Source organism: Urocampus carinirostris, chromosome 14, assembly GCF_059441175.1.
Source record: "Urocampus carinirostris isolate Australia breed hairy pipefish chromosome 14, RoL_Ucar_1.0, whole genome shotgun sequence".
In the NCBI taxonomy this organism is placed as follows: Eukaryota; Metazoa; Chordata; class Actinopteri; order Syngnathiformes; family Syngnathidae; genus Urocampus; species Urocampus carinirostris.
Window position 1 is genome coordinate 31,906,462 of NC_142362.1, and position 72,089 is coordinate 31,978,550.

The 72,089-nt window shown below is 41.9% G+C and overlaps 1 long non-coding RNA gene and 1 pseudogene across 1 annotated transcript; both read left to right on the forward strand.

The window, feature by feature from the left end:
- Positions 1 to 3,213: 3,213 nt before the first annotated feature.
- On the forward strand, positions 3,214 to 29,548 carry LOC148353188 (uncharacterized). Its single transcript, XR_015852736.1, has 2 exons — positions 3,214 to 4,161; positions 28,879 to 29,548. It is a non-coding gene; the product is annotated as an uncharacterized LOC148353188 (long non-coding RNA).
- Positions 29,549 to 36,201: 6,653 nt separating this feature from the next.
- On the forward strand, positions 36,202 to 36,382 carry LOC148353189 (U2 spliceosomal RNA; annotated as a pseudogene).
- The last annotated feature ends 35,707 nt before the right edge of the window (positions 36,383 to 72,089 follow it).

The window sequence follows — 72,089 nt, forward strand, 5'->3', positions numbered from 1 at the left end:
AAGCCATTACTTTTTTAATGAGCAAACACGGTTCTTGTCCTGTTTTCATTCTTGTCATTTGCGTGACTTTGTGCTGCTGAGAATGAATCATCTTAAATGAGAAAAGCAAATGTATATCTATCAAGTAATTACTTGTCTACGAAGGTATACTGTAGTTTCAACTGCGACTTATAGGAATCAGTCCTTTGTTGCACTTAACGCATTTTTGCTGCATTGTCTCTTTCTCTTTCTCTGTCTTGTTTTCTCTGTCTCTCTATGTCTGACTCTCTTACTCTGTCTTTCTGTCTATCTATCTACCTCTGTCACTCTATCTCAATCCCTCTGTCTCTCTCTTCATGTCTCTTTCTCTGTGTCTCTCTCAGCATCTATCTCTGTCTCTCTGCCCTCTTCTCTGTCTCTCTTCCTCTATCTCTCTATCTCTGTCTTTCTCTGTCTCTTTCCCTCCCCCTACCTACCTACTTAACTACCTACCTACCTACCTACCTACTAACGTACATATGCACCTATGTACTTATGTACCTACGTACCTATGTCCCTATGCACTTATGTACCTTAGAACCTATGTACCTACATACGTCCGTACCTACCTACGTACCTATGTATCTATGTGGTAAATTGGTATGCTACTATGGTAACATCACAAATTTACATGAACCCCCCCCCCACACACACACACACACATAGAGTAACAAGCTGTTCCTGAACTAAAACTTTTAAATCTGTTGCCACAGAGAAAGTGAGAGACGATTGATACTTTTTTACTCCACTGTCCTTCTTTTTTAAATAGTGTGCTATGGAAGGTACCTTAGCAGTCTTTTTGGTATTGTTACAGAATATTTGTATTTCCGTTACATTGCTGCTTTTATGGTTTGACTCTATTGGCTTTTGTCCTGAAACAGTTGTTATAGAAATCATTCTGTTTATTTTTCTATACTTTTGAAATTGCAATGTAGTTATTTAATGAAAAAATGTTTTTAAGCTGTATTTATCAAAATCTAAACCAACTCAAGGGGGATAATTAATTATTGAATTAAATTCAATTTCTTAGTGGCCCAAATATAGTGCAGCATTTGTTTGAGCATCACATACTAGATAGAGGCTTGTTTATGGGACATTGATCCCTTGCTGTATCATGGTTTACTAATTGCGGTTTCATAATTTCACAGATTTTTATCGTACATTGTGTTTGCATTCTGATAAACAGAAGAATATGCTTTTTCATCGCTTCTCCTATTGGACCTATCCAACCACTGAACTTGTTCTGTAGCCACATGTGGGTCTCTGGCGCTTCCTGGTGGCTCCCTTTCCCTTTTTTGTTAAAAAATGTTTTTTTGAGGACAGAACCAAAAGGGGGCAGCACGGCAGCGCAGTGGTTAGCGCTTGTGCGGCACAGTTCATGTCATGGGAACCTGTCGTGGGTTCAAATCCAGCTCCAGACTTCCTGTGCGGAGTTTGTATGTTCTCCCCGTGCTTGCGTGGGTTTCCTCCGGGCACTCCGGTTTCCTCCCACATTCCAAAAACATGCATTTCAGGTGAATTGGCCAGTCTAAATTGTCCCTAGGTGTGAATGAGCGAGCGAGTGAGTTGTCTGTCCCCGTGTGCCCTGTGATTGGCTGGCAACCAGTTCAGGGTGTCCCCTGCCCACTGCCTGGAGATGGCTGGGATGGGCTCCTGCCCCCCGCGGCCCTAATGAGGATAAGCGGTACGGCTAATGAGATGAGATGAGATGAGAACCAAAAGGTAAATGCAGTTTTCTATAATGTCCTCGCGATAGAGGCAGAGTATCATCTATAGTGAATAGGATTTGGTTCTTAATTCACACAGTTGTCACAAAAACTCCAGATTATTTTTAAAATTAAAATTTGATCGTACACTAATAATTTTAAAGAATGTTTATGAAGTACAGTACTTTCATTTGTAAAACAGATACCCGAGCCTGTAAATTGGAGTGTTCTTGAGTAGTAAATACAAAAAAAGTAAATAAAGGTTTCCTCTCACCAGGTTTCAACGTAACACCCGTGAAAAACGAAGGATCACTGTAGTCCCGTTCTTAATGGATTCGAGGCAGATGATTTGGGATTATGTTCTTACAGTCGCATGTTTGGATTTTTGAAGGCCGCACCAGGAAAACCTCAGGGGGAAGTATGCGTGCTCCATCCGCATTATATCGAGTAAACCGTCCACATTGTACCATCTGCGCTTTTTAGTCACACTTGTGCAGCAGGCATGGATTACAGTACAGAGGGTGGGAAGACAAATAACAAAACAAAACAGGAAGTGGCTTGCATGCACAACAAATATTTTGCGAATAACAGATGGACCATCAAGCCACAACCAACACAATAAACCCCTTTTAAGTGTTTGTTCCAAAATCTAAAAGTAAATTGTTTTATGCGTTCTCACAATAATGGAGTACTTCTGTAATAACAAGGAAAAAGCTGTGCTTTCATATTTATTTACAGAATGAAGAAAACATTCTTTTCAGTGTCATGTTAAAGTAAACAAAAAAAAAAATCAAAAGAAGAACAAAGTCGTGTTTAATAGGGATTTTTTTTTCACAAGAAAGGGAAATACTAGTGTACTTTAAACAAAGACAATAGTGGTTCTTTACTGGTCTAGTTTCAGGACCACCATTCCACACTAATGACAAGCCGTGACACAAATCAAGAAAAAAATGTCACTTCTCAAATTCATCCAATGAAAGGATGGTTTAGTTTAAAGCAAAGATAGTGGAATATATTTACCTTTTTTCAAAAAACGAAATGACCAGCAAAACCAAAACAATTTTAAGTACCGCATATAAGCCTACATCAAATGTAAATTACCCCCTAAAACTGCCTTCAAGTAAACACATACTGAAATTAATTTGGACACACTTATATTCTATAGTTTATGAATGATTTCTATTTCATGTTGACAATATCCGTGAATTGTTTGTAATGCTACATCTATTGCAACCTGGTCATACTTTGTTTTTATTTATTTTTTATTTTACGGTATACATTAATCAATCAATCAATCATTATCTGCACCCCTTTTATTATTATGAAAACCATGGAGCGGTTGCTGCTACACCACCTGAGGCTACAGGTCTGTCACGCCATCGACCCTCTGCAATTTGCTTACCAGGAGAAGGTGGGAGTGGAGGATGCTATAGTCTACATGCTACACCGATCCCTCTCTCACATGGACAGGGCTAAGAGGGCTGTGAGGATTACATTTTTGGACTTCTCCAGTGCCTTCAATACCATACAGCCTCTGCTACTGAGTAGGAAACTGACAGAGATGGGAGTTACCTCACACCTTGTAGAATGGATTACGGACTACCTGACAGGCAGACCCCAGTATGTGAAACGGGGGCTGTACATCGGACACTGTGGTTAGCAGCACAGAATCTCCGCAGGGGACTGTGCTCTCTCTGTTCCTATTCACTCTGTATACATTGGACTTTCAGTACAACTCTGAGTCCTGCCACGTTCAAAAGTTTGCTGATGACACTGCGATCGTGGGATGTATCAGAAGTGGGCAGGAGGAGGAGTACAGTAAATTGATTTCCAATGGAGCGACGCAAACCACCTGCATCTGAACACCACCAAGACCAGGGAGATGGTGATGGACTTCAGGAGAACTAAAACTCACCCGGTTCCTGTAACCATCAAAGGAGAATGTGTAGAATTTGTCCAGACCTACAAATACCTGGGTATGCAGCTGGACAACAAACTGGACTGGACTGCCAACACAGAAGCTCTATGTAGGAAAGGTCAAAGCCGACTCAGAAGGCTGGCCTCCTTCAACATTTGCAAAAGCTCCTGAAAATATTCCATGAGACAGTTGTGGCAAGCGGCCTCTTCTATGCGGCAGCGTGTTGGGGAGGCAGCGTCATGAAGAAGGATGCCTCTCGTCTCAATAAAAGCAAGCTCTGTCGGAAAGCAAGCTCTGTTGTGGGCACAGAGCTGGACAGCCTTACAACAGTAGCTGAGAGACGGGCACTGAAAAAGCTGCGGTCAGTCATGGACAATTCATCACATCCACTACACAGCATTATATCCAGACAGAAGAGCAGCTTCAGCGACAGACTGCTGTCACTGTCTTGTACTACGGACAGACTGAAGAGATATTTTCTTCCTCATGCCATGAGGCTCTTTAACTCCACCCGGCAAGGTAAAGTCCCACATTAAACCACACCCCCTACATTGCATATTACCGAATTTTATTGCAATGTGTATTCTGTGTAGCACTATCTAGATACTCTAACAATAATAACACGCTACAGTGGGTATTAGTGCGTCACATTGGGTATTTGTATATTGTATTCTTTTTGCTTTATTATTGTATTGTTCTCAGCGCAGGGATGCTGCTGGAAATGTGAATTTCCCTGCGGGGATGAATAAAGTATCTATCTAGCTATCTAGCTATCTATCTAGCTATCTATTTAGCTATCTATCTAGCTATCTAGCTATCTAGCTATCTAGCTATCTAGCTATCTAGGTATCTAGCTATCTAGCTATCTATCCTTAGTAGGGTCGCGGGGGTGGTGGAGCCCACCCCAGCTATCTTTGGGAAGTGGGCAGGGGACACCCTGAACTGGTTGCCAGCCAGTCGCAGGGCACACAGGGACAGACAATTTGCTCGCTCATTCACACCTAGGGATAATTTGGACCGGCCAATTAACCTGACATGCATGTTTTTGGAATGTGGGAGGAAACCGGAGTGCCCGGAGGAGAACATGCAAACTCCACTCAGGGGTTTCTTGTGACCTCAGAACTGTGCCACTCACGCGCTAACCACTGCCCCACCGTGCTGCCCAGTATACATTAATTATCTCATATTTTATTTTTGATTTTATTGTTTGTGATTAACACCAATTGCAGCTTGGTCATCCTGGGAGGGGGATTACCTAATGTGCGGTCCCTTCTCAAAGTTTCTTTATTTTCCTCATGCTGCGGTTTTTGAGATTTTCCTTGCCCTCATGTAGGTTTCAGATCAGAGGGTGTAATAATAATCTGTACTCTGCTATAATCTGGGGTCTGTACAGCTTTTTGAGACTCCTTGTGATTAAGGGCTATACATATAAACATGATTTGACTTGACCCAAAATATTGAAAAATAGTTCACCTAAACAACAATAATTACTTCATTGTCATGAAAATAAAGATCAATGTACTAATAAAAAAGACAGACATATATAACATTTTAAACCATTGACTATACCTTCAAGCAGTGTTTTAATTGCAGACACTCTTACAATATGTTTTATATTTTGCAATAATTTAATTCTTCAAATCGATCATTGTGGTCACTGTTTTCCTACTTTTCCTGGCCCCTTATTTTTAACCTTCTTGGGACCCATTATAATGGGCAGAACAATGGAAATTAAACATACAAAATCATAGTCCCAGTCAAACACAATATGGACAGTGCCGATTAACTCAACAGGAAAGAGATAAAGCAGGGCATTATCACCATCTAGTGTCGGCATTATTTTGCTTGGGCACTTCTGGGTCCTGACCCACCAGTTGAGAACCACTGATGTAATTCACTTTTAAAACTTTGTTTTGGGATTCTTTTTCATATGCTAAGACACTTTTTGAATTTTGATATAGAATGAATAAAAAACACCAAAAGAAGTCAAACACATTTTATCGTTAAATTATATTCTGACTTTGCTTTCTGATAATTTATTTTTAACGAGTCATTTTTTAAAAGTATATTCCATTTTGATCCTGCTAAACCTAATGACAATACTCTTTAAAACTTATTTTAACATTATTCCTTTTTTTTTTTACAGATATAATTAATTGGCATCCCTAATGACAGCTATAATAGTGTCATGGTTGCCATGGCGCCCAATTGGCCGCGCCCGTGCGTGTCACGGTTGCCATGGTGACCAGTTGGCACCGCCTGTGTGTGTCACAGTTGCCATGGTGCCCAATTGGCCCCATCCATGGGGCGCCAGCTGCAGCTCGTTGAGAGATTGGATTTCTTTCTATATAAAGCTCAGCTCTCACTTGCTTCGGCTGTCAGCCCGTCAAACGAACTTCTGCCCTACAAGACGTGGGTTCTGACTCGGTCCTGTTTTCCTGTTGCTATCTTCAGTCCGGTATTGTTCCCGTTTATTTTTGACCTGTTTAATTTCGGGTACCAGTTTTGTTTCCGTCTATTTGGATCCTGTTTATTATTTTCTCCAGTTTTCATTCCTGTCTAGTTTTTCCCTTTTAATTATCGATATCCTGATTCGCTGTCAATCCTGTCTGTCCCTTCCTGTCCGGTATCGACCCCATCTGTCCGATATTAACTTGGGCAATTGGAATCGGTCTCGTCGGTCTCTGGCTTCCTGTCCTTCCACGCCAGACTGGCTTCCTAATGTGCATGACTCCCCATTTCCCGTAAAATAAATGGCTTGTGTGAGAACGTCACGCGATTGTGTCCTGTTTCTGTTTTGGTTCATGACAAATAGTCAAAGATTGGTATCCATTCAACAACTTCTAACAGTGAATCAAATTATCATTATTTTTTTTTTTTTGGAAAACAAATGTCAGTTTTCTTGAATGCTAATCAATGAAAGGCCAATATCTTTCTCAAATGATTCCGTCTTAATGAATATGTATACCTGTGAACTTATACGTTTTCCTCGTATTAAATACGTTTTGATCATTTCATATTGTGTACACCGTATAGCAACTTAGTAAGGGAAAAATAGTAAAATATACTGCTATGTGTCATAAGCAAGACTAAATTTACTGCAAGTGAGGCACTCAGAGAGATGATGAAGGAATAGTTTATGATGTTTATTTGGAAAATAAAATAAACTTGTTTACACTAATTATCTTTGTTTTTATTCTATATAATATGTCTTGTGTTTGTCAGGTTTATTGGTAAATAGAATCATTAATAAGGGGAGGCACGGCTATGGTAGGTTGACAGGTTTTGTTAGATAATAACATGTGTCACTGCATATATGGTCATGATTTAATGAGTTTTCCAGTTATATTAATTTTATTATATAATCATCACTTCATTACTTTGATAATCACGTCATTCATTTTGTTGTAATAAATGCAACAAAATGCTTTGTGTTTATCCATCCACTTATCCATTATCTGCACCGCTTATCCTCAGTTTGGTCCCTGGGGTACTGGAGCCCATCCCAGCTATCTTTGGGCAGTGGGCAGGGGACACCCTGAACTGGGTGCCAGCCAGTTGCAGGGCACACAGTGACAAACAACTCGCTCATTCATTCATACAATTTGGACCAGCCAATTCGGAATGTGGGAGGAAACCGGAGTGCCAGGAGAAAACCCACACAGGCACGGGGGAGGACATGCAAACTCCACTCAGGATAGGTAGCTGGATTTGAACCCATGACCTTAGAACTATGCCGCCGATGTGCTAACCACTTATCTGCCGTGCTGCCCATGTTCATCCACACATCTAAATTAGGGAATTTACGTCTTTTGTTTACTTGATGTTTCAATGTATTCCTTCATTCAGTGGTTGTACTTCCCCGATAGTGTTTCTAAGTGTTCTGATAAGTCTGCCATAATTCTAGTATCCCACGTGCAAAATCCAGTTAGATCCAGTCTTAGCAAAGGTTTCTTTTGACGTTGTGACCCCCTCTTCCCTAATTTCATTGTGAATTCCGAATTCAGTTAAATTTCATTTTTGTCAATTCTTTCCTATAAAGACAGTGGTCAGCCATTTGTTGATGCTTGTCTAGGGAGGAAAAGCCCAGAATATTATGTTTCTTATTTTGTTTCTCAGTAATAAAACTCCTTAAACAAACTGCTCCATCAGCTCCTATTTCTTTAGCTAAATACTCGGTCAGATTCCTGGAAGTTGATTTTAACATGCAACAGGACACATTTTCAACGCCAGTGGTACTCACTCTTTTTCAACATGCAAGCTACTACCAAAATAACCAAGTCGAAAAAATTGACCCATCCTCCAAAAACTGATGATTCCAGAGTGGTATAGCATTGAATAAAATGGGTCCAAATTAATTGAATTGAATGCTCACAAAATTGCAAGCCTAAATAAAACAAATATTGGTATGTTCAATCAAAATAAAACATATGTTTACAAATTGTAATCAGTGGCAACTCCATAACTCAAATCAGTTCAGTCTTTTTTGTTGCCAATGTTTTTGTTGAACAATACTCTTGTGAGAAACAAGTAAAACCACCGCATTAGTGCAGATTAATATATCGGATAACATTAAATACCCTGTACTCAATTTAGGCAAACACAGTACTTTTATCTGAGGTTAATAATTCGAATTCCAACTTATACTTAATCAATGAACATTATTTTTTTCTTTATTGATTTGTAAGGCATTTTGATAAACCCTAATTGTCATCCGTTTTACAATACATAAATGAAAATGCAAATACCACATTTCATTTGAACTCTTAATCATTCACTACTAGGTAAATCATAAGTAAAAAAAATCAATGCCTTTTTAAAAACATATATAATTGTAATAATACACCTTTCATCGACAAAATTTGGAGTTCTGCAATTTGTTACTGCAGCATGAGCAACGTTGACGTACAAGCTTGCACGCTGCATTTGACCACTGGACGGCAGCCTCTCCCAAAAAATACAATGCAATGAATACACTTTCCCCTCATCTACCAGTACTACCTCTGCCGTCCTTCAGTAGCTTGCAATCTGTCTAATGATATCTCGCCTAAAAAAAACATAACGTTTATGTTAAAGTTATTCTGACGTGTGGCCCTTTTTTCAGCTGTAGATGAACTTACTTGACAAACCTGCTAATACATGACTCGCTCGGGATAAGTCACCCTCTTTTCATGATTTCCTCTTGAGATGATGCACTTCATGTGCAAAGTGCGAAGGTTGATGAGAGGAAACTTTTGTGACAAGGTGAAATAACAACTCGGAGAAGAGAGAGACTCTTTACCGCTTCAATGGAAACGGTTGAAGCACTCTCACATTCCAAACTAACTTGTTGGCAATAATTAAAATACTTGACACATGCTCGGATATGCAGTACAGTTATCCCTTGCTTTTTGCGCTTCAGTTATCACTCGTTCACTGCTTTGTGCATTTTCATAGCGGCGCTGCAGTTTAACCATACTGCTGCGGCAAGGCTACGTAACAACTCTCCTATGTTATTAACTCTAGATCCATTGTCCATAAAATGGATGATCTGGAACAAAACCTTGTGGGAAACTGCTACATTTGGGACGGTTGTATTTTAATCATCGCAGAGACCTGGCTCTACTTGAGGACACCCAGAGCTAGCGTGTAGCTAGCCAGCCGCTCTCTAAATCACTCTCTTGCACTGAAAGTAAAAGCCCTCCTTTTTTTGTCCTTTATTTTATGATGATATACAAAAATCATTCATTCAACTGCAATTCCGTGTTCTCTGTTTTTAGTTGTAGAGCTACAGTTGTTATTTTGTTACAGTGGTATACTCTCAGTCGGTAAGGACGTCACGTCGAGGTAAGTTTAACCCTCGGGGGCTTTTATGAAGTTGCACTATTTATCAGATTTTCTGGTCCTCATTAACCATGATAACCGAGGGATTACTGTATTTCTAATTCCCAGTAGTTGAACAAGTGGAGCAAGACATTTTAAGTGCTACAATTGGCTGTATATCCTCGCTTGAGTACTAAAACAAATGATTAATAGTAAAGTGTCAGCAGTGACGTTTGCATCCCTACTGTTGGAAATAAATCTTGTTTGTCAACACAGAATTATTGAAATACACTCCATGAAGTGAGCAAGGTAGTAATGTATGAAGAATTAATCTTACCAAATTTATGAATAAATGTATAAATAAGTAAAAAAAATACAAATACTGTATATGCTAAATAAATACACACTTGTAAATCAAATGTATGACATAAATGCAATTCATTCATATATTTTTGCACATGCCTGATAATTCTTGCGCTGTACTCTATGCGTTATAAAAAAAAACTGTAATATATTCTTCCAAAATACGTCATTTTGCCAATCCATTTTGACAATGGTAATTACTGACGCTTTTGTACTAAGTGACATTTTTGTCGGGAACATTGACAGATGCTTGCAAGCGTTCTCATTCATCTTGGTCCTTGTATTGTCAAGGCACAGAATCGATAGTCGGACCACTCGGGTCGTCTCGGGAGACGTTTCGTCTCGCGTCTCGTCTGCTCTGCTCAAGCATTATCAGGTCCACTTGAAAGGATCACTTTGAAAGCATTACTTTTTCAAAGTATTCATTCTCTGAGGCAGGGTTCGCTAACATGTATGTGGAATCTACGAGGACCAGGGTCGCAAAAAGTAGCTCAAGGGACTGTTCTAGAACTATCTTAATCACTGTTATCATTCGACAGGTTTTTTTTTTTGCTTTTTGGTACTTACAACTATTGGTATTTTACAAAGTCATGCATGTTATTTATATCTTTCGGATTTAATTGCCTCCTATGTTCCGGTCTGGAGCCTTCGGTCTGAAAATGCTGGTCTACTAGTGATCCCAAGAGCCAATAAGAGCCCCACAGGTTCGAGAGCATTCTCCATTCGGGCCCCGGTGCTGTGGAATGCTCTTCCCCCTGAGATTCGATCTGCAACCTCAGTGGAACAGTTTAAATCTAGGCTTAAAACACTATTTTTATGACTAACCCCGTTATATTCAGTACTGAAGTTAGAGGTGCAAGTTCTACAGGTGCCTCAAATACTTGATAATTTTGTGTTCGGTAGCTCCGAAACTGGGAGGTCGCTGGTTCAAGCCTCGGCAGAGTCATACCTAAGACTTAAACATTGGTACCCGTTGCCTCCCTGCTTGGCGTTCAGCATTAGGGGTTGGAATTGGGGGGTTTGGTCACCTAATGACTCCCAAAACATCAGTTGGGTTGAGCGAAGGGGCTGGGAATCCCCTCCTCTGAATCAATCTCCCAAAAAGAGTCAGAAACGACTCTAGCCACCTCCCACTAGGGGGATATGGCTGTGGTATATATATATATATATATATATATATATATATATATATATATATATATATATATATATAAGAAGTGAAAAGTGCTTACATTTTAAGTAAAGTGATTTTAAATGCTGGAAAGGGTTGCCATGTTTCTTAATAAGACTGCTTAAAAATGACGCAGACACTGCTCTCTGGTGGCTTTGATGTGTAGTTTTTCTTCTCTAGTGAAAACCGGCAGCTGGCATTAGTTTGTATGGCATCGCCTTATGAAGGGTCATCGCCCCCTAGGAGTCGCGCTGTGGAGGACAGGTGCATGCTACATCTAAGCAGGATACTATGAAATGTGTATTAGTGCAATTACAAATACATTTGTGGGTCTGCTAAATATATGATTCACATCTGATTTCTTCTTTTATTGGTAATGAAGAAATTGGTGAATTGGCTTTAAAAGTCCTTAAAATCTGCTTAATTAGGCCTTGTACGAAAAAGATGTACAAACCCTGAGTTGTGCTATGCTTTACAAACGTGAACCCAGGCGTAGACACACAGCGGAGTCACCAGTTTTTTGAAGGACAAAGGGAATCAACCAAAAGTGCTAGGCACATGGGAGAGGGGGCTAAATAAACAAATAACCCAGTCCGGACTAAGATTATGGATGGCAAGATACAGGATGTATTGAGTCGGGTAAGGCATCAAGAAGTCAGGAACCAAGCGCAGGCATGACCGTTAACATGGTAATTAATAATCTGACAGCTTTTGCTGTTGGCACAGTTATTGTATACAGGGTTCTGAATGATCCAATTGGTTCACACACATTTTGGATTTTTCTTTTTTTTTATTATTTGTCTTCTTTTTCGTTGGTGGCCCCTTTTAATCGTTGTATTGTAACACAGAAATGAATTATACATGCAGCTCTGACTAAATCAATAAACAACACTCACGCGAGTATAATGATATGTCTGTTATAATTTCGAGTTATTTATTTACTACTATAGCAAAAATGCCAAAATTTAATCTTTTTGTATAGTGTAAGTCAGGGGTCTTAAACTCAAATTACCTACGGGTTGCTGGAGGTAGGTTCTAGGTAAGGTTCCATTAACATGTTTTCCACTGTTTTCCAATATCACAGTTTACGTTTTACAAATCTCTTAAGCCCTAGGGCTGTCAGGGCACCTGTGATTCCCCACATGAAACTGGTACTATTGGTTTGCATGGTTACTAATAGCAGGAGAAGCCTTTTGACCTGACTCAGATATAGCACCACCATCATCTGGTTGGCTTTTTTTTTTGTGTAAAGGGTCATCCCGCTCTTCAGAAATGAGCTGGACCTTGGCATTGACGGGCAGCGTCATGTGACAATACTAATGCTACATCCTAAATCACATCATTTTACTATAATTCCCTACACAAAATAATTTCTAAAAAAAAACATTAAGAATTCAAATGTATTCATGTTGGACTTCTTCTTTTTGAACTGTTGTTACAATGCACTATTCTTTTTTCTTTGCATCATTATTATAACTTAGGCCAGCTTTCTAAGCACTACATTGTAAATATTATTTGCCTCCTTATCCTAATAGTAATTCAATTTGTTTTCTCTTTACAGTCTTTATTACATGTTTACCTTGGACTGTTAGGTCTAATTGTGTTGCATACAATGTTTCACAATTTGATATCAATCACAATAAAGACAATTCAATTAAAAATAAATCAATTAGTATTATATTAATCCATAAGCAGCTCGGGCTGATTCAAAAGGAAAGTGTGTATTATTTAGTGGTGAGAAAATGTAAGAAATAAAAAATACACACATTTAAATGATGAGCAAAATTAATGAACTATGCAATATATGTTCCTTGTTTTTAAATACTTTTTGTAAAATGTCCATTTATTTCACATAACATGAGCTTCACCCCGAGGAAACTGACAAAATTGTTCATCATCTTGCCGCTACGGGTACCCCCAAATACTAAAGACCTGGCAGAAGGCTGTGTAAAATAGTACAGGAAAACCGCTGCTTTAAGGTCACTTCGAGTCTCCGTAACTTTCATTCTCCCTCGTGATTATAAGATTTCGTTTTAGGTTGCAAGACAGAACATCTAGTAAGCAAATTATACACACTGTCCCTTAACTTTCTTACGAAGGCAGGGGCGCAAAGTATCATATTGGGGGCCATGAGTTTTTAGACTCATGGTGTAAGTCCGTGTTTCTCGGGGAGGAATTTAAGAGCACAACTTTTAATTTTACTAGTTGCAGTAAAAATACACTCTTGAAGTGAGGAGGAAACAACTGCATTATGTAATTGATGATGAAGAATGACATTCAAATTTTCCCGTATTTATCCTAAAAACTAAAATTAAAAAATGATGTCCATTGAGTGATGACATCGCTCCTGCTTCGCCGCTTCCAATCACCTATTCACAAACGTCATTTACAGTGTTCGTACCGGTGCTTGAAATCCTTGCAAATCCTTAAATTTCAATAACAGATTTTCAAGGATTTAAAGTTCTTGAATTTTCTGTGACGTGCTTGAAAATGCTTGAAATTGTTCCAGTGTTTCTCGACAAATCTACTTAAAACTGACGCTGACACTGCTCTTTAGTGGCTTCGCTTTACCATAGCATTTATTCTTCCCTCATGATAATCGACATGGTTGCTTTACTTTGTATGGCATTGTTTTATGAAGCGTCATCAGCCCCTACAGTTCGTGCATGCTACACCTAAACAGGACACTGTATAATCTATTCTTATGCAAGGATTATGTGTCATTTAATGACATTTATCATGGGCCATGCAAAAAAAAGTATACTTTTCCAGTGGTAAATTGTAAAGGAAATAACTTACTGCAGCTGAAATTATACACCTGTATGAGGAAAGATTTGTCTAAAAAATACTTACACATGCATTGTTCACATCCACAAATGTATTCACGATTTAGTAAAAATCAAATGTCTTGATAAATGCAATAATTAAAAATTGCATGTGTGAATCACGAATATGGATCTGCAAAATACATGATTCACACTGGATTTCTTCCTTTACTGGTCCTGGAGAAATTGGAACATTGGCTTTGAAAGTCCTCAAAAGTGCTTGAATTTGGCCAGAAAGAGGTATACGATCCTGCATACATATGGGGTTAGCCATAAAAACTAATTATTTTAATTGTTCCGAAAAACTGGTTTTAAATCTCATACTGACTGTTTGGTGGATGTAAACATACCTAGTTGCATAGTGCATGATTTTCATCACTGTGGCTAATTAATATTCATGACTCAGCTCCTTGGAGGGAGGGTCAAGCACACAGGTTTTGCCAATGTTAAATGAAGCTCACTAGAAGCCCAGTGCACCACGGTGAGCGAGCCCATCCTCACACAAACATGGGGTTCTCGGCGGCTGCCTGTACTCTGTTTTCACTGTTTTTCTCCCTAGCGCTTTAGATCTCTATTTTAAATATGCCAACCATTTGCCTGGTGTGTTTTATATATTTGGTAGTTGAAGAAAGTACACGTTCCGTGTTTGTTTTAGGCATGAGGCAAGCGCTATAGATAAGTTACATGCTACAATAGCTTTGTTTACATGCAGGTAATAGTCTGACTGACTTCAGAATTCATATTTAGGGACCCATTGAATCGTTTGTATGACTAGTGACTAGAGCAGGGTTTGGAAACTTTTTTGATCCAAAGACCCATAAAAGCAAAAACATTTTTAAAAAATAAGAGAGCCATACTGCCCTGCGATTGGCTGGCAACCAGTTCAGGGTGTCCCCTGCCCACTGCCCGATGATTGCTGGGATGGGCTCCAGCACCCCCGCGACCCTACTGAGGATAAGCGGTGCAGCTAATGAGATGAGAGATGAGATGAGAGCCACACTGTATATTTTAAGACAAAATTAAACAAAACTGCCTAACTCATTCTCCAGAAAAAAGGTTAATCTTCAGCTCATTTTGTTTCATTGTGTGTTATTTGATGATTTATGGTTGTGAAAATACATTAATATAAAATGTTGAAATCATTTGGTTCCTCTTTATGATTGTCTGACATGTTGTTGAGTTTTAGAAAATATTTTCAATATATGTTTTTGGCTTTACTCTTTCTGTGTTTCATTGACACTGGTTATTTTATTGTGTAGTGTCCTGTAGATCAGTGTTTCTCAACTGGTGGTTTACGGATATGTTTTCATTGGGGTCGCGGGCCTTTGCCTTGGCAAAATAATGCTAAGAAGAAAAAAAACACAATTGAGGGTCGTTTAAACTCCTTAACAGTATTAGGCAATAATTCCCTTTAAATACGATTTGACACCCGTGAGTTAACTCTACAGAAAAAAAGAATGATAACGTTTGTTTACACATGTTGAGCATAGTCAAAAGCAAATTCACTGGATTATATATGAGATATGGTTATTTTGGAGACTCTTAAGTTAAAAGTTTAGTAGACATTTAAATTAGGATCAGCCGTGCCCTTCCAGCAATCAGAAGCTGCCGCCGTCCCCAGCAGGCTGGCTTTATGCCCAACCGCTCCACAACGGACCACATCTCAGCCGTCTGTTTGCTGATAGAGAAGACGCGTGAATTCCGTAAAGATCGCCATCTGTATATTGGATTCATTGATCTGAAGGCCGCCTTTGACACCGTCTGCCACTCTTCACTGTGGAACATCCTCCAAGCTCTCGGAGCACCACCCAAGATCATAGCCCTGTTCAAGCTGCTCTACAGCAACGCAGAGAGCTGTGTCCGTATCAACGGCATTGACTCCGACTGGTTTACTATCTCCAGCGGCGTTCGTCGAGGCTGCGTGGCTGCTCCCGACCTTTTTAATTGCATCATCGACCAACTGATGTTCAGGGTTAGTGAGCGCATCCCCGGAGTGTCTTTCGGCAACTACCACCTGAATGACCTGGAGTATGCTGACGACACCATTATGCTCAGCACTTCCTACAGCCAGCTGAGAGACGCTCTGGGCATTTACAGCGAAGAGGCAGCGCGGCTTGGCCTCCAAGTGAGTTGGACGAAAACCAAGTTAATGTATGTCGGTGATGGACCAGATCCACCTCCCATCCAAATTGGTAGCGACATCGTAGAGCCTGTCAAGAGCTTTGTGTATCTGGGGTCCATGGTGACACACAATGGGGACCTAAAACCAGAGATTCTCCGCAGAAAAGCCCTGGCAGCATCTGCCCTGCAGTCTCTCTGGAAACCACTCTGGCAGCACAAGACCATCGCACGCAAGACGAAGCTCCGCATTTACAACCTCGCCGTACTCGCTATCCTGCTTTATGGCTCAGAAACATGGCCCCTGAATGACACCCTGGCCACAAGAATCGACGGTTTTGATAGCAGGGCTCTCAGAACCATCAAGAACATCAGATGGCCCCAGCGAGTCTCCAATAAAGAGCTCAGAGCACGCACGTGCCAGCCCCAAGCATCTTCCTTGGTCGCACAACGCCGCACCCGCTGGTTTGGCCATGTCCTTCGTCTACCACCAGACCATCCGACACGAGCCATTCTGCAGTTTGACCCAAAGGCCGCAGGCTGGAGACGACCACGAGGGAAACCGATGGTTCGACGGAGTTGCTCTAGAGGATGCAGAACAGCTGGCACAAGACCGCCAGCATTGGAAAAACCTGGTTCATCTGGTCGGCTCAACGCACAGGGACGAGACCCCCCTGACCTTCGCTGGAGCAATAATCAATCAATCAATAATCAGACATTTACAATAAGGAAAGAATATATCAATAGATTTTAAACTTGCTAGAACAGGGGGGGGGGGGGCAACTTTGGATAAACAATATTTACCTGTTCTAAAGGCCCTCTCCTGAACCCGTTATTTTTATTAAAGCTCGTAGGCTACAAAAAAGATCAGCCCTAAAGGCAGTGGGAATTAAAAAACAGCAATATGATTGGTTGAAAGTAACAATGATGTAAACAGTTCATAATAGTCAAAACCACGAACAACAGTGCACAATAATAGTCAAATTAATGAACTGGCTTCACATGCAATCTCTTTTGCAGGTGTCCAATATTAAAAACATCATAAACTCATTACAGACAAAGTCACTGAAGTGAAGCGTTTAGGATTTCATTAAAAAAGACAATAATTGAGCTGTAATTTTAATACTCCAAGTCGTTATAGTTTTGCTGGTCAGTTTTTAAAGTGAATCTATCCTACTATCTCAGGTTTAAACTGGACAATCATTTCGTTCAAATACAAAATTGAGAAGTAGAATTTGGCTCAGATCCTCATCACTCGCTCAGATATTGCTTTGCTGTGGATAAAGTAAGAAGTCTATGGTTTGGGGGAGGAAGGGTAAGTTGCACGAGGCACATGACAACATCCTGGCTCTGTTTTTATCACTACGCCTTGTGATATGCTGCCATAGGCATGCTACGAAAGCAGATATAACTTGTATCTCGATTCTCCTTGCATGCAAGTTGCTCTCACTTGTCTTGTGGTTTGTCTACAAAATGCTAGGATTAGCAGTTCTCTCTTGACCCAGTCACTCACGGATAAGGAAAAAAAGGGAGACACGCAACCACATATTCATTCCACGGACATTCCGATACACTTTGGATACAGGCTGGCGCGGGGAGGAATGCACTGAGCCAAGCTGGTGATATATAACTCTTCAGGTCAAGCCTTGGCTGTCAACCCGAAGCTGAAAGCGAAGCAGCCCTCTTTTGATGGAGGAATATACATTTGTATAGGCACTAAGAAAAGTTTGACGAGTGAGCAAGGTCATTTACCTTTTTCATGTGCTCAACATTCCGTTAACGGTAAAAAAAGGTATTTTAATATGTTTTAGCTTCAGTCATTCAATGCCAGACGTTTCTCTCAAAGAGGAAGAGCCGGTGCCAGACACGTTTTGTCATTTTGACCCCTTTCTTGAATGCCTACAGAACATTTAGCTCTATAGACATAGGACATACCAAAGAACCCTTATTTAACCCTCATCTTTCATCAGAGAGAGTACAGTAGTGTGAACAAGAATATAGCAGTATGTATGTATGTTGTTTTTCTTTGGGTAATGTTGGTAACCATAGTGATGCACAGTGATCTGTGGGTAAGCCAATCCCTAAATGTGTATTTAAAGTGCCTTTCTTTTAGACCGGATTAATTTTCCTTTGTAATACTGCACATTCTAATCGTCCACGTATGAGATTGTACTAATGTGCGAGATTACAGTATTGTGTGTATGAGAGTATTTTTTTGGTTTGAACAAATTTATTGACACTAAAAACAGAAAACAATCATGACAATCTCAACAGCAATTAAGCACATTCACAATATTATATTCCAATATTACGTTTTTAACAGCAAACACAAAGTGAGGTTTGAACAAACCTTCTCGAAAATCAAACATATTCACAATTTCATTATATAACATCTTTGTTAGTGTCAATAGATCCGTCCAGGCCAAAGTCGATTGTCCTCGGTCTGAACAAATCCACCGACACCAACAGCAGCAAAACACAGCCATCAAGCATATTCACAATTGTTTTATATTTGACAATATGACGTGACGATATGACGTTTTAACATTTTTTCCTGACATTTTCAACATCAATTAAACAATTTCAGAGTTATTTTCTTTTAACAGTAGTTAACCAGCGTGTAAAAGGCAATACTATTGTGCAAGGGCATAGTAGTATTGGTAGGAAACTATAGTCGTATATGTGAGAGAGTATAGTATCGTCTGACAGTATAGCAGTGCGTCCATGAATATAGTAGTACCGGTATGAGTTTGAAAAGCACAGTAGTTTATGACAGTATAGTAATATGTGTCAGAGTATAGTAGTGTGAATGAGAGTATAGCAGTCTGTATGAGAGAGTATAGAAGTGTTTGTGCCTGTGACCTGACTATGCCTGTATGACAGTCTAGTTGTGCATGTGTGATGTTTTGCGTGTAAGCAGGTATTATTTACTTTACATAAGGCCTTTGACTGCATATCACTGATACAAACACACTTATTGATAATGTGTAATTAGTCAGCAAACAACCTCAGTTCTCAATATTGATTTTTATTCAATAATTCAACAATGTAAACATCACAACCCAAAAATATATTCTATTAAATGTCATGGTAGGCTAAGCCTCACCTGCCTCCCCTGACTGCGTGTCATTGCCATGTTTTTTCCACATTCTTAAAAACGGTGTTGTAAAAGAATAGACACAAAAACTACAGAAAGGTGGAGACTATGGAGAGCCTTGCAGCAGCAGTATACATCACGTCAATAGAGGTTTTTATGGCTGCTAGCAGTCTCCTGTTTGGGTTTGATGCTTTGACCTATGTAGTGTGAACATGGCATCTGACACCGCTGTAGGCAATGTCAACCGAGACCATCTGGGCGAAACCAAAATGCACACACACTGAAAGGCTTGCGCACAATCACCGCTAAAGACATTGCATTTGTGAGAAACTAAATCAAATTTCCACACAGTGACAAGCCTTTGTTGCTCTGCTTCTCAAATATGCTTCCAGACACTTCTCTGCTAAATGCTGGCGTCTCGGAGGGATGCACAGACATTAATCTTTGCTTGCCTTTTGCCCTACATTAAACAAACAAGTACAACTCTTATTTTGCAATTAGACAATCGCCTTGACTTAGACATATTTGTTCAGGTTCACTGCAGAACAATTGAGGTTTCATGGAATACACAGGGTTTGTGTTCCCAAAACGTCCTGTGATAGTCAAAACCTGCAAAATAAAAACCTTCATTTATTTATTCATTTAATAACTTTATTATTTATCACTCAAGAACAAACCCCAATTTCCAGGCTCAAATGTAAGTACTCTACTTTCTAAATGTGTTCTTTTTTTTTACTAATAACTGGCACAACTCGTAACGTTTTGACACAAGCTTTATTTTACTGGAACGGCGCAGTCATGCGCGGAAACACAAACAACAGCGATTCGGCGATCCCTGGGCAGAAGAAGTGAGACTGAGAGGTCAGGCAGAGGAAAACAGGAAGCCAGGGGCAGACGAGATCGAAACCAGACAGGACAGACGGGATCGATACCAGATACAGGATACATGAGCAGATACCGGATAGACGGGGTCGATACCTGATACTGGATACACGAGCAGGACACCGGACAGGACGGGACGGACGGGATCGATACCGTATACTGAATACAACACAGCAAGATACCGGGCAGGACGGGACAAATGGGATCGATACCGGGTACTGGATACATGAGCAGGATACCGGACAGGACAGATGGAATCGATACCGGATCCTGGGTATTAGAGGAGATACCGGACAGGACGGGACAGACGGGATCGATACCTGATACTGGATACACGAGCAAGATACCGGACAGGACGGGACAGAAGGGATCGATACCGGATACTGGATACAACAGCAAGATACCGGACAGGACGGGACAGACGGGATCGATACCTGATACTGGATATACGATCAAGATACCGGACAGGACGGGACGGACAGGATCGATACCGGATACTGGATACAACAGCAAGATACCGGACAGGGCAAAACAGACAGAATCGATACCGGATCCTGGATATTAGAGGAGATACCGGACAGGACGGGACAGACGGGATTGATACCGGATACTGGAGACTGGAGAAAGATACCGGACAGGACGAGACAGACAGGATCGATACCGGAGACTGGAGCAAAATACAGGACAGGATGAGACAGACGGGATCGATACTGAATTCTAGAGCAAGATACCGGACAGGACAAGACAGGTGGGATCGATACCGGATACTGGATACACGAGCAGGATACCGGACGGAGTCAAAAAACAAGTCTTGCAAGTGCATAGGTTCGTTGGCGGACTGACTAGGAGTCAATGAAAATGTTTCAAAATGGAAAAAGATGTGGTAGGGAAAAATATATGCATTTTTCGTGTGATATTTCTTTTTTTGAATGCAAGTCTAAGTATTAAATATTGAATGACTGACTTTTATGTATGAATCAACTTTTGTTTTACTTTTAAAAAATAATTTTATAAGGGTTTTAGTGATTTGCAGCTCCTGGCATATTTGTTTTTTGTTTGTTTGTCTTTTGGTCCATTATGGCTCTTTCAAAGTTTCGGGTGGGTGAGCCATATGTATAAAAACTATACAACAACAGGCTGTTCTTTGGGGGTGGACTTATATTCCAGTGCGCCTCATAGTGCGGGAAATACAGTAAGTGAAAATAAAAATCACTTACTCAACGATTTCTATTGTCATGATGACTGATTAGTTTCGCCTGTGCCCGCTCGTTTGGCGCCAGCCGCTGCTGGCTTCCTGATTGGTTCCCCGCCCTACTTAAGCTCCGTCCTTTCACTCACCCGTTGTCAGTCCGTCAGCAAACCTCTGTTTCTACAAGGCAAGCACTTTGACTCTGACTCCCGTCGGTCCCGCTTTTTGCACTTGTTTTCCGCCGTCCGTTCCTGATTTACCCGTTTATCTCCGGCTACGACATGTTTTTGGACCCCGACCACGTTTTGCTCTCCTTTCCCGGCTATGGACCTGTTTTTTCCGTCTTCGACACGACGATCTCCCGCTCCGGAAATTCCACATCCGCATTCGGAACACGTTCCGATTCTGTGAGCGGCTTGCTTCCCGCGTCCGGCGAGGACCCGATCGCGGGCGCTGCCTTTCCTCTTTATCTTAATAAACTTGTGGTTAACGTTACGCATTTGGGTCCTAATTCCGTTCTGGTTGTGACATCTATTGAGATTTGGGCATTGACCTTACATTTTTAGCTGGGCTAACATGTTTATGAGCAGCACCCAAATAAGTGGATGCACGTATACAGTTATGCATATAAACAAGTTATACGTTATAACTTGTGAATTTGTCTTTCTATACGAATTGTCCCTCGCTTGTTTTAAAACGCTGCCTCGTTATTCTACATCTGCATCAAGACCTTGATGCAACCGCATTGGTCAAAGGCGCATTTAATATTCCATGCGGTCCCTCTGAGCTTTGGCCTTCCCCTCCTAGCAGGGGTGCCTAATGCAATATAATGAGTGGCTGGCACAAACTCTTGAGTGCATCATCGTCCTCTGTACGAGTCTATCAAGCCATCACGAATGAATGGACGCAAGCCCCCCCCCCTTGAAATGTCAGGCCGGGTTTCAAAAGATGTTTACTGACTAATTACAGAATGTCAATTGCTAGGCGCTTTAGGGGAAAGGAAAAAAACAAATGCCACATGCACAACAATAAAATGGCTGCAATGAGGGTTGTGTAATTGTGCAGCAGAATGTCAGGAAATAAACAGATGATCAATTATCTTCAGGGCGAGATGGTTTGCTCATCTTAATCACACTTGTCCGCCTCCACTCCGCTCGTATATCTGCAGCTTCGCCCGGACTTCGTGTTTTTATTGAAGGGAATCTATTAATACTTGATCAGGCGTGTTCTGCTCCATTTTCCAGATGGATTGATCCGGTCGGAATTTCTCAGGGCGCTCAGGGTCCTTTGCTTAGTTCAAAAGCAGGAGTGCTTGTTTCGTCTTTTCTTTCCCTTATTGATTGTTACTTCTTGAGATGGCCTGTCACTGCATGAACCAAAGGTGAAAATACAGAGGGGGAAAAGGTAAAATAGAAAAAAGTGTTTTTCTCTTCAATGTTCTTGTCCTGTGAGATAATATTCAAAGATGAAAAAAATAAACTGTAAAGATTCAGTTAGGTTAGCATAAGGGCTGCATTTAATGACTGCTGCCCAACTGACAAACGAGATGGGTTCTGGACGATCGTAAGTTGAATTTCTTCATGAGCTTCAGTGCTATATTTTGTATGTTTAAGGTTTGTCCTAGTAACCTGTATTGTTATGTACTAAAAAATAAAAAAAAATCATAAAATAATATGCTCTTTAAAGATAAATGAAGTGAGGTTTAACTTATTTTTGGGAGATGTGCTTCAAGTGGTAAAAAGTGGCTGACAAAAAGCATTACGAAAAATTTTCAACCATATCAAGCTTTCTTAATCCACTTTCTTTTCAAAAGAAACGACTCGCCTCCTCTTTACACTTAACACCAATCATATTGAATGGATGCACGAGATATTAAACAATAAAAACGTTAACGTTCTTAGCGCGCTAGATACAGTATACATAGTACTTTATGTTTACACACGAACTAGGAAGTAGAAGCCAGTATTTTTCTTCAGGGTGGATGCTAGGTGAGCTCTCACAGCGCCACACGGCGGTAGCGCCAGAAAAGAGCACTACAGTACTGTCCTGTACTCGGAGAAAGGTACACACAATACAAAATCCAACTTACAGCAATGCCTGGATATTTTTCGACATCCCGAAAAAAATGTTCGTATTTACCGTTTTACGTAAGTCGAATGGTCGTATGTAGAGGAGCGTCTGTAGTCACCATCTATTTAAGCATTTAGTGGAATAATCGGATAATATTTTTTTTTCTTTACCCTTTTCTTGTGTTAGGTTTTAGGTGACACACCAAATGCAACTCCAATTTAAAACAGCTGCAAGAATACTAAATAAATAATAATAATACTGTATATCCCTCAATTGTCTTACTCATTGCTTTGTTACCTTGTTGGGCTTCTTTATCCATGAAAATATTGCTTTTTCTATTGTTGGTGTAGGTCTCTGGGCCTTTTATCTGCCAATATACCCCTTAATTTTGATTTAAGAAAATATTCAAATGAAGCTCAAGATAATCATTTAAATAAATACAATCGTTTTATGTTACCTAACTATTATTGAGGGGTATTGGGACATCTGCTAGATATTCTTTTCTTTGCTTGTTTCAATTGAAATATATTAACTATATGTCAATATACATTGATAATAATACACATTCTCCCAGTTTTTTTCTCAGTTATTCCACTTGCAGCTTGTAATTTTCAACATTTAACAACTGTCGTTTGTCATTTTTAATGTTTTAACAACTGAAGCTTGTTCTTCAGATTGCAAGCATATAATTTCAAATATGTTTGTGAGGCACAAATTGGCCTAATCCTCAAGCTCTCTTTTATTACTAAAGTCAAGTCATGACATGTTTATTTGTATAGCCCTTAATCACAAGTCTCAATGGCTATAGACCATAGATTCTTGCAAACCAGAGACTATTATGACACCATCCCCTGATCTAAAACCTACATGAGGGCAAATAATGCTCAGATAGTGTCAACATAAAATATCGGTTATTCATATGCTATAGAATAGTAGTGTGTTTTAAGCTTAGATTTAAACATTTCCGCTGAGGTTGCAGATCGAATCTCAGGGGGAAGAGCATTTTACAGCACCGGTGCCCGGATGGAGAACGCTCTCGAACCTGCGGAACTTTTCTTGGCTCTTGTTATTACTAGTAGACCAGCGTTTTCAGAACGAAGGCTCCGGACCGGGACATAGGGGGAAATTAAATCTGAAAGATATGAAGGAGCAAGTCTATGCATGATTTTGTATACTACAAACAGAACATTAAAATCACATCTTAAGCTAACTGGGAGCAAATGCAGGTTAGCTAGAATCGGGGTAATGTGATCAAACTTTCTTGTCATAGTTAAAAGCCTCGCTGAAGAATTTTGTACCAGCTGAAGGCTGGAGAGAGGTGGATTACGGTAATCGAGACGGGAGGTAACAAACGCATGAATTCTAATCTCTGCATCCAACTGAGAGAGCATAAGGCGACTAAATATACACATATTGCCATGTCCTGCATGACACCCAGCTGGTCCTGCCCCTTGCCACCGGCTGACACAGATTGACTTAATTGCGTATGGGATTCTTAAGGGCTCGTTTTGGGACTGCCCGTGGCCATACCATTGTTTTGTTTGACTCAAGGAAAAACCTGTTCATGCCCATTTGTTCTGAGTTACTGGCTTTCTTTCTTGAAGACCTGTTTGTGCCCGTTTGTTTTGAGTGATTGCCTGTAAGCCTGTTTTTGTTTTGTCTTTGGACCCTGCGTGTTCGACAACTTTTATTTTGTAAATAAAAGTGACTGATCGTCTACGCAAAAATGAGTTCACCCTTCCTGCTTCCTGGTCCGTTCCCTGACAGAATGGTATGGCCAACTCATGTGAACTCAGCGAACGATCCCAACCCAATTTGGGGAATACCGGGGAATGCCGTTTGTTTATCGCCTAGTGAGGTCATCGCCCTTCAGCTGTTGATCGAGCGAGTTCAATGCATAGGACGCCAGATGGACTCCCTTGCTTGCCAGTCTGACTCCCTTGCTTGCCAGTCTGACTCCCTTGCTTGCCAGTCCGACTCCCTTGCTTGCCAGTCCGACTCCCTTGCTTGCCAGTCCGACTCCCTTGCTTGCCTGTCCGACTCCCTTGCTTGCCTGTCCGATTCCCTTTCTTGCCAGTCCGACTCCCTTGCTCGCCTGTCCGACTCCCCTGATCGCCAGTTGGACTACCCTGATCACCAGTCCGACTCCCCTGATCGCCAGTCCGACCCCCCTGATCGCCAGTCCGACTCCCCTGATCGCCAGTCCGACTCCCCTGATCGCCAGTCCGACTCCCCTGATCGCCAGTCCGACTCCGCCGATCGCCAGTCCGACTCCGCCGGCCGCCAGCCTGACTCCGCCTGCCGCCAGCCCGTCTTCGCCGGCCGCCAGCCCGACTCCGCCGGCCGCCAGCCCAACTTGCTGTCGGCGGCCGCCAGCCCGACTCGTCCGACGACGACCGCTCCTGCCTCTCCCCGTTTCCTGCGTTTTTGGAAGAGGGAGTGGGGTTGCCCTCATCGGGAGCGTCGACCCATTCTGGGTTACGAGGTATTAATTTCCTTTTGGGACCTCAGGAGCTGTCCCTTGAAGGGGGGGTTCTGTCATGTCCTGCATGACACCCATCTGGTCCCACCCCCTGACATCAGCTGACACAGATTGACTTAATTGTGTGTGGGATTCTTAAGGGCTTGTTTTGGGACTGCCCGTGGCCATACCATTGTTTTGTTTGACTCGAGGAAAAACCTGTTCATGCCCGTTTGTTCTGAGTTACTGCCTTTCTTTCTTGAAGACCTGTTTGTGCCCGTTTGTTCTGAGTGATTGCCTGTAAGCCTGTTTTTGTTTTGTCTTTGGTCCCTGCGTGTTGGACAACTTTTATTTTCTAAATAAAAGTGACTGATCGTCTACGCAAAAATGAGTTCACCCCTTCCTGCTTCCTGGTCCGTTCCCTGACACATATAAAATGTACAATGCATGTCATCAATACTGTACTGCCTTAAACATTGATTCTTACCTTGGCAATCAGACTCCATTCAACTGTCCGATTGTTCTCTTTATATGTTCATGTGTTACCGAGCTACTGATATGAGACGCAAGGTCTGTTTTCAAGTACTCTTTTTAATCGTCGGTTCCAGTTTAAAAAACTCTCAAACTTTAGAAGTCTGGTGCGTGTAGATGATGTTGATGCCGTCATGTTACCCCTGGAGATAGAGATATTGTGCCTGAGCAACTTTTAGCAGATGTTACAATCATGTGAGATGCCTCATTTTGTTGTAAAATGTGTTTAGTGACAATGGTCACCAATGTAATTCATTGTTGACTATTAATACTTTCTACTACTCATTAGAGCTGTAGTTAGCATGTGAAACAATATCTATAATTGCCATCGTATTCAAATATTTTGGACATCTATAGCCTTCAATGTGATAGTTTGGCAAAACAAAAACAAATCTGACACATGATTTAGGTGATTTCAGGTAAATTTGAACTATAAGCGGCGTCTTTTCCCCCCAAGCTTTCATCCCTGGGGCTTATGCAATGACACAGCTAATTTATGCAATTTTTTGGTAATGGCCGCCAAGTAGTAAAATTAAGAGAGAGACAGGTGGAATATACAGTGTCAAAGAAGTCACAAGTTTAATGTAACTTCGGATTAAAATAACAAGCATGAACAGACCCTCATCATGGAAAAGCTGTCAATCAAAAGGGGATGCCTAACTACCATATCAGGAATAATTTTACGAGGCTTTTTATTTTCAAACGGGAATGATGTGGCGAAAAGAATGGATTACAAGAAGCAACGTCAAACGAAGTAGAAATATTCTAGGTGGATTTTTATTTTACTGTCGTCACTATCATGTGATTTGAAGTAAATATTTTGCACGTTTCTACCGATTGTCCTTGATGTAACGAAACCATTTTTGAGGACATTCAAAGAAGTTAATGACGGCCAGGTGATGTAATGGTGAGTCACGCTGGCTGGTTTTCGGGTATCTTGTTTCAGACTGATTGTGATGTTTTTTTAATGAATATATTTAGAAATGTTCCTCATATCTCGAATCTCAAGTTAAAGCTTTCCAAGGATATGTGGCATGACATATTTCAGTGACTTGTGACAGCGTACGGACATGTATTTGTTTATCAAAAGTCCGTCGGCCCTCTGGTGGGGTACGTTAACGGGGTTAAGGTACCATATTTTTTTAAAACTTCTGTTTTTCAGATATTCTGGGTTATTTCATATTTTAGTCGCTTAGTATTACAAGTTTAAAGTTGAAATAAGTTAAACGTTCACTGTAGAGTAAACAAAGAAAATATTTTATAACTTAGTAGAAAAATAGATTTTAGACTTTGGTGCTTTACCGCCCCCTTGTTTACCGAGGCCTTCCAGAAGGCCCTCTCCTTGCCAACTTCAAACCTGATTGGCTTAACCAATGGACACCTATGTTATGCTAAAGTGCCCTCAGAATTTTTGGTAAGGCTTCTGGGCAGACTTTTGAGCCTGGCACACTTAAGGCTGAAATGTGATTGGTTAAATGCTTAAACATGTCAGCTCACATCGAGAAGCATCCCGATTAAAGGAGAAAAACAATAAAAGGAAGATGACAGATGATATGGAATTAGTTAATGATTATTTTATTAAACTACAGACACTTTAACTGGACCATTCTTGGACTATTCTTGCACTATACACACTTTAACTGTGTTTTATGTTGTTTTTGTCTCGTTGCCTTAACGCATCTTGAGTTAATATTGCATTTTTATCCTTTTGATATTTGTAATATTATATTTTGTAATCATAAATTCTTATTTTTATTACGCTGGCAACTGTGTGGACAACAAAGTAAAATTTCATTGTACAGTGGATCGTATTTTTTATTGTACATATGACAATAAATGCTTTGAATCTTTGAATATTGAATCCTAATAAGTGTTAATGGAAAAAAATCATAACATCGCATGATTCAGATATTTTTCAGGCCAGCAGAGAAGGCCTTGCAGGCCCTGAAGGCTCACCACTGCTAAACACACACACTGTCCATTTGAACAAATTAACCACATTTCCTCTAATTTCACTTTTTAATCTCATTTTACAAATGCTTGGGCTTCCAGCCGTACCAAAGGGAATATATGTAACAACCTTTCAGTCATTTGTGTTCCCTTTATGTTAATTGTGACTTTCTATCAAAATTGTGTCAGGCCGATGATTCCTTCGGGACCGCTGTAAAAGACCAGGAACCTCTGAGTCTAATTTGCCTGAAACTGAAAAGCCAGATAAGTGCGTGCCTCAGAAAGGCAGCACAATTCCTGCATTTTCTCAATCAGAATATGCTTCATTATAAATATCAGACTGCTGGCATCAAACATGAAAAGAAAAAAAAAATCATTTTTTGATTGAACCAGGATTTGATATGAAGGGAATAAGGCAGGCATGTCAAACTCAGTTTGTCTCGGGGGTTGGATCGGGACTTTATGCTCTCAAGTGGGCCTGATCAGTGAAAACATGTCAATGCTAAATATTTAGCATCGTTTTCAGTCTAGATGCTGCCCTAATTACGAACAACATTCTGGACGATCGTCCGTAAGTTGAATTTGTTCGTAAGTTGCTTCAGTGCTATATAAACATACTTATATTAGCCATAAACATACAAATGTTTATGGCTAATATAAGTATGTTCAAGGCTTGTAAAAGTAACCTTTATTGTTTTTTACTAAAAAAATAAACATTTCATAAAATAACATGCTCTATAAAGATAAATAAAATAAAGTTTAAATTACTTTTGTTAGATGAGCTTCAAGAGTTGTGACTCCGAGAGCCAAGAAGTCTGCAGGCTCGAGAGCGTTCTCCATCCGGGCCTTGGTGTTATGGAATGCCCTGCCTCTGGAGATAAGATCTGCAACCTCAACGGAAGTTTTTAAATCAAGGCTTAAGACACACTTCTATTCCAAAGCGTATGATTGATGCCCACCTCATTTTCTGTTTTGTCCTGTCTTTTTCCGACGCCTGCCTGGCTGATACGAAGGAGAAGGATGATTTGAGATGAGTCAGCGGACAAGCGTCTGACCTGCAGCATGTCAACCCCTGCTTTTACCAGCTGGCAGAGATGGGAAGCAGCGTCGTGGCCGTCGTAGACTTTCTGGACTAGTTTACAGGCTGGGGGCGTCGTTGGTGTCATGCTCTTTCCGGACATCTTCAACATCTTACCGAATGTTTACTATTATGTGTACAGTAATGCTAATTGTAATTCACCCTGGTCAATCCTGGAGGGGGGATTGCCACGTGTGGGGTCCTTTCTCAGGGTTTCTCTTTTTTTCCTCACACTGAGGTTTTTGAGTTGTTCCTCGCATGCTGGTTTAAGATCAGGTAATTGTGTAATTTTGTAATTGTAATCCTGTGCAGTCCTATGAGACATTTTTGGTGATTAAGGGCTATATAAATAAATGTGACTTGACTTGACTTTTTTGGCAACTTCCTCCTCCGTGGTAAAAAGTGGCAAAAAAAAAGCATTCTGACCATTTTCTCAACCGCACCAAGCTTTCTTATTCCACTTTCTTTTCAAAATGAACGGCTCGCCCCTTCTTTACACCTTACACAAACCATATTGAATGGATGCACGAGATATTAAACAATAAAAATGTCAAAGTTCTCAGCGCGCTTGATATACAATATAGAATGTCTACACACGAATTAGGAAAAGGAAGCCGGATTTTTTTTCTCCGGGGTGGATGCTGGGTGACTTCTCACAGCGCTACACTCCGGTAGCGGCAGAAAGAAGCACTACAGTACTGTCCTGTACTCGGAAAAAGGTGCACAACACAAAATCTAACTTACAGCACACTGAGATCCCGGAAAAAATGTTCGTATCTACCGTTTTTTTTAGTCATTTTTTTCGGTGATATAGTTTTACTTTTTGGCCGAACATCTTCATGTTTTGGTTTCTGTCAGAAAATTAGGACTTAAAGAGACACTGTGTAAGATTTGATCACTGGATAGTGCTGTATTGTGTAGTGCTACCAAAAACGAGTGCTCCAAAGCTCAAGGAGGGTTACAAACTACAGAGGCTCAAAGTGACCAAGCTGTACCATTCATCCTCATTAATCCTGTTATCTTTCTTTTGATCGTTTTTGCTCAGCTTTGAACAAAGGTTCTTGGATCATAGTGGTACCCGTAGCAGCAATATAGCAGACAATTATGTCTGCTCCCTCTAGGTGAGTTTTATGTTGAAGTATGTAACAGGAATACAAATTTCTTGACCTATGAGTATTTAATAAAATGCACGTTGATATGATAGTACGTGCATTTTTGCGTATTATTCAATACTTTTTTTTTTTTTTTTTTAATGAATTATTATTTTACGACTTGGAGTCAACAAAATGTCCCTTTAAGTGATTCATTTTATTTACTTATTTTTAAAAAACTATTAAACAACAGGTATTTATTGGAACTTTGGAATACGATAACTTTGCTGTGAAAGGGGATTATTTAACTTTTGGCCTTTTTTATTTCACATTTGGGTTTTTAATGCAGCTTATCTTTTATTCAACGCAAAGTGACTTGAAAGTTCGAGTGGACTCACTGCATGCTGGGGCTGCAATCAATGGCAGTCCGAGAGAAGAGAAAACATTGATGTCACAAAGGGCAAAAATGTAAAGGGATTTTAAAAGCAAATCAGTTCTATTGGACCATTTATTTTTCCCAATCCTTATTGACTGAGGAACATATAGCAAATTTCAAAGGACAAAACAACTAAGTCAAAGAGAGTCTTAACTTGCTAAAAATTATTTTTGGTTGTACTTGTCTTCATGATCCGTGCCAAAAAAATGATCAATCCTGTCGTTCATCACTACTAAAAGAAGTTTGTATCATTTTGTTTTCAAAACGTGTGGCCACCTAATTCAAGAACGACCGAATGTTAGGGTCAAAACCTATGGCTCGCGAGTCATTTATGGCACTTTTCATGAGCAATTAAATTTGTAGTCATGCAAATTTCATCTATAGCATTCCAATTCGATCAAGGGCGGAGTGAAGTCGAGTACTACTACAAATGGTTCAGTTATATAAAGTGCATACTCCACACTACTGTTTAGTGTCAAGGTGTCACACCAACAGACCCTTTTTTTCCCTGTACGCCGCTAAAGAAACCTTTATATGGAAGCTCATTAAACAATTTAGATTTTCTGTTGGGACAACTTATGATGACAACCCACATAAAAACTGTAAACAGACTGAAACACCAGTCAAGCACAAAGTGCAATTTCATTGGGCGAGCGGTAGGGGTGCGCGTGGCTATGCGCACAGTGCACTTTCCAGCCTAGCGCCGTCTGCACTGGAGGTAAATACGTCAGTATGCTCGTTTGCAGTATTTCGTGACATGTTTACAAAACAACTCCGCTTGCACCCTGTTTTGAAACCATTACTTATTAATAGATAAAAGTCAAAATGAGCCTCAATAATCCAAAGTAATTGCGGGAGGGGGAGACAAGGTTGAAGTGGTATATCCCAAGATCCAAGAAGAGATCCGCAGGTTCGAGAGCGTTCTCCACTCGGGCCCCGGTGCTGTGAAATGCTCTTCCCCCTTAGATTCAATCTGCAACCTCAGTGGAAATGTTTGAATCCAAGCTTAACACACTTCTATAGCATATGAATAACGTATATTTTTTGTTGACAATATCTGTGTATTATTTGCCCTTGTGTAGGTTTTAGATTAGGGGATGGTGTCATAATAGTCAGTGGTTTGCAATAATCTGTGGTCTGTTTAGCCCTTTGAGAATCTTTGTGATTAAGGGCTATACAAATAAACATGACTTGACTTGACTATATTTGTTGATGTGGGACACAGGCTCGTATTTATTACACTTTTATCAAATCATGTAACATCACACAGATAAATAAAATCCGCTGAAGAATTAGATTTTGCCTGGAGAGCCGGTTTGGCGGTTTTGCTGAAATTTGTCTTAAAAAATATGGTATGGCTTTCTCTAATTCTTAATCTAGAAGGACAGGTGAAATATTCTAGGCCTGTGCAATAAAATGATAACGCTAAATATTGTAATATAATTTTTGCCATGATAAATAATAAAAACGTTTGATAAAAGTAGATCATTTGAACCTTAATTACCAGCCCACCACAGGAGAAAATGGGGGCACTAATGCAATGGAAATGCAAGTTCCAGACCATCATGTAAGAGACGAAGAAATTGACGATGACCGGCTAAGCATTTTGCAGGAATAGTGAAAGAGCAACGCTCACTAAGTCCAAGCGAAGGGACAACAAGACAGTCAAAATGAGCGATAAAGAGACAAAGGATAACACCCAGCATACCCACTCAAAGCATCGTCGTAGACAGGCTAGGCCCCCATCTTCAGTTGTTTGGAGGTATTTTGGCAAACTAACGAGTTTGATGTAAAAAAACAAACAAACAAAAAACAGATCGGCACAATGTACGGCAAACTTTGCCGAGACGGACAAAACGACAGACTCATTCCACCATTTAAAAGAGTATCGCCCGCTAGAATACGCGGAAGGACAAAAAAATTCAGTCCCAAACGAGTGCTAGCAGACGTTTAATAAGCACCGGACCAGTAAGCAACAAATGGCTAGCCAACAAGGCTACCTGCGTCTACCTGCAACCAGCTCTGCCTCCGAGAAAGTATTCACTTTTTAATCAGGATTCAGGGCTAACCACTCTACTGAGACAGCTCTGATTAAGGTAACCAATGATCTCCTAATGGAAATTGACTCTGGCGCTTCATCACTTTTGCTGCTGCTGGACCTTAAGTGCTACTTTTGACACAGTGGACCATAATATCTTACTAGAACGGCTGGAAAAATGAATTGGTCTCTCAGGAACCGTCCTCTCATGGTTCAGATCCTACCTCTCAGATAGGACGCACTGTTAAATATGGCGAAATGACATCTGAGCGTGTTAATGTTACCTGTGGTTTTCCGCAGGGTTCAGTGCTTGGCCCCCTTCTTTTCAGCATTTACATGCTTACATTAGGTGATATTATTCGCAAGTATAATATAAATTTCCACTGCTACGCGGATGACACTCAACTATATCTTCCGTTGAAGGAATCTGCCACACTAAATTGTGAAAATTTGGAGGCCTGCCTCACTGAGATAAAAGAGTGGATGTCACTCAATTTCTTGCGTCTTAGGGGCCGGTCACACAGCCGTTTGCGGCTGAATCACGGCTAAAATGTTGCGTTTTTTTTTTGCCCGTGGTTGCCCGCGATGGAAAATGCGCAAAATTGGCCAACCCGCTGTTCATCGGTGGTATGCCCGCAAAACAGACGCCGGCGACTGTTCCGCTTCCTCATCGCGTCATTTCCGTGTCATTTTCTCGTGTGGACCACGGGTATAAAAGCTCCCGAGCCGGTGTTGTGCCCAAATCCGACTCCTACGCAACCCCACCCCCACCCCCCACCCCTCGCGTGAACGCGCATTCTGCTGCGATCGCTTTTGTTGGAAGCGTGCATTGACGTTGGTGACTTTTTCATCCGCGTTAACAAACGCATTTTGTAGAATATGATCGCACTTTATTCTTTAAATAAACGCGTTATATAGACTAGGATCTCCCAATTGTTATAATTAGCTCGCTTTATTGTTTTAATAAGCGTTTTATATAGAATACGATCGCTTTTGTTGGAAGCGCAGCAGAATGCGCGTTCACGCGAGGGGAGAGGATTTACCGTTCGATTACGTTCACAACAAAAACAAAGACGGAATAGTTTGAGTTGTATTACATTCCCAACAAATGCAAGACGAAGTGGTTTTGGTTATATGTTCGCCATTACATTCCCTAAAAGTGAGATAAAACGAGGAAAAAGTGGTTGTAGTAGCGAGGGGATGCAAATCTCGGCAGGGATGTATTTCTCGGCATAACACCGGGCTGTAGAAATCATAACCGCTCAAGAAACAGTCCCGTGAAGATCAAGATTTTAAGCTATGGCACCAAAGAAGCCAATATGTTATTATTGTAATAGTTTTTCATTTTTATTTTATTATCTTGTTATGAAATGGAAAGAAATGTCAAGAAATAAAAATGGATTAAGACGAGGTCACTACGGTGACGGGGATCCATGTCCACCCCTTGACGTCTCGAGCACAACTGACTTGTGCTCGGCAAATCGCGCTGTATATACGCGGAGAAAGGCGTTTGACCGTCACACGCGTAACACGCTAATTTCACGTAATAACACCGCGATACAGGCGCAGAACATGCTATTACCATGCTCCACCCACGATTACACACTGAAATTTGCCGTCCTACGTCCATGTGTAACCACGCCCTGGCCGCGGCCAGAGCACGTCGTTCCGCGTCATTTCCGCGTCATTACCTCGTTGCCGCCCGCGGTTAACACGTGCTCAAAGTTTTGAGCAGCTCAAAACTTTTTCACGCGGCCAACCGCGTGTGAATTTCCGACCGCGAGTAAAGCACTGCTGTATCTCGTCTATATGGGGGTCTCAAAGCGTCCAACAGCGCCCAACAGCGTCTGCTTCACGGCCAGACATTTCTGGCCGTGGTTCAGCCTCGATACGCCCGTGAAAGGCTGTGTACCCGCGCTCCAAAGAATTGAGCAGCGCTAAACTTTATCGTGCTGCCACCTGCGCGCGAATTTCCGACCGCGTGTTAAGCACTGCTGTATCTCGTCTGTATGGCGATCTCAAAGCGTCCAATAGCGTCCGCCTCACAGGCAGAAATTTCTGGCCGTGATTCAGCCGCAAACTGCTGTGTGACCGGCCCCTTAGGGGCTTCCCCACCTGAATGGGCCGGTCACACAGCCGTTTGCGGCTGAATCACGGCTAAAATTTTGCATTTTTTTTTTGCCCGTGGTTGCCCGCGATGGAAAATGCGCAAAATTGGCCAACCCGCTGTTCATCGGTGGTATGCCCGCAAAACAGACGCCGGCGACAGTTCCGCTTCCTCATCGCGTCATTACCGCGTCATTTTCTCGTGTGAACCACGGGTATAAAAGCTCCTGAGCCGGTGTTGTGCCTAAATCCGACTCCTACGCAACACCCCCCCCCCCCACCCCCCACCCCTCGCGTGAACGCGCATTCTGCTGCGATCGCTTTTGTTGGAAGCGTGCATTGACGTTGGTGACTTTTTCATCCGCGTTAACAAACGCATTTTGTAGAATACGATCGCACTTTATTGTTTAAATAAACGCGTTATATAGACTAGGATCTCCCAATTGTTATAATTAGCTCGCTTTATTGTTTTAATAAGCGTTTTATATAGAATACGATCGCTTTTGTTGGAAGCGCAGCAGAATGCGCGTTCACGCGAGGGGGGGAGGATTTTCTATACGGTGTGCATTACTGTTCGATTACGTTCACAACAAAAAAAAAGACGGAATGGTTTAAGTTGTATTACATTCCCAACAAATGCAAGACAAAGTGGTTTTGGTTATATGTTCGCCATTACATTCCCTAAAAGTGATCTAAAAGTGAGATAAAACGAGGTAAAAGTGGTTATAGTAGCGAGGGGATGCAAATCTCGGCAGGGATGTATTTCTCGGCATAAAACCGGGCTGTAGAAATCATAACCGCTCAAGACACAGTCCCGTGAAGATCAAGATTTCAAGCTATGGCACCGAAGAAGCCAATATGTTAATATTGTAATAGTTTTTCATTTTTATTTTATTATCTTGTTATGAAATGAAAAGAAATGTCAAGAAATAAAAATGGATTAAGACGAGGTCACTACGGTGACGGGTATACATGTTCACCCCTTGACGTCTCGAGCACAACTGACGTGTGCTCGGCAAATATTCATGGAGAAAGGCGTTTAATTTCACGTAATAACACCGCGATACAGGCGCAGAACATGCTATTACCATGCTCCACCCACGATTACCCGCTGAAATTTCCCATCCTACCCATGTGTAACCACGCCCTGGCCGCGGCCAGAGCACGTCGTTCCGCGTCATTTCCGCGTCATTACCTCGTGTGCCGCCCCCGGTTAACACGTGCTCAAAGTTTTGAGCAGCTCAAAACTTTTTCGCGTGACCAACCGCGTGTGAATTTCCGACCGCGAGTAAAGCACTGCTGTTTCTCGTCTATATGGCGGTCTCAAAGCGTCCAACAGCGCCCAACAGCGTCTGCTTTACGGCCAGAAATTTCTGGCCGTGATACTGCAGGTGAGAGTCTAGATGTGTCGGCATGCGACAGTCGGGTCAGTACCTTTGATTTTTGCAATCCGAAGATGGAATAAGAGCTTGCTCTGTCCACTCCACGCATCGGCCCGGCATTGCAGTACCTCCGGGAACGGTGCATTCGCAATGATCGCAGCAAGGCTTTAGGGCTAGGACCTTAGCTTGGCCTTTTGGCTGAGAGTAAGTGTCCCGGCTCCTAGGCTCTGTAGCGTATTATGAACTGACCGATAACGGATAATGGATAATAAATAACGAAGATAGAACAATAACCCTTAAAAACCCCAACCCCTCGATACGCCCGTGAAAGGCTGTGTACCCGCGCTCTTCAGAATTGAGCAGCGCATAACTTTTTCGCGCTGCCACCCGCGCGCGAATTTCCGACCGCGTGTTAAGCACTGCTGTATCTCGTCTCTATGGCGATCTCAAAGCGTCCAATAGCGTCCGCCTCACAGGCAGAAATTTCTGGCCGTGATTCAGCCGCATATGGCTGTGTGACCGGCCCCTTACCTCTGAAAAAAACGAAATGTTGGTGATTGGTCCATCAAAAGCCGTGACTTATTCTCCAAAACTGCTGTGAACATTGACAAATGTCACATCACACAGAGTGACTCAGTTAAAAATGTAGGTGTCATATTTGACCCCGATCTGTCCTTTCAAACACATGTGAAGAAAATTACCAGAACTGCTTTCTTCCATCTTCGCAACATTGCTAAAATTTGTCCTATACTGTCTCAGTCGGATGCAGAGATTATAATTCACGCGTTTGTTACCTCCCGTCTCGATTACTGTAATGCACTACTCTCCGGTCTCCCGAAGTCCAGAATCAAGAATCTTCAGCTGGTACAAAATGCTGCAGCAAAGCTTTTAACTAAGACAAGAAAGTCCGATCACATCATGCCGATTTTGGCTAACCTGCATTGGTTCCCTGTTAGCCTAAGAGGTGATTTCAAGGTTCTCTTAGTCTCATCTCATCTCATCTCATCTCATCAGCCGTACCGCTTATCCTCAATAGGCTCGCGGGAGGTTCTCTTAGTATTATACAAAATCATGCATGGACTTTCTCCCTCATATCTTTCATATCTGATTTCCCCCTATGTTCCAGTCCGAAGCCTTCGTTCTGAGAGCGCCGGTCTTCTGGTGATCCCAAGAGCCAAGAAGTGTTCCAATGGTTCGAGAGCGTTCTCCATCTGGGCACCAGTGCTGTGGAATGCTCTTCCTCCTGAGATCTGTTCTGCAACCTCAGTGTAAATGTTTAAATCTAAGCTCAAAACACACTTCTACTCTATAGCATATGAATAACCTATATTTTTCTTGCCCTCATGTTGGTTCCAGATCAGGGGATGGTGTAATAATAGTCAGAAAAAATAGTCTGTGTAATAACCTGTGAAGCCCTTTGAGACTCTTTGTGAATAAGGGGTATACAAATAAAAATGACTTGACTTGACTTGTTCCTCATATTTGTGAAACACTGTGTAATAACTCGACACCATTCATGCGTCTTGTTCTGACCTTAAAGATTAGTTAAACCAGCATCATTTTGTCAACTTTTAATCAGGGCTAAAGTTTAGACTTAAAACGTAAAAGGAAAAAAGTTGTGATAATTATCTCGATAATTATCAATATCAACTGATAAGAATTATTTTATCGTGATAACATTTTTTTGTCATATCGCCCAGGCCTAATACAAAGCGAATGCGTGGTCAAAAAAAGGGCAGCTCTCTGTTTTACTCTGTAGGCAACTGATAAGTTGTGTTCTGTTTTTAATATTGGATACCTGCAAAAGAAATTCCATAGGATGCTAGTTAGTTATTTTGACTATTAAACCTCACTATTGTTTATTGTTTCAACTATTATGCACTGTTCTTATCATTGTCACTCTTAACCAATCATGTTGCTCTTCTATGATAGCCATGCCCTGTAGTGCAAATATGCTTTTGTAGCCTAAGAGACTTAATGGTAGGAAAGGACAGGCCAGAATTTCTTATCTGTGGTTTGTGTACTCAACTTGGGATCACATTAGACCAGTTTTAAAATCACTGCATTGGCTCCCTGTGCGTTTCTGGATCAATTTTAAGGTGCTTTTACAAGTTTTTAAATGTTTTAATGGTCTTGGGTTATCCTATCTGTCTGATTTGCTTTTATGATAGCAGCGCTTGCCGTCGCTAAAGGTCCTCATGCAGCAGCTTGTTTACTGTTCCCGGGCTGAAAACCGAAACCAGCATTCAGCCACTTTGGTCCTCACAAATGCAAAGTCTGCCAGAGGACATAAGAACTGCAGGGACCCTTGCTATTTTTAAGAGGAGGCTCAAAACCCACATTTTTAAAACGACTTTTAACTAATGATTTTTATTTTTGATCTGTTCAACTTCTCATCTTTTACTATATAATACTTTACTTTTATTTCATACTTTCATGTTTTGTTCTACAGTATTTTTTATTTCTATCTTCATGTTTCAGTGTTTCCTTATTTGGGGGTACCACAACAGTGGTTCAATAATTGAAAACCTTGAGGCCTATCAGATATCAGAAAAGCCTCTCCTGGGTCCCTTTCCTCACATGGCTAGTCTGTGCCTTGCTATAATCATATTTCATCTGTATCCCTACCAATTTTGTTTTTATTGTATTTCAACCATTGTGTGTGTATGAGGTGTTTTGGGGTGTCGGTTGATGGTAGGGGAGTGTGATGGAATTAGTCGGGACTTTACTGTGTTGTCGTATGCCGAATGTTGTTATACAGTACTTTCAGTGGCAATTTTTTGCCTGAAAAGAGCTCCACAAATAAATTTGACTTGATTTGATTTGAATTTCAAAATCCATTGATGTCTTCTCTCCTCATCTTGAGTGTCTACTAAATTCTAAACGTATGAGCGACCGAGTGCCAAAATGATCGAACATCTTTGATTTTTAACGCCTCTGGCTTTGCACTGTTTTCCTCCAAAAAGCACCCGCGCACACCTGATGCCAGAAGCAAAATACCAATCCCCAGTGGCATACCAGGCAGGTGGCACAGGGTCTGCGCGTACTTCGTATTATTTCCTGACTTGGAATCGATTTCTTTAATGACTTGGACGTACATCCTTGCACACGTCGCCCAAGCACAGAATTTGCCCCGCGGCACCTCCGATTATATCTCAGGACAATATCTGCCTCCATGTCACCCTGCTTTCCGATCACGTGTCTAATTACATCTGCAATTGACAGATGGCGAGTAATTGAAACAAATAAGGGAGCCAGTAAGTCAGCTAATTAAAGGAGCAAATCAATAATGAGATACATCACGCTTGGATGTTTGATGAAAGTTAGTAACCAAGCGCGTGAAGAGGGCCTCCAGGGCCTTTTTCATTTGATAATCACATTTCATCATGTCGCCCCAAATCTCCCCCCTTTTAATTTCAAGTTATTACTCATTGAGATACGTGTTAGTGGACTAAAACGGGAAGTGACGTTGAGCATCCGTCCGTCACCTTGACAACATAAATTGAAATGTCTACGCAAGGTACAATAACTTGTGGAATTTTAATTAGAGCAACGGTTCAAATGTTTTAAAATATGGATTTTGTGTCTAACAGGGGCTTCTCCTAGACCAGGGGTCTCAAACTTCTTCTAAATCAGTTCTTCCACAAGAAAAGCCCGAATAAAAATGTACCACTGGGTTAAAATGTATATACAAAATCAATGAGAATTAATGAGAAAATAGTCAGGAAAGACTACATATGTTAATTGAATGATTTATTTTTAATAATTGAGCTTTTAATCTATGTCTTTTCTGAACATGCAACTTTACTGTAATGAAGAAGAAGAATTTACTTTTATTGTCATTCTTTGTAACAATGCACACAGAACGAAATGTCGATACACCTGACCCGTACAGTTAAACTGTAGCGAGCCGATGCAGCCGCAGCCTAACAGGGCGCAGCCATTTTAGTCATTAGGTGACCAAACCCCCCAATTCCAACCCTTAATGCCGAGCGCCAAGCAGGTAGGCAATGAGTACCAATGTTGTAAGTCTTATGACTCGGCCGAGGCTTGAACCAGCAACCTCCCAGTCCCAGAGCGGGCGCCCTACCATCTAGGCTACTGAACTGGTAGTAGTTTAATACAGTAATCTATCAGTTATCTCGGTTAATGGGAACCAGAATCTCTGGCGAAAAATCTAAGAAATAACAATGCCACTTCATAAATGCCCCCAAGGGTCAAACTTACCTCTAGGTAGGATGGATGATGTCCTTAGAGAATACACGACTGTAATAAGACAACAACTATAGAATTACAAATAGAAACTCAGAACACAGAATTGTATTTGAATGAATGGTCTTCATTATCATCATACAAAAATACAACAGAATTATCCTTTCAGAGTAAGAAAGGGATTTACAGGGTGGCTGGATGGCTAGCATTGGGTATCCTCAGTTTGAGCCAGGTCTCCACAATGATTAGAATATGACCATTCCGAATGTAGCGGTTTTTCAGAATTGTAGCTCCAGGTCAATCTGTTTCATGGGTGATGGTTCTTGTGTTGGTGAGAGACAGGCTTGACAGGGGTAGAGGTGAGGTTTGTTATGTAACTTAGCAGAAGCAGCAGGCAAGACCCGGAGCTTCGCGATTGCATTCTCTGCGTACGCTGCTTCAGTTGCTTCCCGGACCCGATTGCAATCCACAAAATCGCCGCTGGTTATCAGCCTTTCTTTTCTGTGTTTTAAATTTCCTCTAAGTCTGATTTAATAAATGGATTTTTTCCCAATGTAACTTGTTGCTAAAATACTAGCTGCTGCAGTGCTTCACAGTTTGTTTTGGGTGGACACATTGACTTGTGTACCTGCCCAACTGTATGACTGACATCATCGCCACCCTTTCACTGTCACACACAGTACACAAAGCTCTCCTTAATCGACCCCTGTTATAGCATTTGCTTTCTGCTCAGAACACAATGCACAATACGTTAATAAAAATGACAATAAAAACTCTTCCAATAGATTCAAAATCTGTGAAGCAGTGAACCAGAGATACCTGATGTGTGAAGTAGCGAAGGGTTTTCTGTCATGGTCGCCTTGGCGACCGGTCTGCCCCGCCCCCTGGGCACCAGCTGAAGCAGTTCAACTAATTGAGTGTCTGCTATTTAAGGTTGGATTGTGGGTTTTGCGGGTGCTGGCTCATTATCTACACATTCCCCGGTCTGTTATGCCTTGTCCTGTTTTAGTTTTAAACATTGTTCGTTCTGTTATGCCTTGTCCTGTTTAGTTGAGTTGGAAGAAACAACTGTTTGTTTTGTCATGTCCCAGAGTTTTGGACAACTTTTATTTTGGTGAATAAAAGTTTTGGATCGTTACGCAATTGAGTTCTCCCTTCCTGCCTCCTACCTCCGTTCCGGTCCGATCACTGCTTCCACTCCACTCCCGAATCGTGACAGAATGAGCCAGCCACGACAAGAACTCAGCGAACGATCCCAGCGCGACTTGGGGAGAGCTGGAGAACGCAGTTTGGCAAGCGCCCATTGAGGTAACCTTCCCTGCCCGTTCGAACCACGGCCCCGCCCGTCGTGGCCATTGCTGTGCCTCGATTGGGGTCCCGGGAAGAATTGACGCCTGCCTGTTCGACTCTCATGCCTGCCTGCCCGACTCCCGTGCCGATTGCCTGCTATTCCGTCTCCCCTGCGTGCCACTCCGACTCCGACTCCGCCGCCTGCCAGTCCGACTCCGACTCCGCGGCCTGCCAGTCCGACTCCGACTCCGCGGCCTGCCAGTCCGACTCCGACTCCGCGGCCTGCCAGTCCGACTCCAACTCCGCGGCCTGCCAGTCCGACTCCGACTCCGCGGCCTGCCAGTCCGACTCCAACTCCGCGGCCTGCCAGTCCGACTCCGACTCCGCGGCCTGCCACTCCGACTCCGACTCCGCGGCCTGCCAGTCCGACTCTCCGGCCTGCCTGCCTGCCAGTCCGACTCTCCGGCCTGCCTGCCTGTTCGACTCTCCGGCCTGCCTGCAGTCTGCCTGTACTGATTTTGTCCAGTTTGCCTGTTCTGATTCCGCCTGTCCTGTCTTGCCTGTTCTGATTCCGCCTGTCCTGTCTTGCCTGTTCTGATTCCGCCTGTCCTGTCTTGCCTGTTCTGATTCCGCCTGTCCTGTCTTGCCTGTTCTGATTCCGCCTGTCCTGTCTTGCCTGTTCTGAATCCGCCTGTCCTGTCTTGCCTGTTCTGAATCCGCCTGTCCTGTCTGAATCGCCTGTTCTGAATCTGCCTGTCCTGTCTGAATCGCCTGTTCTGAATCTGCCTGTCCGACTCCCTTGTTTACCTGTCCTGTTCTTGCAGTTTCTGCCTGTCTGTTTTCGCCTGTCCAGTTTGCCCGCCGGACCCCCCCTGCCGACCACCAATTCCGATCCGCCCGACGCAGATGGCGCCTGCCTCTCCCTGTTCCTGCGCGTTCGGAGGAGGGAGCGGGGTTGCCCCAATCGTTAGCGTCGAACCATTCCGGGGCGCGAGGTAGTAATTTTTTCTTTTTGGGACCTCGGGAGCTGTCCCTTAAAGGGGGGGCTCTGTCATGGTCGCCTTGGCGACCGGTCTGCCCCGCCCCCTGGGCACCAGCTGAAGCAGTTCAACTAATTGAGTGTCTGCTATTTAAGGCTGGATTGTGGGTTTTGCGGGTGCTGGCTCATTATCTACACATTCCCCTGTCTGTTATGCCTTGTCCTGTTTTAGTTTTAAACATTGTCCGTTCTGTTATGCCTTGTCCTGTTTAGTTGAGTTGGAAGAAACAACTGTTTGTTTTGTCATGTCCCAGAGTTTTGGACAACTTTTATTTTGGTGAATAAAAGTTTTGGATCGTTACGCAATTGAGTTCTCCCTTCCTGCCTCCTACCTCCGTTCCGGTCCGATCACTGCTTCCACTCCACTCCCGAATCGTGACATTTTCTGTACTTAACTTCTGAGAAGTATGACAAAGGTGTGCTTTATGACCATGATCAAGCAGATAAAACATGTTTAACACACGGGAGAAATTCTTCCTAACTTACTTACTTACTTCCTAAGTTCATACACTGCCCCTTGCATATTTTAGGTTGGTTGGTTGAATCCCTAACAACTTGGGTCTTAGGGACACCATTTCCTGTGATGTGTCTTGAGCAAGTATTGCCTTGTGGCACCCACTGCTCTCCCGGCCAACAATAAAAATACGAATGAGGGTTGCGTTGCGTCAAATGTAAGCCCTGCATTTGCACAGCGCCAGGGCAACCATATTAAGAATAGTGCCAGATTGTATCACAGATTTGGAAGTCATCTTTCTGTGTTGTTGTCATGAGTGGTTGTCGCTGTATCAGACCAAATTGCACTCGCCTGTCATCATTCCGCGATGGTTAAAGGAAACTTCAGCAACTTAACATTGGTGCCAATGATATAGAAGGAGTATTGTAGCGTTTCTGACGGCTAATTTCCACTGCTGTTCAATTCATGTCTGAATTGAGAACTTTTGAGACAGTAAAGTACTGTCAAACCTTCCATGTTGCTTCTCTAATGTATGAAATTAATATTTTTTTTGCAAAACACTGTTTTCTTCAGTGCTGCTACAAAAAAAAAACAAAAAAAAGCCAGAACGTATTTAAATCAGTAGATTTTAACATGTAGATAGATAGATAGATAGATACTTTATTCATACCCGTAGGGAAATTCACACTTCCAGCAGTCTACCCCGTTGTTTATTAACAGATGAACATGATGCCCTAGGTGTGCTTGTAGCGGAGTGGATGACGTCACGCCAGTCCAAAAGTTATTTCTTGTTATTGTTATTTCTTGGATTTTTCGCCAGAGATTCTGGTTCCCATTAACCGAGATAACCGCTAGATTACTGTATTACAGTAAAGTTGCATGTTCAGAAAAGACATACATTAAAAGCTCAATTATTATAAATAAATCCTTCAAGTCAATGTGTCCACCCAAAGTTCGACATGTAGCATACAAGGAGCGGTTTGCAATCCGGAATTTACTGTATTTTGCGTGCTGGAAACGGCAGAGAGAATATGATAAATTTTGCCAAGCAATCGATCGAGCAAGCATTCTTGTCCCGCCCATTTTTTGTTGTCTTGGCTGCCCAACAAGTTGTCTGACATAAGATAGCATTTATTATTTTATCGGACACTTGGCTTGTCAATAAATGTTTTTATTCATTTGTTGGTAGTTCATGTAGGTGGAATATTTTATTTAAAACAAACTCTATTTGAGAATAACTTAAGGTGTATAGTGCCTTGCAAAAGTTTTCTTCCCCTCCCACAATAACTTTTTGAAATATTCCCATATTTCAGGTTTCGGACTTCTAGATAAAACCCCAACATATCTTATAAGAATAAACAACATGGTGTTGCAAAAATGTTGGCTCTCTTTGAGTTAATACTTTTTACAACCTCCTTTTGCTGCGATCACAGCCATAAGTCTTTTTGGGCATGTCTATAAGTTTGGAACATCTTGGAACAGAAATATTCGCCCATTCCTCTTTACAAAGCAGCCAAAGTTCCTTTAAGGGTTGATGGTGATTGTTTGTGCACAGTATTTTTCAGATCTCTCCACAAATTATTTTTAGATTTGTAGATTTTGCTTTCATGTTAAGAATCGTTGTCCTGTTCTAAGGTGAACCCACACCACGTACTTAGGTCTCTTGCAGAATCCAAAACATTATCTGCCAGTAGTGCCCTGTATTTGGCTCTATCCATCTTCTCATCAACTTTAACGATCTTCCCAGTCCCTGCTGAAGAAAAGCCACCCTTAAGTTTGATGCTCCCAACACCATGTTTGACAGTGGGGACGGTGTTTTCAGAGTAATATGCAATTTCACTCTTACCTTTTAGTCTTCTGACCAGAGCACCTTCTTCTACATGTTATTTGTGTTTTCTATGTGACTTTTTGCAAAGACAAAACAGGCATTTGTTTTTGGTATACTTTCAGAATGGGCGTTCTTCTTCTCACTCCTCCATAAAAGGCATATTTATGCAGCATATTACTATCAGTTTTCTAATGCACGGATTGTCCCTCCTCAGCTTTGTATGCCTGCTGGTCAACTAATGGTATCATATACCTCTTGGTTGCTTCTCTGATTTGTTTTTTCCTTGTTTTGGCTAAAGGTTCAAAGGCACAGCCAGAAGTTGGTAGGTTTGCAGGTATTATGCACTCTCCATTTTGACATTGTTGCTTTAACAGCACTCTGGAAGATGTTAAAATGTTTTGAAAATCTTTTGGTATCCCATTTCTTCTTTGAACTCTTCCGCAACTTTTTCCTGGCTGTGCATGGGATGTTCTTTACTGTGTCTCCTTTCACACACCTCTGAGCCCATCAAAGACTTAATACTTTCACTAGGGACTGTTAATGTATCTAGTATGCTGTCATACAACTAGTGATGGCCACGTTCCACAAATGTTTTCAGAATCGGGCACCTTTTAACTCAATCACTTCTCGATGCTTTTAGGCAGCACTCCATTGGCTTGGCGCTTCTATATGGAAGCTACGCTTCATTAACAAGGCACCTTCATTACATTTAATGGGCTATGGAGGCTAAGACAAGACTATTACTCTGCTGGACGATAAATAGCTTTTTAAAAGATGGCAACCTGATAAACCTGAGGTAATGCTTTTTTCTCCTTTTCTCTTTTTTTTTGTAATGTGTTATCATCATGGCAACAACGCTGGGCCTGAAATGGATCATTGCACAACATGCATCACAATCTGATCACTGTTAATCATCATACACTTATAACAGATTTGACAAACGTGCAGCCAGCTGGCTGGACCAGGCAGGCCAAAGGTTATAATCCGGCCCGCAAGACAAAGCAGAGAGAAGCGCAAGAAAAAGTGAGCTGCAGTTTTGAATATGTACGTTTGATGTTGCCAAAGATAGGGACAACTCGCAAAGAAATGACAACTATTACTTTTACTTTTTTCTTGCTTCCTTTCTTTTTTTCCTGTTTTATTTTCATTCTTTCTTTCTTCATTTCTTTTTTTCTTTTTTTGTCTCTCTTTTTTTCTCTCTTTCTCCGTCTCTCTTTTTTCTTTATCTCTTTCTCTGTCTCTCACACTCTTATTTTCTTTCTTTCGCTTGCTCATACTATCTGTCTGTCATATAAATTTATGAATGATTAAATAAAAATGAGAAAGGTTAATTTAAAAAAATGTTAGAATTTTATTGGAATAATCATTGTTGGTAAAATAAAAAATGAAAATTTGAAATGAGTAAAATTAATTACAATATAGAATCCCAAACTACACTTATGTTATAACTTATTACAATGCTATTACTCATCATCATTATCCTGCCGGTGGATCATGCCCTGAACACATCCCGAGGGAGGAATCCAGGAGGCATCCTTTTGAGATGCCCAAGCCACCTCAACTGTGTCCTCTCAATGCAGAGGAGCAGCGTCTCTACTCTCAGTCCTTCCCGGATGTCTCAGCTTCTCAGCTTCAACTCTCAGGGAGAGCCCAGCCACCCTGTGGAGGAAACTCATTTTAGCCGCTTAAAACAGGGTACTTGTTTTCTTGGTCATGACCCACAGTTCACGACCATAGGTTAGGATAGGAACGTAGATCAACCGGTAGATCGAGGGCTTTGCTTTTTGGCTTAGCTCCTTCATCACCACGACAGACCGATAGGGTCCACATGACAGCAGACGCTGCACCATTCGTCCGTCGATCTCCTGCTCCATCCTACCCTCACTCGTAAACAAGACCCCAAGATACCTAAACTCCACCACGACAGGATCTCTTTCCAAACTCGAAAAGAGCATGCCACCCTTTTCTTGCTGAGAACCATGGTCCCGGACTTGGAGGTGCTGATCTTCAATATTCACATTAGGCTGTGAACCACTTCAGTGAGAGCTGAAAATCATTACTTGAGAAGTTGACAGCATATCAGCATCTTTAATAAACAGGGATGCAATGCTGAGCCCTCCAAAACGGACCCCTTCAATGCCAAGGATGCTCCTAAAAATTATGTCAATAAAGGTTATGAACAGAATCGGTGACAAAGCGCAGTCCAATTCCCACTGGAGACACATCTGACTTACTGCTGGCAATGTAGACCAAACTCTGGCACCAAGCATCCAAGGTCTGCATTGCCCTGATAAGACTGTGTGGTACCCAATGGCACACCGCCTTCCTCCCTAGGACGCCGGATGGTGGACCAGAATGTCCCCTAAACCGGAAGTAAGTCACCTTCCATAACCTCACCAAACTCTTACCATGCCCGAGCTTTTGTCTCAGCGGCTGCCGAAGCCCCATTCCGCTTGGACAGCCGATACCTGCCAGCTGCTCCAGGCCAAGCGGGCCCGAGAAGATTCCTTTTTCAGCTTGACCGCCTCCCTTACCCCTGATGCCTGTCGTGGCGGCAACCCTCAAACCTGTTGGTCACAGGTCTGAGGGTTGCTGCCAAAACCAACTACCTTACGGCAAAAGCTCAGATCAGCCTCCTGGACAATGGAGGCACGGAACATGGTCCACTCTGACTTAATGTCACCCTCCTCCCTCGGAAAATGGGCGAAGTTTTGTCGGAGGCAAAAATTGAAACTATTTCTGACAAACGATTCTGCTAGATGTTTCCAACAGACCCTCACAACACGCTAGGGTCTGCCGGGTCGGCATCTTCTCCCACCATCAGAGCCAACTCATCACCAGCTGGTGATAAGTTGACACTCTCTTTACCTGAGTGTTCAAAATATGCAGCCGCAGGTTCAATAAAAAGACCACAAAGTTAATCATCGAACTGCGGCCTAAGGTGTCCTGGTGCCAGGTGCACATATGGAAATGGTTTTCGCATGGACAAGCTGTGATGGTCACAGAAGTCAATAACAAAACATTACCCAGGTTTAGATCAGGGGGGGCATTTCTTTCAATTATCATTGTAGTTAAAGTCCCCTAGTGGTACGAGGGAGTCCCAAGGGAACATGCTCTCAAGCACACCCTCCAAGTACTCCAAGAAAGTTTGGTACACAAACAACAATCAGGACCCGTCCTTCCACCCAAAGGCGTAGGGAGGCAACCCTCTCGTCTGCTGGGGTCCTATATTTGACATACATAAGATGCACCGGATTATAAGGCGCTACAATGGGAACGTCGACAAAACAGTCAGATAGTTCAGTCAAACTTATTACCCCCTTAACATTCCGAAAGCTTGCAAAGAAGCAAATACGTGTCGTAGACACGTGCGGATGCGGTGTCCATACGATGTCACTCAAATGCATCGTTCCAAATATCATTCGGAAGGTTAAAGTCTTGGGATTCAAGAAATGCCAACCATTCCTTAGTTTCTATTTTCTTTTTCGCTCGCAACTTTACTGTGCATATGACAATAAACACTTGGAATTGAGTTTAATTTAAAAATAGACACTCCATTCCATCCATTATCTGCACCGTTTATCACAGAAACATCGAGTTCAGTCTGAAACAAGATACAGGGAAAATATATAGCCGGAGTAGCTCACCGAAGTCGTTGTGTTCAATAATAATGTGCAACCATGGTCCTCTTATATCCGTGAGTGTAGTAAATCCAGGAGAGTAAAATATTTACAAATACAGAATGGTTTCCTCTATGCCGTAGACAACCGAACTTGCTATTCACATTCATCTTTTTCGGCCAATTGCAGGCTTTGTTTTGCCGCTTTAGTCTATGCCAGCCTGTAAATGATAAAAATGATCCGCCCCCTTTACCTCCGAATAACTTTAGCCAATAGTGATCGATTCAAATGATGATTGACACATTGGTTAGCCAATGAAACACCGGTAAACAAATCCCAGCATACACCGCGGACTACTTGGCGTTCGGGGGAAAATCTAGTCGGCGGCTGCTGCATTAGTTGCAAGACTTTGCGACTTAATATTGATCCATAAATAAGGCGCACTGTATTATAAGGCGCATGGTCAGGTTTTGAAAAAAACAAAGGCTTTTAGGTGCGCTTTATAGTGCGGAAAATACGGTAGATTTGTGCATCAGCAACCTACTGCATTGAAGATGAGAGAATCCATCTGGCATTTTCCGGTCCGTTGAATGTACACTACTTACCTTTAGCAGTCACTCAGACTATTGTACATTATTGCTTTGTCCTTGCCATGCGTCTCCATTTGCAGTTTTTATTTTCTCATCGCCATGACCCAGGCCAACGTTGGACTTCAATCCCATGTTGGCAGCCTGCTAATTGCAGAGCCCCCGGTGGAAATTCGATCTAGTTGATTTATACAGGAAAAGGACAATGTTGCGAGTGATTCGTGTAGTGTTGGGAGCGTTACGAAAAAAAAAAATACTTTCAGTTACCTCAATTAAAAAGTTATTCAGTTACCCCTAGATTACTGACTCTACCCAGCTACAAATTACAGTATATACTCGCACAGAAGCCGAACCAATAAAACTAATACTGAGAACAAAATAAAGAGAAGAAAACATGCACATCAACATATGGAAGTCGTGAAGCCTTCATATTTCTTGGCTAGTGCAATCTTGAGAGCTTGCAAAAGAACAGTTAGCCAATACACTCCATATGAAGTTTGTTTCTGGGCTTTTCTACTGTTGAAACAACCAAATATGCGCTCATAAGCTGACGCCTTGATTCTGGTATTTTGTGTTTTAGTTGTAAATTTCGCTTGGATGCGAGTATATACGGTACAGAGAATATCTACATGAGGAGAAATTCAGGGTCCTTATATTATATACTTCAGGCAGCACTAGTATAACTGTACTTAGTTGTACATCAGGTAAATACAAACACCCTACAGAGAGTGCTTCTGCCAGATCGAGTCATGTATGTGACAAAATAAGTGATTGAAAGAACTCAATAATCAGAGGAAACTATGATGACTGTTTTGCATTTATAAATGATCTGACTAATGTAGTAGTTTACAAATAGTAACGACAGAAGTCACAATTTTCTGCACTATATGGCGCACCGGGTTATGAGGCGCAACCCCCCAAAACTAGTCTTTTTATATTCTAAGGATGCTGGACGACAAGGCACATAGAATTCAAACTACAGTGTAAGCTTAAATTGCACAAAAATACAGTACATACATGTAAAGTAAAACCATTTATTTCAAACAACATGAATTTGGATCTTGACGTCTGGTTTCACCACTAAAATTTATTTTAACAACACACTCTGTTACCACATGCCGTATCATTTAACAACAATTCAAACAAAAGTATGTCATTTTGTACAAAACGTAAAACAATTTATTTAGCAACCACAAGAAGTTTCATACTTTCATACGTTTCATACAAAGCAACAACAAAAGAGGATTTGCATTTTGCAATGAGTTCGAAATTTGGCATCGAAGTTCAGTGCATCTGCTTTGCACTGGAAGACAGGCGGGACGGTAAATGAGTGGTTAGCCCGTCAGACCCACAGTGCAGAGGTCCAGGGTTCACTTTCAGCTATCGGCCTCCCTGTCGGGAATTTGCATGTTCTCCCTGGGCCTGCATGGGTTTCCTCCGGGCACTCTAGTTTACTCCCATATTCCAAAACACATGCATGGCAGGTTGATTGGGCGTTCCAAATTGTCCCTAGGTGTGAGTGAGCATGTTAATGGTTGTATGTGCCCTGCTACTGGCTGGAAACCAGTTCAGGGTGTCCCTGCCCACTGCAGAAATACACCCAATTATAGTTAGGATGGAATCCAGCAACCCTAGTCAGGTAAAGCTGTGTAAAAATGGATGTATGGGTACTCGAAGACCCCTTTATTTGTTTTTCTAAAACAGAACAGTTACAGGATGCAGTACAATTTAATTGCAACCATGCATGTTCAATTGTATCCACTGTATTTTCCTGTATACAGGGCACACTGGATTATGAGGCCCCTTTAAAACTTGCTCTATTTGGGCTACTCAGATGCGACTTATGGACTGGAAAATATGGTATGTTACTAATGCGTTACAATCAATGTTCCCTCTAATTTTCCACGGGTCTGAGCGTTCACACAAAGTCGGTGAGCAACGCTTGAAACAACAGTGAGCAACCACAATCCCAAGTGTGGCAAGATACCTGACTGCCCATTTTGCACATCTGGTTAGCTGCTCCTCTTGCACTATTTGCGCTACTGTAAAATACTATACATAGCCATAATTATTTAGTATATTATTAGTACTCAATACTCCAACTCAATACAACATTTTATTTATATCTGTACATCCAAGGAAACTGTGCGGGTCAGATGTATCGACATTTCGTTCTGTATACACGTGTACTAGAATGACAATAAAGTAGATCTGAATCTGAATCTGAATAATTAATTTTCAAACATGTTCAAAATTTGACATTTTGCTGGGTTTCCGGCAATGCAAATTTATTTTTCTCTTTTGAATGAATTGACTCATGTACTATTGCAAAGGTTGTACGGCATACAAACGTCGTTTGTTCTTACAATTCTTTCACAAGATATCCATTTCTTTTTTTTCCTGATATATTTTGTCACATAATATTAACATTTTTGGGGGCTTATTTAGTCGGTTGCAAGATACAGAACTGTACTTAATCACATTTTTTAGTGGAAGTACAATGTTGGCAACAAGATTCACTTGATATAATTGGAAATTATTTGAATGCAACACAAACTTTTTCTTCTTTTTTCCGTGTTTTTTTTTCTACTTTTTTTTAATTCCTTTAAAAAAAGTCTCATTGAGTTTATTTTTTCCCAGCTGTTACCTTTTTTCTTTTTGTTCTCTATTTACTCTATTCATACATTTCTTTCTTTTCCTTTTTTCTGGCTTTTTTCTAAATTTTTCCTTCTTTTTTTCCTCTTCCTTTTGTTTCTTTTTTTCTCAGCTTTTCACTACTTTTTCATTTTGGTATTTGTTTCTTTTTGTTCTATTCCCCCCCTTTTTTAAGTCATTTTGTGCATAGTTTTACATAATATTTGGTCATGTTGTGATTAAAGAAGCAAAAACAACCTGAAGAGCCGTTTAGGACCCGAAAGAGCCGGTTCCTTTTAGTGAGCCGAGCCGAAGAAGCCTGTTCTCGACAAACTCCACTAACTTTATTCAACTTCGTTCGACTTCAAGATACTGCATTTAGGACACAACGTCAGGGGAACCTGTGTATTTTCACCTTCATGCACTAACTTTGACTTAAGTCGCTTCTTAATTAGTAATTTTGAGCCCTCATTTTTGTGCGCTGGCTAGATTTTGTGTGATCAGTGCGCAATTGCGCACGCGCGCAGCTTAGAGGAAACACTGGTAACAATACTCGTTACAATGAAAAGTAATTGCGTTCCAGCAAGACGTTCCTTAGAAACGCGTTTGTTTGTCTCTGTTCCCTAGAGGGCGCCAACGGACAATAGGACTGGAGAATCCCGACACAGGTCTACAAGCTTCCATACCTGACTCTCATTAAGGGCCCGGTCACACAGCCGTTTGCGTCTGAATCACGGCCAGAAATTTCTGCCTGTGAAGCAGACGCTGTTGGACGCTTTGAGATCGCCATACAGACGAGATACAGCAGTGCTTTACACGCGGTCGGAAATTCACACGCGGTTGGCCACGCGAAAAAGTTTTGCGCTGCTCAAAACTTTAGACCACGGGTAACCGCGGGCGGCACAAGAGGTAATGACACGGAAATGACGCGGAACGACGTGCTCTGGCCGCGGCCAGGGCGTGGTTACACATGGGTAGGACGGGAAATTTCAGCGGGTAATCGTGGGTGGAGCATGGTAATAGCATGTTCTGCGGCTGTATTGCGGTGTTATTACGTGAAATTAGCGTGTTACACGTGTGACAGTCAAACGCCTTTCTCCGCGTATATACAGCGCAATTTGCCGAGCACACGTCAGTTGTGCTCGAGACGTCAAGGGGGTGAACATGGATCCCCTTCAGCGTAGTGACCTCGTCTTAATCCATTTTTATTTCTTGACATTTCTTTTCAAGATAATAAAAAAAAATGATGCCATAGCTTGAAATCTTGATCTTCACGGGACTGTGTCTTGAGCGGTTATGATTTCTACAGCCCGGTGTTAATGCCGAGAAATACATCCCTGCCAAGATTTGCATCCCCTCACTACTACAACCACTTTTACCTCGTTTTATCTCACTTTTAGGGAATGTAATGGCGAACATATAACCAAAACCACTTCGTCTTGCATTTGTTGGGAATGTAATACAACTCAAACTATTCCGTCTTTGTTTTTGTTGTGAACGTAATCGAACGGTAAATCCTCCCCCCTCGCGTGAACGCGCATTCTGCTGCGCTTCCAACAAAAGCGATCGTATTCTATATAAAACGCTTATTAAAACAATAAAGCGAGCTAATTATAACAATTGGGAGATCCTAGTCTATATAACGCGTTTATTTAAACAATAAAGTGCGATCGTATTCTACAAAATGCGTTTGTTAACGCGGATGAAAAAGTCTCCAACGTCAATGCAAGCTTCCAACAAAAGCGATCGCAGCAGAATGCGCGTTCATGCGAGGGGGTGGGGGGTGTTGCGTAGGAGTCGGATTTGGGCACAACACCGGCTCGGGAGCTTTTATACCCGTGGTCCACAGGAGAAAATGACGCAGAAATGACGCGATGAGGAAGCGGAACAGTCGCCGGCGTGTGTTTTGCGGGCATACCACCGATGAACAGCGGGTTGGCCAATTTTGCACATTTTCCATCGCGGGCAACCACGGGCAAAAAAAAAACGCAAATTTTTAGCCGTGATTCAGCCGCAAACGGCTGTGTGACCGGCCCCTTACCGTTCGATTACATTCACAACAAATACAAAGACGGAATGGTTTAAGTTGTATTACATTCCCAACAAATGCAAGACAAAGTGGTTTTGGTTATATGTTCGCCATTAAATTCCCAAAAAGTGATATAAAAGTTAGATAAAACGAGGTAAAAGTTGTTGTAGTAGCGAGGGGATGCAAATCTCGGAAAGGATGCATTTCTCGGCATAACGCCGGCTCGGCAGCCTTTATACCCGTGGTCCACACGAGAAAATGACGCGGATATGACGCGATGAGGAAGCGGAACAGTCGCCGGCGTCTGTTTTGCGGGCATACCACCGATGAACAGCGGGTTGGCCAATTTTGCGCATTTTCCATCGCGGGCAACCACGGGCAAAAAAAAAACGCAAATTTTTAGCCGTGATTCAGCCGCAAACGGCTGTGTGACCGGCCCCTTACCGTTCGATTACATTCACAACAAATACAAAGACGGAATGGTTTAAGTTGTATTACATTCCCAACAAATGCAAGACGAAGTGGTTTTGGTTATATGTTCGCCATTAAATTCCCAAAAAGTGATATAAAAGTTAGATAAAACGAGGTAAAAGTTGTTGTAGTAGCGAGGGGATGCAAATCTCGGAAAGGATGGATTTCTCGGCATAACGCCGGCTCGGCAGCCTCTATACCCGTGGTCCACACGAGAAAATGACGCGGATATGACGCGATGAGGAAGCGGAACAGTCGCCGGCGTCTGTTTTGCGGGCATACCACCGATGAACAGCGGGTTGGCCAATTTTGCGCATTTTCCATCGCGGGCAACCACGGGCAAAAAAAAAAACGCAAAAGTTTACCCGCGATACAGACGCAAACGGCTGTGTGACCGGGCCCTAAGGACCCAGTATGAAAGTACTGCACCGACAGCTTCCCTTTCGGGTCATCATACATTATCACCATCCAGACCGCCATCCCTGTTTTTCAATTTCATTATGGTTTGTGAAGTTTGCTTTATGCTTTCTGGTTGGACGGTTGTGTTAAATGTTCATTGACCATTTGTTTGTTAGTCTGTTGAAAATTTTGTTATTAAATAAAATCATTTTTTAACACCTTGCCATGGTTCCTGCTATCCTGAGTTTGGGTCCAGCGAAAATCCTCAGTGTTAGTCTCAACACTGATTGTGAGTGAACAAGTTGTTTTAAAGTGACCAACTTGATGAAGTAGAAAGTTTGTTTTCTTGTTGTCTTGTTTTGGCTGTTTGCATAGTGTAAGCGCTGATTGTGGCTCTGACGCCGTAATGGTTTCATTGCTCAGTGTCAGCCCCACGGACATGTTTGTTTGCAACGCAATCAACGGGTGAGGTGATGAAGCATGAGCAATGACATTATGTTCAGGCGCTGCCTCCCTGCTGGCTGCGGGCAAATGTGTGACGACGTTCTTCTCCCGTTCAAGCTTTGCTAATTGGTAATTATGCAGCTTGATGGGGAAGAGGTCAAACTGTTTGTAGTCTGAAAATATATTATTTCGAAATTAATGAGTTGTGATTTGACACACGGGCAGCACGGCGGCGCAGTGGTTAACGCGTGTGCGGCACAGTTCATGTCTTGGGAACCTCCTATGTGGGTTCAAATCCAGCTCCAGACTTCCTGTGCGGAGTTTGTATGTTCTCCCCGTGCTTGCGTGGGTTTCCTCCGGGCACTCCGGTTTCCTCCCACATTCCAAAGACATGCATTTCAGGTGAATTGGCCGGTCCACATTGTCCCTAGGTGTGACTGAGCGAGTGAGTTGTCTGTTTCCGTGTGCCCTGCGATTGGCTGGCAACCAGTTCAGGGTGTCCCCTGCCCACTGCCCGATGATTGATGGGATGGGCTCCAGCACCCCCGTGACCATACTGAGGATAAGCGGTGTAGCTAATGAGATGAAATGAGAGATTTGACACACAAACAATCTAGTCTTAACTTATTCAATTCAATAGGTTTTTCTTAAATTGGTACAGCCAATGACAGGCATTTTCTGCTATTTTGACTCATTTTGAGAAAATGTCATTCTGTAGCTATATTGACTCTTTCCACGTGATGTAACTTTGCTTTCGCTCTCAGAATGTGAGCCATAACGGACGGCAAGAAGCACTTGAACGCATGGCACTTGAGTTGAAACAAATACCAATTACCAAGACGGAAGAATATAACCACCACTTTTACCATTGTGATTAATTCCTGTGCAGTGGGAAAGATTCCAAGCCAGATGTCAGGTCCAGAACAGGAAAACAGGAAACAGAACCCACTTGCGTAACGTTACTCACAGTTTATTGGGGAGGAGAGAAAGGAGCGCACACTCGATCCGGAGATTGTTGGTCGCGGGGAGAAGATTGCTCGGAACGCGCAAGTGGTCAAAATCAAACAGTTCGTGGCGAGAGCAAAGCACGAGCAAAAACACGGGAAAAAAACGGAGATCCATAGGGCTTGGCAAAACAAGAGCAAAAACACAGGAACAACGAAGATTCTCAGGGCTTGACGTGTCAAAACAGAGTTTCGCAGACGCTCCGACAAAAGGCAACTCTCAGGACAGCGTTTAAGTAGTCACAGGGAGCAATCTGTCTACGAGTTTCAGCTGGTGTCCATTGGCGGGGCCAATTGGGCTACCCTGGCAACCGTGACAGAAGCTGGCGCCGCACGGCGGGGGCCAATTGGGCACCATGGCAACCGTGACATGAGATACAGAATGTTATCCCTTTTGATGAAGACAGAATGTTTATCTGCAGCCAAACAGAGGGACTGGTGTTTTGCCGAGTCACAACACTGACATTTTTTTTTAAGTAGGTACGAGTCGCGTGAAAGACACTCAAAAAAAGTTAGCTAGTGCCAACTAGCTACGTTAGTGTCCTACCGTTGGCATTTCTAAGGTAAGGGTGGGAAAAATATATGTCCACTAACAAACATCTCTCTAAGTAAATGAGGTATTTTGAGTGTGATTATCCAGGGATTCTAACTGTAAACTTACGAATTTCACATTGAAAACTGTTATGTGTTTTACCCTAAAGCTTATTACGCCAAAATTAACTCTCATATTATCAACGGATTAAGAGAGAGACATTCAGAAGAGAAAAGGTCAACGTAAAATGCCAAAGTAAATCTTTTCAACACACTCAAAAGTGATTTCTATTTAAGGTGCAAATCCTCGTGTTCTATTACATTCACGCCGTGCATTTGTCGGGAAAACAAAGCTCAGTAATCAGTACCAGCCATGAGGAACTGGTAAGCATACCATACCTGTCAACCTGTACGGTTTTGCCGTACAAAGTACGTTTATTATGCATTTTAAGACGTGTATGACGTACGAGAAAATCTGTACGGGAAAACGCAAATCTGCCAATTATGGGTACCATCCGGTATACAACGACTATCACGAAACGAGTTCGCCGCGGAAGCCTCTATCTCGGTATCGTTTTTTTTCGTTGCAACGAAGCGAGCGGTTTGATGTAGTGAGAGGAAGTCCGTCTCTTTTTAGAGAACCGGCTTTTTGAGCTCAACTCATTAAAGAGAGCCGGCTCTCAAACGGCTCACTTGCTTTGATGCATTATATTACGAATTATTATGTTGTATAAAGTAGTTAAGAAAAAAAGGAAGTATAAAAGGAGAAAATAAAAAAACACAGGTTTGTGGTTATCCCTTTAATTAGTATATTACCAAAAATAATTTAATGCAGAAAATGAATTCATAATTTTAATAAGAAAATTTATTATTCTACTTAATTATATTTGCATGTATTTTTTCCTTCTACAGTGAACGACCAAGCTACTTAACTTTTGAACTTTTTTTATAATTAACCTCATTAATGTCGAGCAACTCAGGATCTCACAACAAAATGTTAATTAACAATATATATGATATAACAAAACACATGTACAATATAACATGTTAAACTACATAAATAAACACGTTTGGAAAAAATATATATAGTGTAAGATTATTTTGTATTTTGTGAGGGAAAATACAACAATTTCTAAGGGCATGGAGCCGTGGAGGTTGACAGGTATGGCATACAGACTATTATAAACTTTCAGATCAGCACTGGTGTATAGTATTTACAATATCATGGTACAGATCCTGTGGAATGAAGTCATTCAGACTGGACAATTGTTTGGATGTGTGAATATCTATATATAAACCACCTCATTCGACAGCTGGGCAATATTTGTCTGACTAGTCATTCCCAATGGTGTTGAATAGTATAAATGTTATTGTTGTTGTTGTTCCACAGTTTACTACCGTCCGTAACGGTGTCGTTACGTGGTTAGGTCACATGTGTGCAAATGGTTAATAGGCATAGGACATATTAAAAGAAAGCTTGAAACCTCATCTTGCATTAGAAAAAAAAAATGTTTCAAGTTTTTATCACTGTTTAGTAAGCAACAAAACATTGCTAGGTTTCTCGAAAATAGGTGTATCCAAGAAAAGTTCTGAGGAAAAACAGCTTTTTGGGAAATAATGCATTTCAAGCACAACTTTCATTTTGGTGCTTTTTTTTACATTTGTGATACTTTAAATATTTAAACAATACTTTGCTTGCAAAATAAACTTCTATTGCAAGAACACAGAACCTATGACGGAATGGTGCATGGACTTCGCAAGAACGATTTTAGTCACCGAGCAACGGTGTTCCCGCGTAAGCACAATAAGCGTCATTTCTCCCTGACCAAACGATGACGATGGGACTTTTTGGAAAGCACTAAGCCCTGTTAAAGAGTTGACTGTCTATTACAATTCGTTCATATCTCATGACTCTCGCCACACTATTTTAATATGCCTACTTGTCATATGAGGCCACCTATATTCAGACACTGACGCCCTGGTACAAGAAGCAACACTGGGAAGTTGGGCTGTGGATAAAGATCTGATCAAAGCCACTCTTGCCATCTAATGGTAATTTATCATCCTAAAATCATTCCCAGAGAATTGATACTTACCAATGAGCAGCGCCAAACCCTTTAATTATACGTACAAAAAACAAAACAGAAAAATGTATTTTTACATTTTGGCTCTCAAGGACAATGCTTCTCAAAAGTTAGTTTTACATAATGGTATTGAATGAACAACAAATCTTTAAAAGAAAATATTACATTGTGTAATATTGGTTTCAGTGGGTGGTATGTGTACTTCATAACTAGTTAAGAGTTGCCTATTGGTATTGAAAACAAATTAATTAATAAGCTCAGTATTTCAATCGTTAATGAAGGAGGTGTTTCGTTTTACCATCAGAAGGTTCTAAGCAATCCACACTGTCCCTTTAATGACAATTCAAGCCTTAAAAATATAATATAATTTAATAAAATGATACACTTATTGTGTTTTTTATAATGGACACCTGACGACGAGGTTTCTTAAGTTTCACGAATTGTTATTCTGACTATTGTTGTGCACCGTTGTTCATTGAGTATTGCATCATTTCCAGCATCATGTTGCTGTTCTTTGAATTCCACACGCTTTGGGTGGATCTGCGTTTGTTACCTAGGAGATTTAATAAAAAGAAAGGGCTAACAGGAAGTGTTTTAAAACAGATTCTTATCTCAGGTTTTGGCTCTTTCCCCTCTTCTTGCAAATTCCCCTTTTTACAGGCTCGAACAGGAATCGCCGGGAATCGAAACTGCGACCTGTTGATGCGCTCTACCTCCTGTGCCAATACCGCCCATCAGGTCTGTGTTCTTTTGTATCTGGTTTATTGTTTTGGGACATTTTGTTAGTGGTTTAGTGTCCATTTGTTAGTTTGGTACGGTTCTTTTGTCTTAGTTTATTGTTAGGACTTTGTCAAGTTTGGTTTTATTTTGACCTTCAGTTTTTTTGTGAACCTTTGTAACTTTATACTTCCCTCTGTTATTAAATACCATCCATATTTTTGAGCACCTTTGCATACAATTTTTAAATCCCCCACATGGGTCTATTATCAGTAAAAAACATTAAAAACTGTACCCTTGAGAAGTTTAAAGTATAGTATGCAATCAAAATAAGGAGAACTTGCAAGGAGGACAAAGAGGAAAAGCTTCAGATAAGAAAGTCCAACCCGTTTTAATGGCTCTCCCTTGAGTACTTTCTTTTTAAAACATCTCCTTGGTTAAAAGCAGATCGGTCCTAAAGGGTGTGGTCTTCAAAGAACAGCAACATGATTGTACCATTCTGTTAAAGGATTTTTATACATTTTACTATGAATGATTTTATACAAGTTACATTTGTTGAACGCAATGAAAATTTTTCACAGACAAGGCTTGAGTTCAATGACAGGTCACGCCGTTCCAAATGCGAATGTTTTGTTTAGTTCTGTTGATAACAGAATTCTGACGCAGATGGTGGGCGATGTTTGGTGAGCGAGGCCCTGATGACGTGGAAATGCGCTGGGATTTTTTGACGGGTCCAGACGAGGTGGCAACGAGGTGGAGCCCACATGGGCGTTCCTGGCCCGCCCCATGGGAGGAGTCGGCACGCCCATGGGAGGAGTCAGCACGCCCATGGGAGGAAAAGACGTGGGAAGAAGAACTTCAGAAGATCGAGATCGAGGGACAATCGAGACAGGGGCTCGACGAAGAGCGAAACTAATTCGGCTAATTCGGCTAATTCGATGGAATTCACCTACCGTAAATTCCGGACTATGAGCCGCTACTTTTTCCCCAAACTTTTAACCCTGCGGCTTATTCAGTGATGTGGCCAATTTATTAAATTTTTCTAACGGCCGCCAGCGGCGCTCGAGTACAAAAGGTAAGGTTTAGACCGGTGGAATATATGCGCCGAGGAAGACTGCAACTTCACTAAGACTGGCCGCATGCGAAAGGCAACTTTTTTGCAAGTATGCCAGTGGATCCTGACAGCGTGGGGCAGCATCAAAAAATCCACCATCACCAGTCTGGATTTTTCTGCTGCGTGACGGAGAGGAGGGCACACCAGTGACAGTGACAGCGCGAGTGAGGCTGCGGGAGCGTGGGACGACATCTATATGACACTGTTTCTTTCCGACACTGAGGAAGATGACTTTGATGGCTTCAGTTCTAAGGAGGATGATGAGGAAGGTTTACCGTGATTTTTACAAGTACGGTATGTTTTTTTAACGGACCCGTTTACTGTGTTGCGAGCGTGTAGCTAGCGTGTTGCTACCATGAACGGGCACCGTTATTATTGAAGCTTTGAAAACTCTCTCGGTGTACCGTCTTTCTTTGTAAATATGTGTAATCCATGTATAATATGTATTTGCAACTGTATATTTTTGTAATGTATTCATTTGTATTTATTTGAGACACTTATTCTGATATGTTTTGCGAATTAAGAGAGGCGGAGCAAACGCGGGCTGACGGGAAGTGGGGTAAAGGCGAGTGAGACATGTTTGTTGTCGCAGGGGACAATAGTGGATGTATATTTTTCCCACCCTTACCTTTGGAAATGTATACTTTTTTTTTCCTTGGATTACTTTCAACGGGTACCCTGACTCTGCAGGTCTCAAACCTTACATCAAACCTTAAGTACCGGTATCATTTTCCGTTCATTTTGCCGGTTGTGATTTCTGGACTGTGTACTTTAATGAAGGACATTCAGTTTCAATCGCGGAACTAAAAGTCGGGTATGGATCAATTTTGTTTTTGTGTTACAATTTTTTAATGTGGGCGCATGCGGCTTGTGTATGTACAAAATTAGGTTTCCTCTTAAAATGTGGTGGGTGCGGCTTATAATCAGGTGCGGTCTATAGTCTGGAATTTAGGGTAGTTTATTTTTTAAGAAAATAAATCTGCCCCCGTGTGGAAATGCCGGACTCTTGTTCATGTTTCCATAAAGAAACGAGCATGCAATGTTAGGAGAATGAAGTTTGTGTTTGGTTAATGGAGTCAGATAACTAATTCGAACAATTTAATAAACGATGCATTTGTAATATTCATTTCCTAACACTGTAAAAATAATAAACAACAGTTTGCGGCAATAGTCAAAATAACTAACGAACATTGTATGAAATCTCATTTGCATGTGACCAATAGTGGAAACAGAATAAAGTCAAAAGTCTAGCCTTTCTTTTTTTCGGACTCACTCAAATAACTGGCATTTATTTAGAAGTGAAGCTCCTATTTGAGGATGTCGGGGATTTCGAATTTTGACCTTTTTAGTTTGAACAACTCCGACCAGAAGTCATTACGTGATATTCTGAATAAACACTTCACTTCCTAGCCGACTACTCCCACTAGCTCCGGCGCGTTTGCTTGCTTTTAAAAGGCAATTTGAAAGCCTGATGGATACATTTCATCCTTGAGCTGGCTAACATTATTAAGGAGACTGACATCTTCATTATGTTTTCATTTCCCTCCAGAGTATAACGAAGTTTTATTAAAAAATAAATAGAAAAGAAGAAAAAAAAATAAAGAAAACTCACAAACTTTCCGTGTTAATTCCTTTGTGCCAGAGTGACCCTTTCAAAGTGTGCAACAGTAGATAATTAGTGTCGCCTATAGAAGCAAATGAGCCTGTAAACAAATCCTATTTAATCCCTTTTAATTAGACCCACCTTTCGGCACTTTCATTAAAAACACTCAATGACCATGCTGGAGGATCATAGAGGAAGAATTTGATCGTAAAACGAAATGACTCAAATTATCCACCTCATCTGCTGCTTATCTTGATTTTTTTTCAGTTGCAAAAACATCAACCTGTTTGATCTCGACTGATTTACTTTCATGACAATGAATGATTTGAAATTATGTTTTTTTAAAGCTCATTCTAAAATGGTTATCGCCATGGTAACCACAGATTTTCTACTGCAGTGGTCTATGTTTCAGTGTGTTTTCTTGCAGGTCATTAATGTTCTAGACCAGGGGTGTCAAACTCATTTTAACTCGGGGGCCACACGATAGAACGAACGTTCTGTCGGGGGCCGGACTAGTAGATTAAAGAGAAAGAAAAAGAAAGATAAAGAAATAAGAAAAAGAGGAAGGGAAAAGAAGAGAGAGGGCGGGACAAAGAAAGAGAGAGAGGTAGAGAGCGTGAGAAACAAAAGAGAAAAAAAGAGAAGTCGTAGGGGAGGGGAAAAGAAAGGGAGAGGAAGAAAGAAATCCAAAGAGAAATAGAAAGACAGAAGGAGAGAAAAGATAAAAGAAAGCGCGAAGGGTAGGAAGAGAGAAAAAGAAAAGAGAGAAAAGGAAAAAATGAAGTTAGAGCAAAATAAGTTAAAAAGACACAGAGAGAGAAAGAGACAAAGAGCAACAAAGAAAGATTAAAAGAGAGACACAGAGAGTGGGAGAAAAGGGGTGGAAGAGACAGAGACAGAGACAGAGACAGAGACAGAGACAGAGACAGAGACAGAGACAGAGAAATAAATACAAGTACAGTGTCTTTGTGAGAGGCACCTGGGTTTGGCAGCATCAAGTTGACATATTTCAACCTGCAGCTTGTTTTTCTCTTGCGCTTCTCTGAGTGTTGTCTCGCGGACCAGATTCAATCCCTTAGCGGGCTTGATCTGACCCGCAGGAAGCCTGTTTGACACCTGTGTTCTAGACAGTTCACGAGTGCAAGGGAAAAAAATACCATCGTCCCAAAGTGGGCTTGAAATGATCATTCATGTAATAAAATAGAACATATTTAGCGTTAGTTTTGTCCCCCAAAGACACATGAATGCAATTTCTGCATCAACCTGTTTTTTGGTGGTTTGCAGTGGTTTATTATGATGTAAAATATAGAATAGAATAGAATAGAATAGAATAGAATATACCTTTATTGTCATTGCTACAAATGGGCTAACATATTGTGACAACGAAATTGGGCATGACACTCCAGTTTTACACATTCATAGTGAGGTATGAGCAAGAAGATAAAGGAACAGAGAAGATAATGTTATAAGACAAGGGGATAAGGCTATAGTTATAATTTACATGGTATTTACACAAGAAATGTCGGCATGTGGGATGTTACATACAGGGTTGTCGTGATAACGTTGGTATCGTAACGGTTGTGCAATATTGCATTTGGTGCAAAGTCATCATAGTGCAAAAATAGTCAGCATATGCATTGGTGCAAACATAGACATCATAGTGCAGAAACAGGAAATGGTCAGACATTGTGCAATTTGAGCATTAAACGTAGTGCAGTCGGCATGTGCAAGAACAAGACATGAGTAACATTATATTCGTATGAGGTAGTGTTGGCACGAGTTTTCAGTTTTTTTGTGCGGTGTCTGTTTGAGCAGTGAACAAGCAAAGTGCAGACAGCATGTACTGGACTGTCTCAGAAAATTAGAATATTGTGATAAAGTTCTTTATTTTGTGTAATGCAATTAAAAAAACAAAAATGTCATACATTCTGGTTTCATTACACATCAACTGAACTATTTCAAGCCTTTTATTATTTTAATATTGCTGAATTTGGCTTACAGCTTAAGAAAACTCAAAAATCCTATCTCAAAATATTAGAATATCATGAAAAAGTATACAAGTAGACTATTCAACTAATCACCTGAATCATCTAATTAACTCGAAACACCTTGCGAGGGTTTCCTGAGCCTTAAAAACACCCAGCTTGGTTCAGTAAACTAAATCACTGCTGATCTGACTGCTGTCCAGAGGACCATCATTGATACCCTCCATCAGGAGGGTAGGACACAAAAAGAAATTTCTCAAAGAGCAGGCTGTTCACAGAGTGCAGTTTCAAAGCATATCCACAAAAAGTCTGTTGGAAGGGAAAAATGTGGCCGGAAACGCTGCACAACCAAGAGAGATGACCGCAGCCTTAACAAAATTGTGAAGAAGAGCCGCTTCCAGAATTTGGGGGAGCTTCAAAGACAGTGGGCTGAAGCTGGAGTCCAGGTATCAAAAGCCACAGTTCACAGACGTGTCCGGGAAATGGGCTACAATAGCCGTATTCCCATGGTCAAGCCACTTCTGAACTCAAGACAATGGAAGAAGCGTCTGACTTGGGCTATGGAGAAGAAGCACTGGACAGTTGCAGAGTGGTCCAAAGTCCTCTTTTCAGACAAAAGCGAGTTTTGCATTTCATTTGGAAGTCAAGGCGCCAGAGTCTGGAGAAAGGCTGGAGAGGAGCAAAATCCAAGTTGCTTGAAATCCAGTGTGAAGTTCCCACAGTCAACAATGGTTTGGGGAGCCATGTCAGCTGCTGGTGTTGGTCCACTGTGTTTCATCAAGTCCAGAGTAAATGCAACTGTGTACCAAGAGATTTTAGAGCACTACATGCTTCCATCTTCTGAAAAGCTCTATGGAGATGAGGATTTCATTTTCCAGCATGATCTGGCACCTGCCCACAGTGCCAAAACCACCAGTAACTGGTGCACTGACCATGGCATCACTGTCCTTGATTGGCCTGCTAATTCCCCTGACCTGAACCCCATCGAGAATTTGTGGGGTATAGTTAAGAAGAAGATGAAAGACACCAGACCTACAAATGCAAATGAGCTGAAGGCCGCTATCGAAGCATCCTGGGCATCAATAACACCTCAGCAATGCCACAGGCTGATTGCCTCCATGCCACGCCGGATTGATGCAGTAATCCGTGCAAAAGGATTCCCAACCAAGTACTGAGTGCATCAATGGACATTTTCAAATGTTTGATTTAGTTTTGCTGTTATAAAATTATTTTTTTTACTTGGTCTGAGGAAGTATTCTAATATTTTGAGATAGGATTTTTGAGTTTTTTTCAGCTGTAAGCCAAAATCAGCAATATTCAAATAATAAAAGGCTTGAAATAGTTCAGTTGATGTGTAATGAATCCAGAATGTATGACATTTTTGTTTTTTTAATTGCATTACAGAAAATAAAGAACTTTATCACAATATTCTAATTTTCTGAGACAGTCCAGTACTTGAGTACCATTTACATACGTGTGAGGTAGTTTTTTGCAACAGTTTTCAGTTTTTTGTGCGGTGTCTGTTTAGGGTGGTAATGGCTGTGGGGAAGAAACTGTCTCTGAGTCTGTTCGTTTTTGCTTTGTGTGACCTGTAGCGCTTGCCGGAAGGCAGCAGGTCGAAGAGATGGTGGCCGGGGTGAGAAAAGTCCTTGATGATGTTTTCTGCTCTGCTAAGGTAGCGAGAGCAGGCAATGTCCTCCAGACTGGGCAGAGAGCAGCCGACGATTCTCTGGGCTGTTTTGATGATCCTCTGGAGCTTTTTCCTGTCTGCTGCTGTGCACCCAGCATACCACACCGTGATGCAGTATGTTAGGATGCTCTCCACTGTGGCTTTGTAGAAGGACACCTGCAGCTGCTGTTTTAGGTTATTTTTCCTGAGCAATCTCAGGAAGTGCAGTCGCTGCTGGGCCTTCCCTACCACCGCTCTGGTGTTTGCAGACCAGGAGAGGTCGTCGGATATGTGCACACCCAGAAATTTGAACGAGTGGACTCTCTCTACACAGTCTCCCTTTATGATGAGTGGTGCTGGATTCCTGCCATTCCTTCTGAAATCCAGAATCAGTTCTTTTGTTTTTGTGGTGTTCAATATGAGGTGGTTTTCCGAACACCACGTTGAAAGTGACTCAACCTCATCCCTGTATGCCGCCTCGTCCCCTTCAGAGATGAGGCCGATCAAGGTGGTATCGTCAGCGAACTTAATGATAGTGTTTGTGGGGTGGGTCGGTGAGCAGTCGGAGCTGTAGAGGGTGAAAAGCAGGGGGCTCAGTGCACAACCTTGGGGGGAGCCAGTGTTCAGTGTTAGGGTGGGAGAGACGTGGGTACCGAATTTCACCGACTGTGGGCGGTTGGAGAGGAAGTCCATTATCCAGTGGCAGATGGAGGGAGAGAGTCCTAGGTGTGCAAGTTTCTCCACCAGGATCTCCGGGATAATGGTGTTGAAGGCTGAGCTGAAGTCCAGGAAGAGCATTCTGGCGTAGCTCCCCCGGTGATCCAGGTGTTTCAGCACGGTGTGAAGTGCTGTGTTTATGGCGTCGTCAGTGGAGCGGTTTGCCCTGTAGGCAAACTGGTGGGGGTCCAGTGTGAGTGGCAGGGAGTTTTTGATGTGCCGGGACACTAACCTCTCGAAGCACTTCATGACCACAGGCGTAAGAGCCACAGGCCTGTAGTCGTTGAGGCTTTCCACTGCTGACTTTTTGGGGATGGGAATGATGGTGGAGGTTTTGAGGCAAGGTGGGACGGTCGCCTGTGACAGGGACCGGTTGAAGATGACTTCAATAATACTGTATACACGCATATAAGCCTACATATAAGCCTCGCCTACACCACCGCATATAATCGACCTCCTCAAAACTGATTTGAAATCTCGACAGACAGGCGCTAAATACTTTACGTGCATTAGTACTACTGTCTAATTCCTATTCAATTAATTTTGTAATAACTTCTGACCTAAGACTTTAAGAGTATAAATGTTTGGTTTAAGCTAGCTGACAAAAATAATAACATCCATCTATTTTTGCTTTCTTTTGGTGACACACAAGATGCTCTAATGACACTTTGCAATGTAACCACAAGATGTCGCTCTAATGTATAGTTCAACATGAAAACAAGCGCTACAAAGCACATGGAAGATTACAAACTACGGAGAGTCAAAGTGACCAAACCACATTTTTTTCTCATGTTTTTGCCACAAAGAACAAATTGCAGCATGGTACCTTTCACGTCAGAATAAATATGAACAAGCATAGGCATGGGTCTATCATAATTTGGGTTAATGGCTCTGATTGAATTATTTTTCCCCATAATTAAAAACAAATCTATTTGATATAGTGATCATGGTCTGGATCTGACTCGAAGCTGATCCCGTTGATCTGATTGGACCATCAGTAGTAATGTAATCCCTGGCTAATTGGTGCTTCGTACTTCACGGATTGAAAAATACTCCACAATCCATTGTCCTTGAATGCATATTGCTGCGACCAGGGGCCTGCATAGAGCGTGTCTGTCATGCCTAGTGGCTCTTTTTTGCCTCTCTTTATACCAAAGACCAAACTGCACTACAGGTGGCCGCAATCCGTTATCCTCAATCCCATATTGCTGCAAGCAGGGACTGGCAGAGTGCTCTTTTTTGTTATTATTTCCACCTAAAAGGAAGTGCATCCGTGCAGTGGTGATCAATTATCCTCAATTCCATATTTCTTTGAGCGGGAACTTTAGTCGGCATATGTGCCATTCCTAAACAAAATGTATCATTATGTTTGTGATCCGTTATCCCTGGTCGACTACTGCTGAGAGCATGGGCCAGGAAAGCAAATTTGTGTTTTGTGAGATGGATCATTTTTTTCTTCTTTCTGCCTGAAATGAACTGCACCCATGGGGGGCAGGAGGGTCTATTTTATGGATTTTCACATATCTCAAAATTTAGCTGGTCCTCATGAACTGCCATGAATGAGTGAGAACAGTAAATAAGAACTACTGCATATTTTAATTTGGTTTGAAAGGGTACTGATTGAAATGTGAAATTGTTTTAAAGGGACATTGTGTATTATTACCGCCCCCTAGTGGTAAAAAAACTTCATTAAAAAAAACCCACAATAATATAAAATTGATCATTGAGCCAAAATACATGTCCTATGATATAACCATGGATTTTTTTTCAAATACTCCATGCTCAAGAAATTTGCATTTATTTTACATCATATGAGGCTTACCTGGGGGAGGCTGACATCCTGCTGCTACGGGTACCCACATAAACCAAAAACTGTGAGAAAGGCTATGCAAGAAAAAAAGAAGAAAAATGATATTTGTCCAACCAGCAGACAGGGTAGACCCAATCGCATAACTTTTTCTCACAATTTTATTTGAAGAAAGAAGAAGGGCACTCCCGCGATCCGATGCTCGCTGGACGCGGGAAGCAAGTCGCTCTCGCAATCAGATTGTGATCTGAATACGGAAGTGGATCTTCTGTAGCGGGCGATAGCGGTGTCAGGGACAGAATAAAACAGGTTGATAGCCGGGACAGGAGAGCAAAAGCGTAATTTGGGGTGGGAGAGCAGACGTGGTCGGGATCAAAACGGGTCGTAGCCAGAGATGAACAGGAGCAAAAATGGGACAGGTGGGAGTCAGGATCGAAAAAGGCTTGCCGAGTATTCAGTGAGGTTCGCAGACAAACTGACAACAGGGGGTTGACAAGACAGTGACAGGGAGCCAATCAGAACCCACGGTGGTTGGCGCCAATTGAGCGGGCACAGGTGACTCGCATCGGTAATCATGACAGTATTGTTTGGTCTCTTTAAGTCTCCGTAGTTTGCATTCTGCCTTGTAGCACTCATTTTCCGTTGCACTACAAGATACAGTGTCCCTTTGAAATTAATTGGATTGTTTCGAACACATTTTTTTGTGAAAAATTGCCAGTCTGAATATTATGTGGCAAGACGTTTACGAAGGGAAACGGTTTTTTTTTTTTCTTTTTTTAAATTTGTCAACATATTTAAATGTGCAGTATGATGTTTTCCATTAATTTGTACCCAGGCCTGCCAATAGTGTGACTGCAGCCTCTAATTTGAACGTGTTCTTCGTACTCATTTCAGCGTTTTTGGACATTTTAAATTCTGCAATTCATTTTTTGAACACGCCCTTGTACGGACAGAATAAAAAAATAAGAAGTGCATACTGTGCAACACACAGCTGGGTGCAAAGTAGGCTCAGGTGGAAGTCCAGGCAATAGCAATTTAAAAAATCCGCAAGTAGGTACTTTCATAAAAACCTGGCTGATCCCCCCTACTCTCTAAGAAATCTCATGATTGTGGTCAGCTCCATGCTCTGGAATGATTCACAATTTTTCAACACCGGGCTGGCGGGTTCTACTCATTTAGCACCGCTGGAGCCTGTATCATTTTATTATTTTTCCTGCTGTGGGTCGAGCCTCCGTGCACTGACTGCGACAGCGAATCAGCTTCCGCCGAGAAGGGATTAAGAGTTCGCTTCGGTGCACTTCCCGATATTCCATCTCTATGCACACAACACATATTCAAATTTTTGTGAGCAGTCAGATTGGGGACACGCTTGTTCGAGAAATTGGCTCAGTCTATCAAGCGCTTTCTGTACTGAAACAAAAACAAAACAAGGGAAAAACTGACAGGAATAATGGCAACGCGATTCGCACATTTCACATGGATGCATTTGGAAAACGTGTTATCAGTGTTGGAAGTAACACTTTACAAAGGAACACGTACCTGGGATGCAAATATTTTTCTCGGTAACGAGTACTGTAACAAATCATTAATACATTTTGTAATTCAACGGTCGTTACATTATGTGTTACTCTGCTACATTTTAAAAGCAGACCATGAATACAAAGTCTCTAGTTCTTTGACGGTTACCCCTTTGGTAACAAAGTAGCATAAAGCATGTAACTGTCAGGATAGAAAATGAAACAGGATATCTGAAATAAATAGGACAAACAAGATGGGAAAGAAAACTAGAGAGAATAATAAACAGGACAAAAATGGACGGGAACAAAACTGGAACCCAATATCAAACAGGACAAAAATAAACTGGAACAATCCCGGACTGGAAATACCAACAGGAAAACAGGACGGAGTCAGAACCCACGTCTTGCGGGGCAGAGGTTCGTTGACGGACTGACAAAGTAAGAGAGAGTGCACTGAGCTTAAAAAGAGGGTAAGCAATCTGTTAATGAGCCGCAGCTGGCGGGGCCAATTGGGGCGCCATGGCAACCGTGATAGTAACCCTCACGCCTCCAGCAAAACAAACTGAATGCAATATCGAAAGGTAATCATGTTTATATTTACCTATAAAACCCGACTGAATTCAGCTGCAGTGGTGAGATGTTGCATGATTTCTCCCTACTGATATTCCAAGGCATAATTACAGCTGTGAAATAAAATATTGAAATCAGGAAGTGAATTTGTATGCGCATATCTGGTAGAGCCTCACCGCAGGATTTATGGTAAAAGAGTTCTGAACAAGATTCAGGAACACAATTACTATTCTCTGTAACAAGTTCTGCAACGCGTTATTGATAACATTTTGTACCTTTACTTTCGTTACTACTTGGTGCATTACTATGATACTTTATGTGTGCAATTTAGTAGTAATAGGGTCCTGTTGTCAGGAGGACCAGAACAGAGCAGGAGACCCCAGAGTGTTCGTTACAAGTCTTTTATTTGGGGAAGCGCACAGGGTTAGCGGGAGACGCGATGACCGTCGAACGTCAGCAGCAACGCCGTGAAGACAACTTCGGAACACATAGCCAGTCGTAGCGTGGGACAGAAGCAGGTCGAGTTTACCGGGACTGGAGAGAAGATTGTAGCGTGGGACGGAAGCAGGTCGAGTTTACCGGGACTGGAGAGAAGATCGTAGCGTGGGACGGAAGCAGGTCGGATCGGAGGCAGGCAGGCAGAATCAGGTAAACAAGAAGGCACAGGTAATCGGGAGAGTCATACGGGGTACAGAAGTATCCTCAGACGAAGAGGTCTCCGCGTAGCGTGCTTAAAAAGGGAACATAAACCAATCAGGGAGCGCATTCCAGCGCGTCAGATGATTACCCCAGGTGGCTCCATTTAGGTAATCATGACAGAACCCCCCCCTCAAGGGACGGCTCCATAAGTCCCCCAGGAGAATTTTTTTTTTTAAATCCAAGACACTTCACAGGGAAACACGGGTAATCGGGGAACTATGTAACAGCACAGTACCTCTCAGAATCCCTCCAAATGGAGGGAAGCCCCCTCATCAGCATCCGAAGGTGGTTCCGGAGGGCAAACAGGAAGAATCAGGACCGGCGATTCAGACAGGACAGGCAGAATCAGGACCGGAGATACAGACAGAACACGCAGAATCAGGACCGGCAAAAACAGGAGAGTCGACTCAGAACAGGCAAACAGGAGAGTCGACTTAGAACCGGCAAAAACAGGACAGGCAGAATCAGAACCGGCAAACAGAACAGGCAAAATCAGAACCGGCAAACAGAACAGGCAAACAGGACAGAATCAGAACAGGCAGAATCAGGGCCGGCAGCGGAGTCGGACTGGCAGGCAGCGGAGCCGGACAGGCAGGCCGGAGAGTCGAAGTCGGACTGGCAGGCAGGAGAGTCGGACTGGCAGGCAGGGGAGTCGGACAGGAAGGCAAGGGAGTCGAACAGGCAGGCATGGGAGTCATTGCGCAGTCATAAGGCCGATGGTGCCCGGTCAGTGTTGGGCACCGATGAAGTGGCTTGATGGGTCATTACTTTGGAGAGATAGGACCAGTCCCGACCCAACAGATCCCACTCGAACCGTAACTGACTCGCTTGCT